The sequence below is a fragment of the Eleginops maclovinus genome, chromosome 12 (assembly GCF_036324505.1).
Source record: "Eleginops maclovinus isolate JMC-PN-2008 ecotype Puerto Natales chromosome 12, JC_Emac_rtc_rv5, whole genome shotgun sequence".
Lineage (NCBI taxonomy): Eukaryota > Metazoa > Chordata > Actinopteri > Perciformes > Eleginopidae > Eleginops > Eleginops maclovinus.
Window position 1 is genome coordinate 4,908,298 of NC_086360.1, and position 72,089 is coordinate 4,980,386.

The 72,089-nt window shown below is 39.7% G+C and overlaps 2 protein-coding genes across 4 annotated transcripts; one reads left to right on the forward strand and one right to left on the reverse strand.

The window, feature by feature from the left end:
• Positions 1 to 5,034: 5,034 nt before the first annotated feature.
• rnf214 (ring finger protein 214) lies at positions 5,035 to 18,982 on the reverse strand. Of its 3 annotated transcripts, none has more exons than XM_063896293.1 (6): positions 18,619 to 18,982; positions 14,262 to 14,491; positions 14,038 to 14,171; positions 8,874 to 9,102; positions 7,036 to 7,245; positions 5,035 to 6,102 (listed from the first exon to the last, which is right to left on the reverse strand). In XM_063896293.1, exons 1-6 carry the CDS (start codon positions 18,743 to 18,745, stop codon positions 5,308 to 5,310), a joined length of 1,725 nt encoding a protein of 574 aa, XP_063752363.1. In that variant the 5' UTR covers positions 18,746 to 18,982; the 3' UTR covers positions 5,035 to 5,307. The 3 variants fall into 3 exon arrangements, with proteins under 3 accessions (XP_063752363.1, XP_063752365.1, XP_063752364.1); XM_063896295.1 differs by having other exon boundaries at positions 18,502 to 18,635; XM_063896294.1 differs by lacking the exon at positions 18,619 to 18,982 and adding an exon at positions 18,498 to 18,604.
• A 746-nt stretch (positions 18,983 to 19,728) lies between these two features.
• snx2 (sorting nexin 2) lies at positions 19,729 to 55,494 on the forward strand. The gene is made up of 15 exons (XM_063896296.1): positions 19,729 to 19,982; positions 26,149 to 26,248; positions 27,912 to 28,072; positions 28,558 to 28,624; positions 31,111 to 31,154; positions 31,918 to 32,059; positions 33,491 to 33,569; positions 35,125 to 35,200; positions 39,572 to 39,685; positions 41,785 to 41,878; positions 42,503 to 42,708; positions 45,063 to 45,206; positions 52,040 to 52,120; positions 52,223 to 52,294; positions 52,712 to 55,494. The coding sequence occupies exons 1-15, from the start codon at positions 19,884 to 19,886 to the stop codon at positions 52,760 to 52,762; spliced, it is 1,530 nt and encodes a 509-aa protein (XP_063752366.1). The 5' UTR covers positions 19,729 to 19,883; the 3' UTR covers positions 52,763 to 55,494.
• Positions 55,495 to 72,089: the final 16,595 nt, after the last annotated feature.

Here is a 72,089-nt window from a genome sequence, read left to right on the forward strand (position 1 = left end):
GGAAAGAAAGGGCAAGGGAGGATTGCTGTATTATCTAATAGATAGTCTAGATTAGATTGTGAAAAACACTATTTTCTTTAAGAAAAAATCCTGGGAAAAAAGAATAGTGCATAAAATAAAGTTAAACTTAATAAATAACCCTTTGAAAATATTAGTAATAAGTACGCTTTATTGAAAATAGTTTAACAGAATAATATTCCTTCACTCAGAAACTTATTTTTTGCCAAGGAAAATGGAGCCAATACACCAAATGACCTGCAGCTGTTTTTAACAACTTTTAAAGTGTTTTAGATGCACTTTTTCTTAAAAGACCATTAAGATCCCAGCATGGGCCCTCGTGTCATAAGAGTTCGGCTGCAGAGTAATTGTTTCGAGCGAAGACGACAGCAGAGGTCTCTGATCGCTCATTCTCACTGCGTCTGTTATTTCCTTCTGAATGAAATAATATTGAAATAAAAGTCTCTAATTTTACTTAGGGGGGCCCCGGGAGCCTCTTGAGGGCCACTGAGGGTCCCCAGACCCCACTTTGGGAGCGGTCGGTTTGGCCCATGTTTACAGGCTGCGGTAATGATGCTTGTTTGTCCAGCGGTCTGTAAATCACACCGATATTAGAGCTGTCACAGGATCCACTGGAGACACAGCAGACCATCACTAATACCCCCCACCCTGGAGAGACACCCACCCTCACTTCACCCCGTGATCCATAACAGCAGCCAAACAGAAGAAAAAACACCAGAGTGAGGCTGCTTAGGACATAAAAGTAGTTTTAAACCAATACTGACCATCTTTAACACCAACCTTAGAGCTGTAGATCATGTAGAATGAAATGTCAGAGAATCTCTAAACAAAAGGCAATTTGATTCATTAATATATATTAATATAATGTGGGATCATTTATCCCATGGAAAGTTTGGTTTTGTGACAGTTATTCCATTTTAAAATACATTTTTTTTTAAAACAAACAAAACATATAAACATGAGCATTTTAACTATAATGTCCTATACAATAACATATAAACACAATAAAAAGATACAATAAAATAAAGGTATTTATATAAAAATAAGAACTTAGTCAGGATGTACACATTGTGCTACACTAGATGATGTATATTACAAAATATACAGCAGTGTATAAGTTTTATTAGGATTAGGGATGCACCGATTGCAAAAATGTCGGCCGATGCAGACACCGATGTTAAGAATAACATTTTTGCCGATGTTTTACTATGTAACCTGTAATGGTAGCACAATGCAGACTAAGGCAGCCTATCCCTTTAAGAGAGAGAGTGGGGGATACGTGTGTGCATGTGTAAGCGCGCGAGAGAGGTTGAGCGAGCCATAGTAAGTTTCTGGAAGTTAACGGGAGTAGCAGCAAGTATAACAAAGTCATAAATATATACGACGGCCTCCCAAGAACACTGAAGAATGGATTTAATTTACCGATCCTCCAGCCCCCCGGTACACGGGGCAGAAGTCCTGCAGCATGCGCAGCGTGCAGCAGCAGCTCCTCACAGAGGAGAGGGGAGAGGAGAGGAGACTGCTTTCATTTGCATCTTATACTTGTGTTTACTTCACCCAACTTGAGACTAAAGGCTTTGTTTTTGCTTTATTTATACATCATAAAATAATGGTACGGTTTAAGTTATGTAGCACTTTTCTTTAAATGGTTGGAAAGTGCTTTTATTAAATAAATAAAAAACAATATAGAATACAAAGAACATAGGGCTCATACAAGGACTGATTGTACTTTTCTTCAGAACGATAATAACCCTTAAAGGGGCCCTATTATGTTCCTTTTTTTCAACTTTTATTTAGTGTCTCTACTGGGACATGTCTCCATGCTTTAATGTTCAAAAAGCTCTTTATTGTTCTCATACTGCCTGTGCTGCAGCACCTCTTTTCACCCTCTGTCGGCTCTGTAGTGATTGGTCAACTGCTTAGAGATCTGCTGCCCAATCACGGACTGGTGCTAGCCAATACAAGTATGAGTGTTATTAAGGGATGTTACCATGATAAGTAAGTCAACAAAAGTGTCTGATGGAGGCGTTTCAGGCAGGTGGGGGGAGTGTGTGGGAGAGAAACTCCCTCAGGAGGGAACACAGGGATTTTAGCTTTTGCGAACCATTTACATGCACTAAAACCAATTACAGTACAGTAACGAGAGATTCCAAAAAGCATAATAGGGTCTCTTTAGCTTGATCTGGTTTGGTCATCATCAGGTGATTCATCCAACCAGCAGCACCTCTCCTCCCCTTCAGCGGGCTTTATTCTCTGCAGTGCTCTCCATTCATTACAGCTGCTTTACTGTGAGACGAGCGGCTTTTATTGGCACTGCTGCCTGTAAAATCGGTCGAGAGACTAACCTTTGCACGGAGGGAGGGGGAGGGTTTGTTAGAGGAAAGGTGGACGTCCACACAGCAAACAGGAAGCAGCCCACAAATACACACTGTCGTTATTTCCCACACAGGACTACAGATAGACACATTTTCAGGCAATGTTTGTGTGTGTGTTCTGATATTTATTAGGAAGCGATGGCTCCTTTAACCTCGCCCATCGACCGCCCAGCGCTCCCATTAAGGCAGACGGGGGTGTCCACAGGGAGAGGGAATGTGAGGGTGTGTTTGTCTTCAAAGTGGAATCTTTAAAAGGCTAGGGGTTGTTTCTTGGGAGTGTTCATGAGCTGAAACCTCCCTCTGAGTGTTGTGTTTAATGGTGTGTTCATTTATCCAATCTGACGCTCTACTCTAAAATGAGTGTTGCTCTGAGAAACAGAGTTCTATTTCTACATCATTTAAAGAGGCCCTATTATGCTTTTCACGGTTTACTCTTTCCTGTAGTGTGTTATATATAGGTTTTTGCACATGGCAATCCCAATGACACTTCATTGGACTTTTTAATTTGGTAGAATAGTGACATCATTACACTCGTTTCTTTTGGCTAGCCCTCCAACGCATTGTACGTGATATGGGCAGGACATCGGCTGAGCGGTTGACCGAGCACAACAGAGCTGGCAAGCTAACCAATCAGAGCAGACTGGGCTCTGGTTTCAGACAGAGGGTGAAAAGAGGTAAATAAAAGGAAATAAGAAATAAGAGGAAAAATAAAGAGCTTTTTGAACATTAAAGCATGGAGACATGTCCCAGTAGAGGAACATACAAATATAAACTGGAAATTAGCATCATTTGTCCTTTTAAACAGGGACGCTGGAAGTAGGGGTGCTGAGGGTGCTGCAGCACCCCCTGGTGAAGGACTATTGCAACACTGCAACACTGATGTAGTAAATTAATAATTTTTATTTTCAACTTTTTACTTTTCAAAATAAAAACATTAAGTTTCTACTTTTACATAATCGTGATATTTTTAGTTTTCCGTCTCATTTGTTATCAGGCTATTTTAAGAAATGTAGTTGGCTAATTGCTTATGTCTTGTTTTACTTTGTAGTTCTGTGAATGAGCGCAAGAGGAGGATGGCTGTTCATGCTGCAGCTGCAGCTGCTGTTGTGTGAGTGTGAGTGAGTGAGTGAGTGAGAGAGAGACGAGAGAGAATGTCGCGTATAACCACAGACCTGGATTTGCTTGTTGGTAAAACAGTAATCAGTTAAGTCGCTCAATAAATGCACTTATTAGGAATAAAGTCTGTGTTTGTCTCAGTAAATGTATACAGTAGGCTATAGGCTACTACACGCTGGCCATCTGATGTAAACAAAACTATTGTAATGTTATGATGACACGACGTGTCGTTATAAGATAGAGCTAATTTAAGTAGCCTATTGTAAGTTGTAGCATAATATTGAATCTAGCTCATTTTTTGCTCCGTTGCGCTGCGTTTGGTGTGACGTCATCGTCACCGGGTGACGTCACCCAGCACCCCCAACTCTGAATGACTTCCAGCATCACTGCTTTTAAAGAAACAGGTTTAGAACCATTGGTCTTTCAGGGACTTGAAACGTTGAACTTTCAGTTCCCAAGTCAAGACTGCGGAGCTAACGAAAGATCACCTCGTTAATTACAGCTAGCCTGCTAACGTTCCCTATTATGGTTATGATACGCTACCATATAAGGCTATAAAACGTTTTACGTGCTTTGTGCTTTTACTTTATAATAACGACGGTAATAGTGAATATAGACCTACCCAGCTTTACAGGAACAGTGTTGCTCGTTGACATCATTTGTGCCAGCCTCCGTCTGCATTTGCCGCTTTGTAAAAGCCGGACAGCAGTTCAGCTGAAAGAGCTGTCAAAAATGCCATGTTGAAAGTATGTTTGTCGGACTTAGCAACAATAACCAAGGGGGGCGGGGCTTAGCGATAGGTCAATTGGCACACACCCTCTGATCCCCCTTTTTAAAAAGGGGAACCACCACCCCGGTCTGCCACTCCTTCGGTACTGTTTCCGACTTCCACGCAATGTTGATGAGACGTGTCAACCATGACAGTCCCTCAACACCCAGAGCCTTCAGCATTTCTGGGCGGATCTCATCCACCCCTGGGACTTTGCCACTGGGAAGGTGTTTGACTACATCAGTGACTTCCCCCCCATGAGGTTGGAGTTGATCCTCCTTCATACTCCAGCTCTGCCTCTAACATAGAGGGCGGAGTTGTCGGGTTCAGGAGCTCCTCAGTGTTCCTTCCACCGCCCTAACACACTATCAGTTGAGGTCAACAGCATCCCATCATTGCTGTACACAGCTTGGATGGTTCCCTGCTTCCCCCTCCTGAGGTGTCGGACGGTTGTCCAGAACAACTTTGGTGCCGACCGAAAGTCCTTCTCCATGGCTTCTCCGAACTTCTCCCACACCCGCTGCTTTGCCTCGGCCACGGCTGAGGCTACTGCCCTTCGGGCCTGTTGATACCTTGCAACTTCGTCAGGAGTACCCAGGGATAACATATCCCGGAAGGCCTCCTTCTTCAGTCGGACGGCTTCCCTGACCACCGGTGTCCACCAGAAGGTTCGAGGGTTACCGCCCCTTGAGGCACCTAAGACCTTGAGATCGCAGCTCATTCTTTCTACATACATTAACCGGACAGAATTGCAACTTATTCATCATCAAACCATTTTATTTTGGCAAACTTCTTGTTTAGCTGCATGAGAAAATAACAACAAGGCAGTGAAGCATTGAGAAGATTGGTTCTGTTAATCATTAAAACTAAAATATTGAAAAGTATTTCAGGTAGCTTTCCAACAACATTGCTGTAGCATGATACATTAAATGTGTTCTTTATTGAACTTTTCTACAGCTGGTACCTTGCAAAAAGACACATCTGTGGACATTAAAGTGTTATTTTTGAATGTTTTTAGAAGTTCCTCGGTCACTTGGCGGGGCAGAAGGGGCAAGAGTTGTTCTTGCTGGACTGCAGCCACACCCGGATGCATTCTCTGTGGATGGCGTGGCTGCAGCTCAGCGGGTGTCGGCTCTCCGGATCCACGTGGTTCTGGCACATCAGGCAGAGCTTACGAGCCCCAGCAGCCTGACCTCCGCCTGCTGCTCTCTGCGGAGGAAGTGTCGGCCTCTGGATGGGGCCCGGGGGTGCGGGCCGACTGATGGGCCCTGGGGCCGACCTCTCGTTCTGTACCAGCTTGAAGCCCACCTGCTCGATGACCTCCTCCATGGACATGCCGGCCAGCGTGCCGCGGGAGCTCTTCACCTGCTGGAGCAGCGACGTCAGTTGAGCCCTGTTGCATTGTGGGAAGCGAGACCCGAGCTTCTCGAGGACCTTGTCGAGTCTACCGGCGGGGGCAGAGGTGGCGGTGGAAGCGGAGGGGGGAGGCGGGGAAGGAACTACGGGATGGACAGGCTGAACGGGAGGGGACGGGGAGAGACTGGGAGGGGGGGTCACCCTCATCTGAGCTCTGATGTGGGGCTGGAAGTAAGACGAGGGCAAGTGGACAGGCTGGTGCGGGAGGGGTGGTTGGAACTGCTGTGGTGGTGGTGGGTGGTGGTAGCGGTGGCGGAACTGGGGTTGGGGAGGTGGCTGGAACGGTTGCTGGTAATAGTGTGGGTGTCTCAGGGGAGGGAAGGGTCGGTTCACAGGGATTTGAGGAGGAGGGGGCATGAACTGGGGGCGGGCCAGTGACTGCATCACCTGGTTAAACCTCAGGTTAGCCTGCGGGAAGAAAGAGGAGTTACCCATCAGTAAAGTTGAGTCAGTAAACATTCAAACCCCCACCCGACGGACCAGAACTCCACTTTAAAGGTCTCCTATTATCCTATATTTGAACAATATAATGTAGGGCCATATCTATACTAAACATGTGTGTGAAGTGTTTTGCTCAAAATACCAAACAGATCACCCATTGTAGCATGCCTCATCCCCCTCTATTTCAGCCCTGTTCCTGAAGTGCTGATTCTGTCACTGTCTCTTTAAATTTGAGCTGAGCTGAAGCTGGCCACGTCCCTTTGCAGCGTCATGCAGCTCGCTCTCCTCTGTGAACGTTTTCTACCGGGAGAAACTCAGCTAAACGCTTCCGTGATTAAACGCCATATTATGTTCCAAACCACATCCAGCATTATTTCTGAAACGTTGAGGTGCTGCGGAGGGGATTCAGCTCGCGACTGTATATGGGGGACGTTAGGTTGGGACGTGTCACATGGGGGGACGTTGCCAGGAGTTCAATGTAAAGCCAGCCCACATATCGGTTATGACTAACTACTTTTTAGCTAGAGATAATTAATATGAATGTTCGAGAGAAAAAGAGCGGTACTCTTTATAGAGTACTCTTAGCTCGTAAGTGCTAAATGAGTTGGCTTAAGTTTCGTCGCTACAGCTTCCTGATGTTAATTATAAAACGGTGGACAAAAGTATAACGTCTCGTGCTATATAATTTAGGCTAACACTATGTACGTACAATATATGATTAAGAAATATAACTTAAATAATATAATGATAGGGTATTTTTTTTTTACAATTTAGGTTCGACATGTTAATGATAAACCCACCAAATTACCGGAAGTAGTATAGAGCCAAGGTTAATAAATCATTCAACTTCTAGCATTAAAAAAGTTATTTCCCCTTACAGATATCTGTTTAGAGTCTTACCATAGGGACCTGGGGCAGTGACGGCACGTTGATCCTGGGTAGGGTCTCTAACTCCCGGCCCTGCTGGAGCTGCTGCAGAACCTCCTCGAAGCGTCCCTGGAGCTCGGCCTGGTTCCTCCGCACCAGCCCTTCCTTCTTCTCCCATTTCTGCCTCTCGTGAGGGTACTGCTGCGGGCACTCTGCCCTGAGCGTGTTCAGGTACTCGCCCACCTGGGACAGGTCAGCACAGGGTCAACATTGGAACGCTGGTGTCTGGTAATGGTCTACTTTCCAGCATACTGAACCTGGACGGATGTTCCCCAAATGCATAGAGTAGATAGAAATAGAAATGATGGGTGTAATGGTTCACAACATTTCGGTTCGGTACGTACCTCGGTTTTTAGGTCACAGTTCTGTACGTTTTCGGTACAGCAGAAAAAATGATCACAACACATAACTTTACATTTTTTAATTATTAATCTGTGAATATTCTCTAATAAATACAACATATAATAAAATAAACATTAAGGTGCAGCATTTTGAAAATGAACTGTACAGTACTATTCACATAAGCAGCTTGACATTAGGACTTGCTTGTCAGCTTGTACATTATACATTATACTGGCATTTAGTCCATATCGTTCAGATGTAGCTAGTTATAGCTAATGGTATGACTGCCTGCTTATCAAAGGACACCTAAACAATAAGCGTTGCTTGGCAACTGGTAGTAGCAGCAAATTACAGCGTGCGAGTTGACAGGTGTTTGTCATCTTCCCTTTACAAGCTTCAAACATGTATTTATCGTGTGAGTTTGGCAATAAAGGTTTCATATTCTGAAAGCCAATACTTTGCTTATTTAAAATCAGACAAAACACCTGAACCCAAGTTTTTTTCACAAATCCACGTCTATCTGGAAATGAGCCGTTGCGACTTCCGACTGATTTCGATAGAGCGGGTCACATATCATATTCACATATTACACACGTGTACAGAAACGAAGGGCCCATACCAAATATTTTCGGTACGAATACATATACCGTTACACCCCTAATAGAAATGTATAGCAGGGGTCCCCAGCTCAGAGAAACTTACGGATGCTTACTTGCAAATGTTGGGCAATTTGCACAATTAGCATATATTGCATTAATTGAACCTGAAATTAGCATGAATGGCATTATAGCATTTGTAGCCAATAGTTAAATAATGTGTTGACCGATACAATTCTGGTGTGGTTTTGAGGGTTATTGAGGATGCTGAAACCATTTCTGACAATTTCAGGATCAAAAATGGCAGTTTAAACCAGAAAGTAGTCATAATTGTACTCTCCGTGGGCTGATTTTGACTTATAGTGTTGCAACTTCTGGATATAGAGAGCAGAAGATGAAAATGAGTGCCTATTTATTTGAAGAACAGACATTGTCTTCAAATAAATAGGCAATCTGTCCAACCTCAATGATCCGGAGTCCCCCGAATTAAAAAAATGTCCCCAAAATTTATAAAAACCAGCCCACCAAGAGTACAAACATTGACATGTTCTGGTTAAAACTGACACTTTAATTAAAAAATGTCAGAAATGGACCCTAAAACGACTCCATAATTGTCCAAATCGGAAAAAGACATTCTTACTATAGAATTACTATTATTCTAACTATTGTCCACAGTGGATATAATGGTAATTCATGCTAATTAACACAGTTTATGCTAATCGTGCAAACTGCCCAACATATGCAAGTTAGCATTCAGCAGTTTCTATGTGCACTTCCATCATAAAACGTTTGTGTACTCAACATTTCCGGGTTCAGAATATGAGTTGGCGAATAATTGTGAGTATCAGATGGTCGCTGTCGCTGAATCCGTACCTCTCTCAGCCAGCCCTCGATGCGAGCCATGGCGACCTCTTTCTGCTTCTCCACGGCGGAGATCTCGTCCTGCAGGGCCAGCAGCTCGGACTCCTGCGCCTCCTTCTTCACCCGCTCCATCTCCTGCCGCAGCTCATCCAGCTCCTCCTGCCACCTCCGCTGCTCCTCGCTCTGCTCCTCTATGAGAGCCGCCAGCTTGATCTCATTTTCATCCAGCTCCTTCACCAGCCTGGAGAGGAGAAGGAGAGAAAAAAGTGAGTGTGAGTGGGAGAAAACTTCATCACTATTATCCATTCAGGGGTTGATTTAGATGTGACTGACACAGGACTGTTTTCTTATCTCCCTCACACCCTCAACAGTCTGACCATGCATATAAACTCAGCCAGCAAAACAGAGTTCATCACTCAGATATCTCGGTTATGACTCTTACATCTGGGTTAGACCTTTTATTGTCACACCTGGAGCAATAGCTACCTATTTCGATAATGGTTAAGCTATCTATATTGAGCTATAATGTCCGGGGACTGAATGCAAAACTTAAAAGAGTGAAATGCTTAGACCTACTCCGTCGCAAGAATGTGGATGCAGCATTTATTCAAGAAACACACTTGAAGGCGGAGGATGTATCACGCTTTCAAAATAGGCAATATAAAGTCGTGGCTTTGGATTGTGGGAGTTCTAACTCTAGGGGGACAGTCATTTTGACCAAAAGGAGTCTGGCCTTAGAGGTGGAAAAGATTAATAAAGGGACATCAGGTCGCATAGCATATTTATGTACATCCATATATGGAAAGAAAGTAGCCTTTGTATCCGTATACGCACCAGCAGTTTTTGACCCTCTCTTTTTTCCAGAACTTACCAAGGAGCTCCTCCTGCTCAATGACGATTCACATTTGGGGCTGAGTGAGAAACAACGCAAGGTTTGGTTGGCTGGCTTGACGGCTGCCAAAAAAATGATAGTACAACCCTGGTTACCCCCTCAAAAAACTGTATGCTAGAAAATGGCTGGAATACTTTCAGGATGTGGCCATGCTAGAACTGTCTACAGCACGGGTGAACAAAGCCAAAAGTTCTACACTGGACTCATGGAAGAGAGCTGCTTCGGCTATAACGAGCCTGCTCAGCTCAGAATAAAGGCACCCAGAAGAAGTGTAAGACACTAGACCGAGAGGGGAGGGAGGGGGGATGCCGCCAGGGGAAGGGAGGGAGGGGTATGTTAAAAATGTTTGTATTATTTAATCTTGTCATGTGAGATTATAATTTCAATAAAACAGTTGTTCACAAAATCCACTAAAGTATAATACATTGTGCTTAGGTTCTATGAGAAGTTGAAGAGAGACAGCCGAAGGTGCTGTTGCCAAATCTTTCCGTCCGTTTCCCATTTTTGAGAATCATAGGGTGACCGGTGAGAGAGTAGAATACCTGTGTGGTGTCTCAATTTGGATTCTTCCCTTAGTTAACTACATGACAAAAACTGAAAACATGAGCAGTGTGTGAATTATGATCGAGTAATTTTGTCTCAGGTTGCTAATTGTGGTTGTGCCCTCACTGGAAGCGACGATAGCTGCTGCAACATTATTGTTCATGGTAGCAAATCTATAATAACCACTTAATCAAGCTAATAAATTAACAGTGGCTTCTTTTTGACACTAGTATAGTGGTACAGTATTGAGAACAGAAAATCGAAGCTGGTCCCAAAACATTTGTTACGTAGCCAAGATGACTTTCATTGAATGTAAGAAGTGTCCGGCGTTACACACACCACACCCACTAGGGCTGTTGGAACGAATTTCGGTATTCGAATGTAATTCGAATTTGTAAAAAATGAATACTAATCGAATGTAAAAATTAGAATTCGAATGGGTTTTTTAAATTAAAAAATATATATTTATTTTTTTTAATTGTTGACTATCTTTAGCGAAGGTGTGATAGGCCTAACAAATTGCTTGTCACTCTTAATGCACAATCTAAAAATGGCGGCCAGCGGTGCGGAGACGGAGATCACCACTCCTGCCAATTTTAGAAGTAATGTGTGGAACTTTTTTGGTTTCCCATCACGAAATGGACAAATAATTAGTAAAAAGACAGTTTTCTGCAAGATTTGTAAAGTTGAAATGACCTACCACTCCACCACGAGCAACCTGAGGACACACCTGTTAACAATACACCCTGGTAAGCTAAGCAAACAGTCTGAGGGCAATCAACCACCGCTGAAGCAGGCAAGGATTAGCGCTTTTTTGCCTCCCTCCTCATCACAGGGTTTACCCGCTGCCCGCCAAGCATCGATTACGGACAAGTTGACACGATTTATCTGCAAAGACATGAGACCAATTAACATCTCTCAGGGGTCTGGTTTTAAAGACTTTGTCTACGAGCTTGAGCCAAGGTACACGATTCCTAGCCGCGCAACCATCACAGACAGAGTTGTGAAACTATATGATACCACTAAAGACAACATCATACAAACGATTAGTGGACAAAAAAATCGCCCTGACCACAGATGGCTGGACGTCACTAGCCACTGAGGCATATGTGACTGTCACCGCACACTTTATAAACGAAGAATGGGAACTGAAAGATGTCCTTCTCAAAACAATTGAAGCCCAGAAAAGCCACACTGCCGAGAACGTAGCCAAATACATCGGAAACATACTTGACGAGTATAAAGTGGATCGGGAGTCTGTGCTTTCTATTACCACGGACAACGCAGCTAACTATGTTAATGCCGTAGAGAGGCATCTGCAGGCCGTTAATGTCCCTTGTATGGCTCACACTATCAACCTGGCTGTGAGGAAGGGTTTGGCGGTGCGAGCCATTGAAAGTCCTGTCAACAGACTAAAGGCCACAGCACTACATTTCAATAAGTCAACCACAGATAGCTACCAACTGGAATCTAAGCAGAAGCTGCTTGGAGTAAAACCTGCCAAGCTAATAAACGACTGTGCTACCAGATGGAACAGCACGTACGACATGGTGTGTCGAGCAGCTGAGCAACAAGCTCCTGTAGCAGCGGTCATCATGGAGAAAAAACTAGGTCATCTCGAACTGAGTACGAGCGAGTGGACCCCTTTGGAGCAAGTGAGTAATATAAATATGAATGTGGTATTGGCCTAATAATGGGATGTATTGTTTAATTAGTAATACTCAAGAGATGTTATGCAAAGCTAGAACGTTAACAGTATTACAGTTTATCCAACGGTACACTTAGCTTGGTATCCCCGAAGCTAGCTAGCCATAACATTCTAATGTAGCCTATTTGTTTTCCAGGTGAGAGCTGTGCTTAAGCCTTTCAAAACAGCCACTGAGGCGTTATCGACCGACCGATTCCCAACAGCATCAGCTGTTCTCCCTCTTAAGTATGTGCTTTTGTCACATCTCAAACCATCCATCGGCGATTCGGCAGCACTCAATGACATGAAAACTAAGATCTCAACGGATCTCGAGAAGCGATACAATCCTAACAAAGACGCATTCATGCTGCTAAATACCTCCAGCTACCTCGACCCGCGTTTCCATCGGCTCATACACCTGGACCGAGACCAACAGCAGGAGGTACGTGAGAGAGTAAAATCGGAGCTGATGGTGATTGCGGAGGATTGCGGAGGCTATGAGGAAGACGGTGAGGTAGCAGCCATGGCGAAGGGGACACAGGAGAAAACAGCTCTCGGTGCTATGGGCGATCTTTTTGGGAATGTTTACCAAGGCGCAGAGTCCACAGACGCATCGGGTAGGCCTACCGTGGACATTGGCAATGTGTTGCAACAAGAGATGCTTATCTATGAGAGTGAGACGGCGCTACCCACCGACAGCGATCCATTGTCGTGGTGGAAAGCATCAGGGTCTAAGTACTCCCACATTGCCCAGCTGGCACGACGGTACTTGAGCATCCCAGGCAGCTCGGTTAGAGCAGAAAGGGTTTTCTCCACGGCGGGGATTATAGTTAATAAAAAATGCTCTGCACTCGATCCAGAGAACGTTGATCGGCTTGTTTTTTTGGCGAACAACCTTTAGACCAAATCTTGTTTATGTTTAGTTCTAGTTGGTTACTATATTGCCTGGCCTTGCCTATAGCCTAATTCTACCGTTAGCGCACTTAAACAGCGCAATTACTGTTATTCTGTTTCATACGAGAAGAGAACTGTTGACAATGTTCATTAAAGTTGACAACTTTATTCATTTTGTGTCTAAGCTTTATCCTTATTTACTTAGCAAGACAGCTATCACCTGGTAATTACATGTTTATTAGTAATACTGAAATGCCCTCTAGTGGACATAATGTAAAACAAGTCAACTACGATGTCATAGTGGCAGTGGCAATTCATAAGCCCGTTTTTACAGTGTGTGTAGATAGATAAATAGTACATATTAATAAGTCAAAATTGACCATTAAATATTCGAATATAATTCGAATTTAAAAAAATAATAATGAATGAAATTCGAATGGGATAATAGAGGAAATTGACAGCCCTAACACCCACACACACACACACACACACACACACACACACACACACACACACACACACACACACACACACACACACACACACACACACACACACACACACACACACACACACACACACACACACACACACACACACACACACACACACACACACACACACACACACACACACACACACACACACACACACACACACACACACACACACACACACACACACTTGTCTGTTATGGATGCACCGTAAGTACAGAAGTACACACATTGAGACACAGCACTGGTTAACATGTAAATATTATATTAAAATATGCCCTTTGGTGGATGAAGCGTTTGCCATATCACAGGAGATGCATGAACAGATTCAAAAAGAGATGGTGAAATGAATTGAATTGGTACATTGGGCTGCTTTGTTGTTACTCTCTTTGTTTGTTAGAATAGAGTTTGGCTAAACAGCAAATGGTTCATGACCTGCTTTAATCTTCTTTTTACATTTCTGCGTGGACTGGACTCCGTTCGTCTGGTTAGATATGGATAAATCCCTGACATGCTGCGCGTTCATTTGTTGTTGATTCAAAGAAGGTGAGGAACATGTGCTGTATCTGCCCAGCGATAGCCAACTGCTTCATGATTTAATGGATTCTTCCTTAAGCCATTCTTCTCCCTTTTTGAATCATTTGACTCTGTCTTCTTGGTATTTACCTGTTTCTCTCCTCCTCTGCTCTGTTCTTCTCTGAGGTCATTTCCTGTTTCTTGGCGAGGAAGTTCTTCCTGGTGGCCTTGGAGTTGTTGAGCTGCAGTTTAACCCGCAGAGACTCCAGTTTGTCCAGAAGAGCCTGGAGACAAAGTCACAGTATGAGGCTGGAATACACTTGTGTTTGAACTCTTAAACAGCGTGTGTGTGTGTGTGTGTGTGTGGATCTCACCTGGTGCTGCTGGGTGGCCTCCTCCTTCCTCTTCTGCACGTGTTGCTTCTGTTTCTCCTGTGCCACCCCCTCCTCGCACTGCTGCTTCTTCATGTTGTTGTACTGCTCCGTCAGGCTGGAGCTCTTAACCAAAATGGCCACCACCTGGCTCTCCCAGTCCGCGTCCGTGTTGACGCCGACCGCTTCGGTCATATTCTCCGTCTGCACTGACTGCACCTTCTGCAGCAGGTCTGGGGAAGGAAACAAAACAAGTAAATAAGAGGGTCAACAACAACAACAGGCTGCATGGCATTAACATCATTGGTGTTGGCATTTCTGAATGTGTTGTAGTTGGAAAATCAGTTGTTACAGAGTGAGTGTTACATAGTGATGTCACTATGTTACAGAGGTAAACAAAGGAGTCTAATGGCACTCCTTTGTGTAACTCCTGCTTGGAACACCAGGGAACTTTTACATTTTGACTGAATTCCTGTTTGATTCTGACATAAATGAAAGATAACTTCTCAGGCAAGCTTGTGTCTCTTACATGTTTATTAGGGGTGTAACGGTATATGTATTCGTACCGAAAATATTCGGTGTGGGCCCTTCGGTTCGGTACACGTGTGTAATATGTGAATATTAATATGTGACCCGCTCTATCGAAATCAGTCGGAAGTCGCAACGTTTCATTTCTCAGCTACTACTCAGCGCCGCTATAATTTGCCAATTGGTCAAGCTGCTTAAGTGACTAGAACAGTACAGTTTGTTTTCAAAATGCTGCAACTTAATGTTTATTTGATTATATTTTGTATTTATTAGACAATATTCATTGTATTGCTGCCACACACACAAAAAAAAGGCTCAGTATCAGTTATTGCGTGAAAAGTTTCAAGTTTTTACAAGATCATTTTCACGTTATTTCATGATGACGAAACTAAACTAAACTAAACGAGAGGCATAAGCTAAAGGCACTATGGCTCGTTTGCACGGTTCGATTAAACTGTAGTTTAAGCTTGGTTTGAGAAATGGTGAGATCCTAAACTTATTGAGCACAGTGGATGATATTAATATTAGTATGCGTACTTTGAGGAGGATTTTGAAATGCACGGGGTCATAGGCGGTGCGTGAGGCTCAGGTTTGGGAAGGCTAACCAACTTTATTACCTGACGCTGCCCGGAGGACGTTATTATGAAGGCTACGCATACACACACACACACACACACTCACATATAAAGTGGGGCAAAAAAGTATTTAGTCAGCCACCAATTGTGCAAGTTCTCCCATTTAAAAAGATGAGAGATGCCTGTAATTTTCATCATAGGTACACTTCAACTATGAGAGACAGAATGGGGGAAACAATCCAGGAAATCACATTGTAGGATTTTTAATGAATTAATTGGTAAATTCCTCGGTAAAATAAGTATTTGGTCACCTACAAACAAGCAAGATTTCTGGCTCTCACAGACCTGTAACTTCTTCTTTAAGAGGCTCCTCTGTCCTCCACTCGTTACCTGTATTAATGGCACCTTTTTGAACTCGTTATCAGTATAAAAGACACCTGTCCACAACCTCAAACAGTCATACTCCAAACTCCACTATGGCCAAGACCAAAGAGCTGTCAAAGGAGACCAGAGACAAAATTGTAGACCTGCACCAGGCTGGGAAAACTGAATCTGCAATAGGTAAGCAGCTTGGTGTGAAGAAATCAACTGTGGGAGCAATTATTAGAAAATGGAAGACATACAAGACCACTGCTAATCTCCCTCGATCTGGGGCTCCACGCAAGATCTCACCCCGTGGGGTCAAAATGATCACAAGAACGGTGAGCAAAAATCCCAGAACCACACGGGGGGACCTAGTGAATTACCTGCAGAGAGATGGGACCAAAGTAACAGAGGCTACCATCAGTAACACACTACGCCGCCAGGGACTTAAATCCTGCAGTTCCAGACGTGTCCCCCTGCTTAAGCCAGTACATGTCCAGGCCCGTCTGAAGTTTGCTAGAGGGCATTTGGATGATCCAGAAGAGGATTGGGAGAATGTCATATGGTCAGATGAAACCAAAATAGAACTTTTTGGTAAAAACTCAACTCGTCGTGTTTGGAGGAGAAAGAATGCAGAGTTGCATCCAAAGAACACCATACCTACTGTGAAGCATGGGGGTGGAAACATCATGCTTTGGGGCTGTTTTTCTGCAAAGGGACCAGGACGACTGATCCGTGTAAAGGAAAGAATGAATGGGGCCATGTATCGTGAGATTTTGAGTGAAAACCTCCTTCCATCAGCAAGGGCACTGAAGATGAAGCGTGGCTGGGTCTTTCAGCATGACAATGATCCCAAACACACCGCCAGGGCAACGAAGGAGTGGCTTCGTAAGAAGCATTTCAAGGTCCTGGAGTGGCCTAGCCAGTCTCCAGATCTCAACCCCATAGAAAATCTTTGGAGGGAGTTGAAAGTCCGTGTTGCCCAGCGACAGCCCCAAAACATCACTGCTTTAGAGGAGATCTGCATGGAGGAATGGGCCAAAATACCAGCAACAGTGTGTGGAAACCTTGTGAAGACTTACAGAAAAGGTTTGACCTCTGTCATTGCCAACAAAGGGTATATAACAAAGTATTGAGATGAACTTTTGTTATTGACCAAATACTTATTTTCCACAATCATTTGAAAATAAATTCTTTAAAAATCCTACAATGTGATTTCCTGGATTTTTTTTTTCTCATTCTGTCTCTCATAGTTGAGGTATACCTATGATAAAAATTACAGGCCTCTCTCATCTTTTTAAATGGGAGAACTTGCACAATTGGTGGCTGACTAAATACTTTTTTGCCCCACTGTATATGCGCTTTATAACTGAAATGCACGCTCGATGTCTAGCGACAATAACCAACGACAATCTATCTGTGGTTTTGTAATGAATAAATTAAATGCATACAAAAAGTGTTAAAGTCTACAAGCAAAAAAATCACAATCCAACAATATTGTAGCTGTGAAGTCACCAGAGAAATAGTGGATTTACAAAATACTGTGGAGCAGAAACACGTATACAGATGTCAGCAGTTGAACAGCAGTATTATGTTCTTGTATCAGGCTGTAGTGCTGAACGAAGCTATTGTTTATTGTTGCCATTGGCAACACGTGCATAATAAGACGTTTGGTGAACATCGGTAAATTGTAGGGTCAATCGGATGTCCTAATCAATCGGTATTTATTTTTCAGAGGGGATTGACACAAACATGCCTGCGCAGGCGCTTGCACGCCGTCAGGTCAATAGTATGATGCATGGGGTTGTACCGAAGGAAAAACTAATCTGACCCTATTGAGGTAGCATCGTTCCCCATTGATCAACTGGAGGGGCAGGGAAGGCTGGTGAAGTAGCAGCAGGAGCTCACTGGGAGACATGCCAGTTCAGTTGGAGACGCATACCCTGTGAAAGACAGTCTAGGCTGAACATCTTATCATATGATAACGTGAAAATGATCTTGTAAAAACATGAAACTTTTCACGTAATTACGTGATACTGAGCCTTTTTGTGAGTGTGTGGCAGTAATACGCTTCCATAAATAATAGTGAAAAACCCCAGAAAATATTTTATGTTTTGTGATCATTTTTTCTGATGTACCGAAAACGTACCGAAACGTGACCTAAAAACCGAGGAACGTTCCGAACCGAACTGTTTGTGAACCGTTACACCCCTAATGTTTATAGCAAGAAAGCAACTCAAACAAATGAATGCAAATAAAAGTTAGACATCATATCAGTACAATGGTCCTTAGAACATATACACAACTACTGTACTGGAGTAAAATGTGAGGTTTTTGTGCTCAAATATTGTCTTTCATGCCACTTTATAATTCCACTTTACAACATGAACATATATGTCCAATACGTTTCATAGTCAATCAAAAAGGAGAAACTATCAAAAACAATTTTCCATTTCAAAATATTGATAAGGACTAGGACTTTATTGGTCTCTTGGTAAATTTCACAAGTTAATATAGTAAAAGAAAGAAAATATATTATAAATAAATAGAAATGATCTTTACATTTAACAGCAGCACTATTAAAGTGAAGAACACATTAATGCATACTATGAAATAATGTAGATTATTCTAAAATGGGCCATTCTGCATAGTGAGTACTTGTGTATACATACACATATCTGTAATCAAGATTTCTAATGCAGGACTTCTAACAGTAACATTACATACTTAATGGCAATTACTTTGGTATAAAAACGACTACTTACTTACTTACTTACTGTAGTAAAGCAAAACAGGAGTAGTTCTTCCACAACTGACACAGTATATAAAGTGTGGTGCAGTATTTTACGTCTTCCACCACTGTCCCTCCCTTAAAAAACCCTTCATGCTGTTACCTTCCACCGTCATGTCTGCTAACGCTAGCTCCAGGTCTTCATCCTCCTCCTCTTCCCCCTCGGTTAGATGTCGAACTCCGGGCTCTGCGTCTTGCGGCATGCTAGCAATTTCCCCGCTAGCAGCCATACTGTATGAAATGAAACTTAAAGTTAAACCTTGCTCGGTAAGATTCTAAACTGCTCTGCCAGCTAAGCTGCTAGCTAGCACCGACAGTGGTAACTCAGCACATAAAGACTTTCTTTAAAATATATTTTTTAGCGATATTAGCTGTTTACAAACTCCAGTTTACACTTGCGGCCATTGATATCCGAAACACGGAAATAACAGCGTTTCGTTAAATTTGGTCCGGCTGTAACGTCACAAAGATCGTCGATGTTAAAAAAAACATTTTTTTTCTTCAGAAAACTTTATTGAACATGACAGAACAGGGAAATGTCAGTAGAAAAAAAAGTCAGAATAAGTAAGTGCTTAAATGTCACAGTACTTTTCTAAGTGAAAGGCCTGTTTTGAAAACTTTACTTCAATAACGTTTCCTAATTAATGGGAAATGTAGGCTAAGGCTTTGGGTCATTGTATTCAATACAGAAATAAATGTCCCCTGTGACTGCACAATAAAGAAGAACAGAGAAGCACGAAGAATCAAACAGAGGGGAAATTTACATTCTGCATTTGACCCATCGTAGTGTCAGGCTGCCAGTGTACTACACACTTCTATTTTAAGTGCAATTATATAACTTCATAATTTTTAATATCCTAAAACAGTCTCCATGCCCTCTACACAATGCCGTGCATTCTGTATATTTACGTGGGAATGTTTTTATTTTGAATTAGTATTTGTATCGTTTTATGTGGTGTTTAATCTATATTAATCTATCCTTGTATAAGACAGTGACAGTGAAAAGCTTTTAAATCTAATCCAAAAATAGCAAAGTCATTTCGAGCTTTGAGATGCTTTTAATTAAAAGTATTGTGTGAATTTGTAAAATGTAAAGTTCCCCTAAGGTCAGCGTCAAACAGCGCAGTGACAGGAAAAAGCTGCAGTGAGACCTCTTCTCTTCTTCTCGTCTCTGGCTACCGTCCATGCCCCCATCAGGACTCCTGTTAGTCACATGACAGAGCTGGGAAAACCTCCTGACTCCCCGCTCCTCCTCTCCTCCCCTCGCTCTGTCAGTCTACTGTTTTCTCGCTCTCTGTCTGTGTGTATATGTGTGTGTCTGTTAGCTAGCTGTTAGCTATCGCCAAAATCAACCGCAGGAACGACACCATGGCGGATACAGCCAGGGATCCTCCACCGGACCACACCGACTTCCATGAGCTGGAGGACGGGGAGGACCTGTTCCCGGAACCGACTTCCACTCTGGAGGTAAGGAGGATGTGATGAAGGGAGGCCGAGGGGAGCTTTGGCAGGCAGGGCGTGATGCTTCCAGCTGACAACAGATGAAAACTTAAGAGGGGGGGGTGAGCAGGCAGGGAAGAGAGCTTTTGAAAACGGGTCATTTGTTAATGGGGTTTGGTGTGTGAGTGATTTTTCCATCCCCGCACTGTCATCATTCAGCAAACAGAGGTTTAAACAGCACTGATGTTTCTAACAACACTAACGGTGGCCTTCAAAGCCACCGTTACAGGAGCCCAGTAGGGTCATATTTGCGCGGAGAAAAGCGCAGAATAGGTGTGTTTGCCCGTCGTCATGTGACAGTCACGCAGGTGTGGGTGATGCATTCAGGGCAACCTGCAAAAACGGAAAATAACAAAGAGTGCAGTTCAGCCAAACTTAAAGGTCGTTTTCTTGTGTGTCTGAACTTGTGAAGTACATCATGATTTCATGCTGGAGGCAGTGTTTGGACGACTGTAAATGTGATAATTTGAAAGTTAAAAAAGACACTAAACAAAATAATTTGTCAAAATATAAATGGACACAATTCAATAGTGTTCACTTACAAAACAAAACAAGAAATGGAATAAAAGTGAATACAACTAAACACTACAGACATGGTAGCTTTTCTCCATTGGATAATATTTTGTCTATTATGAGTCATTGGCTTTGGAAATGTATATTTTTGAATTAGGAAAACAATAGGGCCACAACACTGTCTATTTAAGGAAAATGTTTACCGCCTAATTTTATTAACTTAATTTAATAAGGATTTATTCATGCCTGGTTCTCTACACTTTTAAATGCATTTTAAAATGTTAGGATATGGACATAAAAACCTCTGATTCAACTTCCCAGAAACGATGATGAAACTTGAACAAGGAATTTGATTCATGTTACCAGTAATAGTGAAAATATTTCCACATAGTGCAGAGCGCAGCTTTATAATATAATACAAACAAACAGCATAACAGGAGCTGGACAACATAAGGTCAGATTGTTAACCCAATTTTATTTTATTCAGCTAATTCAATTTAAATGTTTGCAGGCAAGGTACAAGAAACAAAGTTAATGGGAAAAAAACAACCCTCATACATGTTCCAATTACATCAAATCTTAGAACCAAATAGCTCCAATCTTTATGATGAATTAGTCTTAACGTTTAAATAAATAAAAACATACATTTCAAGTCTTATGAAAATGATAGTCATACAGGGCCTGAAATAATGATGCAATACTAAAATATGAGAAGCTAAACCAGAACTATGTACACATCTAGATACTGATAAGCTTCAATAATTCCTGTTGATCAGTCATTTTTGTATGTTGGCTCAAGTCAATTCAGAAAATATTGTATTCCTTTTTAAACAAGTTCATTTATTATTTTTAAAGGAACTTAATAGTATTGGTTTTAAATAACCTAATGCAATTAAAAAGTCACTGTTTCAATATTTTGAGTGTACCAGTAGTGACCAATAATTATAAATATAATTCTTAGTGACTTTGGTGAACTGACTATTTAAGATTTGAGCAGTCATACAGAGTTTTAACCGAGTGAGACCTCTGTTTTACATAATCTCAGATTATCAGAAAAAACGCTTATTTAAAAAAAGTTTCTTCATCTGCTGTGTCGTAATTTCACACACACACACACACACACACACACACACACACACACACACACACACACACACACACGGCTGTTTTTCTGTTTTCGTCACGTCAGCACTCAGGATCACCTTCTAGTGATGATTGTCTTCCTTGAATGTCACAACAGCATTCTTCGATGTGTGTGTGTGTGTGTGTGTGTGTGTGTGTGTGTGTGTGTGTGTGTGTGTGTGTGTGTGTGTGTGTGTGTGTGTGTGTGTGTGTGTGATATCCACTTTCCTTGTGTGTTTTCATGGACATCATGCTGCTTCACAAGGACCCATAAACAATATGACGGATGTTAAACACTCACAGAGCGAGTCGGCCACTTTAAGGTGGACTGGGGTTAAGTGGATTATATAATAACCGTTTGACTTGCATGTTTCCACCTTTAGTGTCTCAGTCAGCAAGATTATGAAGCAGATTTATTTATGTATACACAGTTATTTTCACATTGGGTTATACTTTACAAGTGACTCACACACTCTTTATTACTGTAGACTTACTGAAGCAATTTGGGTTTGAGTTTCTTGCCCAATGACACTTCAACATGTGGACCACTAGGGCTGGGGATGGACCCTCTGACCCTATTTATTATATAATACAAATAGTGTTCAAACGGTTTCAGTGACATTTATCCCAATCCAGCTGTTGAATTGGTTTTCATTATGCTGTATCAACGACATGGTGATTATGTGGTCAAATAAGGCCCCCAATGAGACCCCCCCCCCCCATTACAATGAATGTGTTTCGCTGGTGTCAGCATCATTCCTCTCTGACATGAGCTTCCTGTGTAGTGTCCTCAGGTTCCCTTTTCACAAAGCTATTTCCTGCACAGCTTTTAGCCGCGGTAGTAGCTAGCAGTGCTTTTTAAACTTAAAGGCTTAATGGTTAATTTTGAATAACTCTGCCAATGACTGGGAACAACTCTCTATTACCTAAATAGTTATTTATATATTTTAATACATTTTTTAATATTATATTTTTATATGAGTGTCTCATTTAAGATCTTGAGTTGGCTTCTTTTCGTATTTCTTCCGATATTTAAAAAAAGTAAAATAGCAGTGTCTTGTAATTCGATATGGGATGGATATTGTGTTACGAGTATATTTAGGTCTGTGATAGGGCTGCATAGTTTATCAAATGTTTATTATAATCCTAATATATATACTTTGTGCAATATTCAAATCGCAGGACCAGACAACTGTTAAAGGCTCAATATGTATTAAAATACCATGTTAAATGAAGCTTGTGGTGCTGCAGAGATATCCTGACAAACAATTTTTTTGGTAAAGATTCATTCAAAATTCCATCGTAATCATTCAATATATTTTACTACGATATTGAGAATTATGAATCAAAATGACCATATTCTGAAATCAGCCAAAATGATTTGTTATTTTTCCAAATTGTGCAGCCCTAGCCAAAAAGAGATATATAATGTCTGTAATTTAATATAAAGGTAAAAAGGTGTCCTCAATGCTAGGTAATACAGCCGTGCTTCTTTCAGCAGGTTTATTTATTTACTATTTGTTGAATCCAGATCAGACTTAGAGTTTCTGCCTTCATGTCTTGACTTTGTTTTATTTATTTGTGTGTGTGTGTGTGTGTGTGTGTGTGTGTGTGTGTGTGTGTGTGTGTGTGTGTGTGTGTGTGTGTGTGTGTGTGTGTGTGTGTGTGTGTGTGTGTGTGTGTGTGTGTGTGTTTCCTCTGAACCCTGTGTGTGTTTGCTGAGTAAGGAGGGAGGAAGCTCCTCTCATCATCCCTCATTTCCTCTTTATCTTTCCTCCATCCTCTGCTCTTTCTATTTGCTCAGCTAAAATGTATCTCCATCCTCCCCTACAAACTCTGAAAGTCTATGCGTTTTTCTGGAGTTTTTCCTGGAGTGTTTGTGGAGCAACAGATGAAGTTTCTTTATGTTTTACAATAAAACCCTTCAAAAGTTTAGTTTCACATACACAGTGGACCAATCACAACAGATGCGACCAGCAATCAATCAGAGCAGACTGGGCTCTGGTTTCAGACAGAGGGTGAAAAGAGGTGCTGCAGCACAGGCAGTATGAGAAAAATAAAGAGCTTTTTGAACATTAAAGCATGGAGACATGTCCCAGTAGAGACACTAAATATAAATATGAATCTGAAAATGAGAAGAAAAATGCCCCTTCAAATCCAAAAACAGATGTTATAACTTTCACTGAATTCAACAACTGGACTTCAATTACAAAAACACTTTTGTAGTTTTGCTTCAGGAAGAACCTGCGAAAACAAACAGAACTTTTACAATAATCATAACCTGAATTATGAGCTAATAATATTGTGTTTAAATATGAGATGCAGATGCTTAATTTGTAATTGTGTAATGTGCCGTCCTAAAGACCTTTGTCTACAAGACACAGGATATCTATAAGTACAGGATATTTTACCAACAGCTTTTGTTCAGAAATATTACAATTAGTTTTTCTGCTTTCTTCCAAACCCCTCAAATACATTTCCTGGAGTTAAAATACATTCATCTGATGTTACAAGCTCGGCTCCTTTAGTCAATCATCACATTTACTCAGTCATTCGAGGTCGTAACAAATGTTCATAAAACTCTAGTGTGTGTGTGTGTGTGTGTGTGTGTGTGTGTGTGTGTGTGTGTGTGTGTGTGTGTGTGTGTGTGTGTGTGTGTGTGTGTGTGTGTGTGTGTGTGTGTGTGTGTGTGTGTGTGTGTGTGTGTGTGTGTGTGTGTGTGTGTGTGTGTTGCGACACACTGCACATGTGATCAGTAACTGGCGGCTGCTGTGAGCTTGCGGTGTTTACGAGCGGGAGATGTTGCAGGAGATTAAATCTGAAGAACTTATTCCTAACCCTTCTTTTATTCCACTTTTCCATAATAATAATAATAATAATTTCCAGAATATCACGCATTAAACACATAAGGAGCTGAAACAATGATCCAAAAAATCCACTAAATACAACTTCATTTATTATAAGACAATTTTTTGCCACAGATATGCAAGACCTCATTCAAAATATGGACACATTTATTCATGCTCATTTTTGCACGGTAAAGTTAAATGTGTTTAGGTCATGTCCGTATATTCTCTCAGATGAGTCGATCATGTAAAATGTATTTAGGTTGTACAATAATCAATAACGTAAGAATACTGAGGTAGTTTGTCGATATATAATACTATGAGTTAATAATTGAACATCATTCACTTCATGTCACTATATCAAAGTGAAAGCAGTTATCCTTTCTATAATATTGTGCTATATTAGCAGTAATGTAGAATGATTTCCAGTCACATGAGTAGAGTAGAAAGCTTTTATGAATTTCTATTAATGTCTTCTAAGCTTGTATGAAAGGGCTGGGCAATATATTGCTATTATATCCGTGTTGATGTATGTGGCATGATATTGACTTAGACTCTGAATATTGTAGTGTCACATAATTGTCTTTTTCTGGTTTGAAAAGACTACATTACAGTAAAGTGATATCCTGAACCTCAGACAGTGTTAGATATCTATTATCATTTCCCTTTTCAACTTAAAAAAATATGAACTTAATTGATGAATATTAATTAAAGAAATTAATCAATTATTAGCCAATCATTTTTAAATATTAAGTATCATTTTTAAATCATTATATTGGGGTATTTTATCGAAATGTTATTAGATTTTTTCCATATCGCTCTTGTATGAAAATGACTGTAACATACTGTCAACACTTCAATAATGATTTGCTAAATTTGACAAAACTTTAATGTATTTACTTTTTGCACAAGCTGCTAATGTATTTCTATTAAGAGTCCCTAATTGCTCTTTATTTGGCTCATATTTGTATTTGTGTCTCTACTGTGATATCTTTACATGCCTTAATGCTCAAAAAGCTCTTTATTTTTTAGAAACTCTCTCTGGAGGAACCTTTGGTATTATTTCTGGATTTATTTTTTTGTGCTAACTCAGTGTACCTAATTACACTGAACTCCCTCTGATGTCATCAGTAATGATCCGCTGCTGATCCTCCAGTTTCACGTTCAGTGTGTGAGGAGCAGCTGCAGGAACCTCTGGGGTTCAGCAGGATGCATGACACACGCTTCTTCTTCTTCTTCTCCTCCTCTGGAATATGCTGCGTCTTTACAATTGCTGTACAGATGTGGCCATGCACTGCTTTCACTTACTGTTGAACATTGGGAAACTTTGCTGTGACAGAAAAATAATGCATTTGAGTAACTGTGGCCCTCTTGAGGAAGTGCTGGATATTTAAGATGGGGGGGGGGGGGGGTCTGTCTTTAACCACGTTGATGCAGAATGAAGCACCTTTGATATGGCTAAGTTATTAATGTTGTACCTGTCAAAGTAACCTAATAATAAAGTTATAGGTCAACCATGATCAGTTATTCTACCAGTTACTATCAATTTCATTTATATCATTTCTTCTAAAACCTCTTGCCTGTTTCATGCTGCACAATGAATAATGTGTGTGTGTGTGTGTGTGTGCGCGTGCGTGTGTGTTTGTACACAGTCAGGACCAGCCAGTCTACCTGCTGAAGACATCAGCACCAACTCAAACGGACCCAAACAGGACTCGCTGTTTGATGACGATACAGAGGACCTGTTCGCAGGTACAAACACACACACCGTCCACTTTTCTCTGTTCCCCACCTGCACAAACAGACCATTTCTTCCAGGCCAAAATTCCAATACAATAATTAATATATATTAATAATTCCTTTTCCTTCCGCATCAATTTTTTATAACTTTTTACTGTCCATCGCAAGTCTGACATAATGAGTGTACGGCTTCATTTAGGGAAGTACTAAAATATACTTCGGCCAAACTCGGTCATTAATGGCAAGTCGGCCATCTTAGAAATATACCAAAAGTGCATCCCGTTGATAAATTAGTCGGCCACATTTTTTTTGCTGTAATTGCTAATCCCAAAACCTACAAACAAAACAAAATAAATGATCATGGGATTACATTTTACAACATGGAAACTTAACTAGGGAGACGTAGCCAATGTTAGCAAGAGATGCCAAATAGCGAGGGTGGCTGCATCTGCTGGCTGTATATTGTCAAAAAGAAACTGCGGAACGACACTTACACAAACCTCTACTCAGGGATTGAGACTTGAAGTATGAAATGTAGCAGTATACATTATAAATATACACTTACATACATTTTGTATGATAAACCATGGTTTTGTTAGCATACAACCAGCATAACGTTAGCCTGTTACCCAAGCACAGGACACTGTGGAAAATGTTTGTAGTGGCCAAACAGCAGTGTTGTATGATAGTTTTTTTAAAAACTAAATAAACTATCCAGTATGAACCCTTTTGTAGCCCCTATTAAACACATTAGGTCCTTAAAGTTGTAAAAGGCACTAAAAAGTAAATCCAGATTTATTTTCTCTCCGTTCATTCTAAGGGGGAAACTCAACTGCGCATGCTCTATGCTCTTGACAGCCAGGCATGATGGGTCATTTGTGACGTTTTGCTCTCGAGAAGCTCAGGTCATTTCGTCTTCATGCGCCAATGGGCAACTCTCATAGGAATGAACGAGGCCCCGCCTCCAGCGCTGTATCCAGTTCTTATTTACATCCATGCTATTACCCCTGTCCAAGTGATTGTGTAGTTGTAATGGGGCTTCTAGATTTGAAGATCCTATATCCAGCCCATCCGTTTGTAAACATTACATTGGCTTCCAAATATTTAAGATATTTAAATTGCTGACAGGTGTTGGCACTAACTACACACACCAGATGTGTGCCGACATCAGTAACAGGGATATCCGGCAAGTTGTCAAGATCCTTTGACCCATTTCAGAGTTTCTTTCTGTTAGGGCATCTAAAGCTCCGGAAAAAATGAAGAAACCATTCCAATTGTTTCTTAAATCTTTATCTCTACATTACAGCCATTCCAGTGTCGGTTTAATTCCAACACAGAAAATGTTGTCAATAGTTTATAGAATACAATAAAAAATCATTTAACTCAAAGACATACCTCTAAATAATAAAACCAGAGAAACTGATAATGCTGAAGTGGTCTCTTAATTTTTTCCAGAGCTGTATATTCTTGGCTTCTATCTTTATTTCAGATGAAAGAGCTCAAAGATGATAATTATTGGTGGCTGCTGCTGCTTCTTTAGACACTATCCTACAAAGATGGCCGCGCTGCACAAAAAAGTGTCTCTCAAGTCATTCTTTAATTAATAACAACATGTTAGAAAGTAACTTGAGAAAAAACATTGCCACATTTTCACACTCGGTCTGTCCTGCTGTAGAGGCCACAGAGGAGGTTTCGTTGGACAGTCCGGAGAGGGACGTCCTGCTGTCCGACGGTCCGTCGCCTGCCATCACCCCCATCACTCCTCCCATCTCTGTCCTCACCCCCCGCATCGGCCTTGCCCATGATGACATGTTCACACACTCCTCTTTCGATGAGGTGAGTGCACTTACTTAATAACTGTTTACTGTCATCCCGCTGCCTTCAATAAGCTTTAAATGTTTGTTGTTTGGCATTTTCCTCTGTTTCTCCACATACAGGCAGTTAAATCTTAATATGTTCAAGTTAAAAAAATAACTTGGAACAAAACTCTCAATGATAATAGAAAATGGGAGGCAGAAAAGTAAAATAATTACTTGTGGTGGCCCCGGAGTGAAACAGGAAAAATGTAAAAACGTATATAAAAAAACCTTTATTGATCTGGGAAATTCCCACTCAAATAAATACTTTTCAAACATCAAATAGAGAAGGATAAAGTATGTTATCTCCTCGAAGCTCTTACTAAGATATTTCCCCTTTGTTGCTGCCCTCTTCGTAAACTGATCAAACTTTACTGTAAGAATAAATGTCAAGGAAATGGAAACCTGTAAAACTGGAAAATTGCAGCGACTGTTTTCACACCCGTTTTGTTTCTGATTTGTTAGATTGAAGAGGAGGAGGGCGGCGATTCATTCGACATGCACATATCGGTCTCTGACCCAGAGAAAGTGGGTGAGTGGAACAATGACAGAGTATTTTGAACAGGAAAGATGAGAGAAATCCAGCTGATGTCAGTGCACTTTTACAGTAAGAAAGGGGGGTTTCCAGTTAGTTTGTGGAATTTGATGATTCCTCTATATTCCTGGGAAAACAGTGTGGTGCGTTTGCAGCCTGACCTGGAAGTTAGATCGCAAGAGCTTCCATTTTATTTTCGAAAATACCATGTTTGGCAAACACACGTTTCGTTCAGCAGGATAATCTCCACATATTAACAATTAACTTTGTGATTTCTGAAGCGTTAATGCAATCAACAGAAGTAAAAAGCTAGCGTAAGGCTATAAACTTGGGGGAAGCTTTGATCTTCAAGTCAGGGGAGCACTGGTTCAATCCCCACTGCAGTCCTATTTCCCCAAAAATGACTCCTGTGGTAATTGCTGTGTGTATGTCAGTCGCTTTGGGTGGAAGCGTCTAACAATTCACATGTAATGTAATGTAAACTTCACACACAACGGTCACATGACTTCACGTCACCACTGCTAAGCTAAAAGTAGCTAATGTTTAGAGGTTTCATTAATCACTTTATAGCAACCGCTTTTTTTTATGTCACGCTAAAGCTAAAGATTTAGCATTATAGCATAGCATTACTTTATTCAGTTTTTCTACAAACAAACCCTACATTTCCCATCAGCCTTCCCACCTTTTCTTTCTGTTCTTTCCTCTCATTGAGCATACTGAACATGTTTGTGGATGATAATTCTCATCAGCTGTTCTCCCTTCATGTGCTGTCAGCAGAAAATAAAATGCTGCATCGACACTGACTCGGTCACACTGTCATCAGACTTCCAAATTATTCTGCTAATACTTTATTGATGCAACAGCAATGAAGCTATGCATGCAGTTTGCACCCCCTGCAGGCTCAGCTGTGTCACTACACTACTGTTTTGTGAAAAATTGTAAAAAAAAAACTGGCTTTCAGATATTTCAATATCAACAGGATCAGGTGCATACATAAGACAGAAGTACACATAATCAACTGACAGGCAAGAACATCAAATATAAAATAAAAAATGAATACATCAAATGCGCTGGGATTTTAATGTTCAATCAAATTATATTAATCCATTTATTTACATTTCTTTTGTCATTGACTTATATCATTTAGAAAGAATTAGAAGACAAAGACGAGTAAATAATTTCCTAAAGAGGTTTTGCTATCCATGAATCTTTGAGTAAAACCTATGGGGTCAGATCAGTCTCAAAATAAATAAATGCAAACAGAAGGATTTACTAATGTAATTTGGGAATTATATATAAATGTCTGCATCCACACAAATATTTTCAATGCACACACAAAGTCTTATCATTTTTTATAAATGTGAAAAGGTATCACATATATTTCTGACACATACAAATATTACAAATAGAAAACGCTTTTTGTGTGAATCTCTAAAATGAAGTAGACATCTGATTGGCTACCGAGACTGGTACCACTTTACAATATGACTATCCTTATAAAGGATTCATAATAAGGTTATCAATTAGGTTGTAAACACTTTATTAATCATTAAGCACCATTTATAACCAGTTCTAACATAGTTTTCATACATCAACACAGGCTCACTATTTGGCAAGATGACTAAGCCTTATATTGGCTACGTAGCTTACTTCGTCTCATCATCAGCATCCTCGGTATCTGTTGTTCACTGAGTTGATTCTCCCCCATCCATCTTGATGTTTTGTTGATTGTTTATTAAGTTATTAATGATTTATAAAGTGTTCACAACCTAATTCAGAAATGATTTACAAACTATTCCTAAACTCTTTATAAGGGTAGTCTTATTGTAAAGTGGTACCCAGACACATCCCTCTTTAAAAAAATGCATTTGTGAATCTAGCGGCAAAATGCAGAGATTCACACACAAAAAAAGGGTTTTTATTTGCACCATTTGTATGTGGCTCAGAAATATATTTGTGAAATGTTTTAAGATTTATATAATGCTTTAAGCATTTGTGTGGATGCAGACATTTATATATAAATTACTCTTGTGAATCCTTCTGTGTGCATTTATTTATTTTGAGACTGATCCGACCCCATAAAACCAGTCATGAACATCGAGCCTTACAGCTCCAGAATACACACATTGGAGAAAAGGTCATCGAAATGATCACAAAGTGCACAATCATTGGTTTCTACTCCAAAATGTACCATAAAACAGAAGTGTGTTACAGGAAGGCATCAGAACACATGATCACCATTACTGAGCAGGACTTTGCTATCAGCTCTGACTCACTGAACTCACTTGTCCGTCCCTTTGTGTAAACACGCTCAAAGAAGACGGTAAATAAAACAGCTGAAACACTCAAGGAACCAGTTGAACCAGAGCTGAGTGTATTCTAGTGTGTCTATTCATCCTTTGGTACTGTTTGCGTAGTGTGTGTGTATTCTACTGCTTATGCTGATGAAGTAAAGGTGTGTTTTGTGTGTGCGTGTGTTCCAGGAGACGGGATGAATGCGTACATGGCTTACAAAGTGTCAGTCAAGGTGAGAATATGAAAATGTCCGACACATCTGCTGCTCTGTACCACAAGAGTGAAGTTTGAGGATGGCACTGTCGTGGATCCGAAACCTTATACACTCACAACATTAACACAATAGAAATACATTAAGACACGGACACAGAAATGGTTGAGGTTAAATATTATATTTACCTTAGGAACAGATCTGTTTAGCTGAATCGGAAGCATATGTTCTCTCTACAGTGTTTCTCTCAGCCGCTATTCATCGGACATTAACCGGGAAAAACCAGCAAATATGAATCTCTCCGGTCCTAGTTGTCCATCGAAAATAAGTCCCCTTAAACACATCTGCAGTTCTTAGATCTTTACCTTTACATGTGTCATTTTTTTATTTTTTCATGGGGTGAAATTTACCGGACTTTGACAATTTAAATCTATCCGGTCAATGTTGTCCTGTGAAATGAATTCCCCTTAAACACTTTTATATTGTATTGAAGATCACCTATAACGCTAAATGGACTTTATCATAATAGGTGTCTGGACAAAGGCCTGCATTTTATGCCATAGTAGGAGAATGTCAAGAACCAGTGGTGGTTACGTTTAATGTGAATGTTCCAAATACTAAAACAAATGTAAAATCGAGAAGAAAAGCACAGTCTACATTAGCATGCTAACTATGATAAGCATGCACATAAACCACTGTTTGAAATTAACAAGCAGCCACAGGGAGAATATCTGAAAACAGAACTGCTGCAGGATCACATGTCTTCTCTCTGTCTCTCGTCCAGACGTCCATGTCTCTGTTTCAGAGCCACGAGTTCTCAGTAAAAAGGCGTTTCAGTGACTTTCTGGGTCTGCACAGTAAACTGGCCTCCAAGTACCTGCACGTAGGCTACATCGTCCCCCCCGCACCGGAGAAAAGCATTGTGGGTAAGTGAAGCCCTCACCACACACTCTCTCACACTAGCTATTCTCAAACTGAGGAAGTGTCATTCAGGTACATTGTTAAAGGCGGCAAACAACTTCAAACTTTATAAATATAACAATATAAACCCGAGTTGAAAGGTATGGAATCTGCTGTAATGTTGGTGTTTTCATTTTACTTCATTAAAAGCTAATTTAACAGTATTAAAACAGTACAAATAAGGCATCATATGTAATATACCAACTGTATCAATAGTGTTGGGGGCGGGAAGCGAAAAAGTGTTTTCCATTTTGTGCAATTTTATACTTCTACTCCATTACAAATTGGAAGAAATCTTTACTCACTACATTTGTATTACTAGATTAATTACTAGTTGATTTGCAGTTTCATGTAACTGATAAAAAAAATGAATTAAAATCTGAAGGGTAAGATACATGGAAGTGTAAAAGTCATTAAAGATAGCTCCACCTTTAGCAGCAGAAAATAAGGATAATGTTCACATGAATGGATTATTAATTATAAATATTATGTGGACTGCATTATGAGTCATTTCAGTGTTACTACTATATTAATTGATGTTAATGCTAAATCTAATCTAATCTAAGTCTGGTTGAACCATGGTACAGCGTTTAGTTCTCCATGTTCAAAACTAACCCTTCATACACAAGCATCCCTCCTGTTTCTCTGGTTCTCTACTGTTAAATGTTCCTGTGTCAGGAGTGGACTCTTTAAATATTTAAAGTATGATTTAAAACCCTGTCCCAAACTGTGGAACACCCTACCAGAAAACATTGGAGCCAAACTTGTTTGACATTTATTAACAGCAGCTGAATACACTCATTTATTTATTTTAGCTCTCTATGAGCAGAGGTAAAAAAATAATTAATTATAAGACAATGTTTTTGTTACAATAAAAATATATTTTGTTGTATTATTTTCTTTTATTTATTCTTTTTGTTTTATGTCTTTGGGGTTGGGTATCTTTTGGATATTTTTACTTTCTTTATTATTTTCTTTTCTTAAGTATTTATTCTATACTTTCTTTCCTTCCTGTTTTCTATGGACTATGTATCGTGTGCACATGCTGTTAAAGGTTTTCACGTTTGACTTGAATTGAATGTCTTATTTTATGTCCTTATGTTGTGTGTTTTCATATTGTGTATGAAAACTGCTATACAAATAAATCTTTATTAGTATTTTAGTAGGACTTTCTAATACTTTCTACAAATGAAGATGAAAGACTATTGCATATATAGACTGGATTTATCAGACACCTGACTTGACCCTATAAAGCATTTGTTGCAGATTTTATGTAAATGTGAACTTGATAGAAGATGAGCTGTGTACGCTGTCAGCGCTGACGGGTCAGACCTATGCATGGTGTTGTCGTCCCGGATGCTAATCGGTTAAAGTAATGTGCGTGTATTCTCCTGCAGGGATGACCAAGGTGAAGGTGGGGAAGGAGGACCAGTCGTCCAATGAGTTTGTGGAGAAGAGGAGGTCGGCACTGGAGAGGTACGATAAGAGGAAGATATTAAAAACACAACATTACAGAGACACTTTAATCATATGTGTTTTAGTTGGTAGATGAACCAAAACATAAAACATGCAAAATGTGTATTTAAAAATCCTTTTTTTTCATTATGCAGCACAATCTATATTGATACACAAAGTTATGCAGCTGTGAGTAGGATCAGTTTTTAAATTCATCCTCTGCGGTGCATTCAAGGTCACAAGAAAAAATGTATAGATGTTAAAGGGAGCTTTTTAAAATGATGTTTTGTTTGGGATTGAAACGGTAACTGCAATCTACATAAAAAAGGTTGGAAATATATAAAAATATAATATGATTTGATTTTCTTAAAAGACACTTATTGTGTAGATTGTTTTAATAATGTGATACATTTGAGATGAAAATATCCAGGGCTTTAAAGAAACCCAAATATCTTAATTGGACTCGATTTAAAGAACTTTCAATTATTTTATGAACTAAGTTTAATTTGAAGTTATTTTTTGGTTTTCCCCTTTTTTATTTAAATAAAGGAAGGTTCAGAGTGGATTACAAACTGAAGGAGGTAAACGGAAATACTTTTGAAAGATAAACAGATTAAAAACTGTATGTAGGTTGTTTTTGACTTGTGGAACCAGAGCAGGGAGGGGGGCGGGACTGACCTTCTGCTGCCCTTTACTTATGGTGTTTGATTGACAGGAAGGTCAGCCAGTGACAGCTGATAGAGCTCAGAGCTGCAGAACTCCTCACTGATGGACACACACTCAACCACACAGACATTAAAATGTTTCTTTCTTATTTTCATTTCTTTTTAGGGGTGTTTCTTTTTGTATAAAAGTCATAATCATTCCTTTAAGAAAGTTTTTTTTTTATCTTTGTGGTTGAATCTTAAGTAACTCTAAGGCTGTATTAATAACATTTATATTTGGACTTATTCTGTGTGTTTTGAATTGAAATTATAACAGGAAGAGCTTTTTTTACATTGGTGCAACCCTTCAATGTTTTTTCTATTCTCCAAAATTCAGTCATTTGACAGACTCTGGCCATATGTGAAATAGGTCTAATAACAATGTAATTACGGTGTAATATGGTTGTACTATTTATGCTACATAGGTGTAATATTGGTGTATCATGGGTATAATATGGGTGTAATGATACTTGCATCTGATAGCTGTTTTCAGTCTGTCAATGTATATTGTATCTGTCCCTACCAAATAAACGATAAATAAAATAATAAGAGTATAACAATGGTGTAACATGGGTGTTATAACAGTGTAATGATGTGGCAAAAGTGATATGGTTGTAATATAGGTGTTACATGGGTCTAATAACAGCGTAATATGGGTAAAATAAGGGTGTAATAACGGTATAACATGGGTGTGATTTGGGTGCAGTGTTAAATTTATTTTCTAAAATATTTATATATTGCCCATTTAAGGGTCAAGGAAGTTTACATCTTTAAATAAGAATCCTTTTTTCTACAACAACCAATGGGAAGATTTATGAATTGTAGATACAAAAGTGGTCATAATGATAAATGGTATCTGTTTTGTGTTTCAGGTATCTGATGAGAACAGTGAAGCATCCCATCCTGCTGAAAGATCCCGACGTGCTGCAGTTTCTGGAAAGCTCAGAGGTAAAGGATGAACCATTCCTCTTTGTTTTCCTACTGAAGGGATTTCGAAAGTCCAGTTACCCTCGAAGAGTCTGCTCTGATAGTTACAAACGTCTGCTTCATCAGTGCTTCACTGCCGAAATCAACAAAACTTGGAAACTGAGATTTGGATGCGTGAATAAATATATAGAATAGAACTTCACCACATGACCTGCAAACGTTGCCAGAAGGTTAACAATAACCAGCATACACTAAAAAATGGCCCAGAAAAAAGAGCAAACAGTGTGTGAAAGTGGGCAATGTCTCATGATAAAATCATGTTATTATTTTGGTGGGTGTTAAATCCCAAAGTTTCTCCAGAGGTAATTTATCTCCCACACACTCCTTCTTGATAACTTATATCATTTGACTAAAGGAATATATAGGCACTATATATATTTTGAAACTCATCAAAGCCCTTGTTCTTCTGAGAGGATTACTAAAAGTGGAGCTACAGTACAGTCGACCCCAGTGGAATGGTCAGTGGGTTATGAATGGTCAATCCCCTGGTAACTAATATATTCACAATACTGCCGATTGCTAATCTGACCAGAAGTTTGAAAAAAAAAAAAAAACGTTCCTTGTTTTATTTTATTGTCTGTATGACAGGATATCTTGACAATGTATGCCTGCTTTTAAAAGACTGACTAGCAACACTTCCTTGCCTTTCACCTATCTATTTAGACTACTACATTTTATTATATATATTTTTTTCACTATGAGCACCAAACTGAAGATGCCCGCTCTCACAATTTGTGTGAATGAGCTTCACCGCTCAGGCTGACAACCACAGAGCTAGCAGGACGATCATTGTACCATTTTAAAGCAGTCACTGGAAGAAACATTCAGTGTTCGCCCCGCTGATCTGCTTCAACAAATGGACTTTTCTGTCATTATGATGAAGTCAAACAAAAAGGGCCTAAAAAATGAAGACACAGGTCCTCACTCTTGACAAAATAACTGATGGACTGTCTGAAATGGGGGAAAGCCAAATAACCAACCCCCCCCCCAAAATAACCGCAAGAACTCTGTCTGAGTTTTCTTCACGGCTTTTTCCCAACAAGCAGCGGAACGTCCAGACAAGGTCAACCCAACGCGCCTGTAAAAACTGCCTCGGGTTTAAGAGTCCGCCGTTTCCTGTTTCCTGGCTTTATTGTCCACTCAGACTAAATCCTCTGTAACACTTCGTCTTGTTGGCTCAAACTGTCCCACTCCTCACCCCCCTCCCCTCTGCCTAACAGTTTGTGGGATTGCGTTGGGAAGGAGCCACAACAATAAATGGCCCCGTGTCACAGATTTAACAGATGAATCACTCGGACGCTTGACCGAGCGTAGCTACTGTCTGGCCCACTTAATGAAACACAACCAGGGGAGGGAGGGAGGGGGGGAACTGGTTGCAATTCAAAGCTAAATCCCCCCCCCCAACCCACCTGCCTTTACTCATTTACCCTCCGAAGGGCCTTTGGGACCAAGCCGTCCCCCTGGCTGCTGCCGCTCCACTTAAATGAGATTGGAATGGGAGGGGGGTAAATGTGCTCCAGCGATAGAGGAAAACGCTGCATGTCCTGGAGAAAAGTAAACTTTGCCAAAATGAAGAAAAATGAGCCTATTTTCAGACGGACATCGGGGCGTTTTCAGAGTGGGTTCTTAGCTGGTTTTTGGGGCTGTTAAAGTTGCTCGGCACGCATTAAATCTGACTGAAGGTTGAACGTGGGACACATTACAATCGGGAAGGGGAGGGGGGGCCAGCTGTAATAGAGTTACAGAGACGAGAGAATACAAAACAAAAGCAAATGAATACATGTTGTGAAGATATACAGTGGGGCAAAAAAGTATTTAGTCAGCCACCAATTGTGCAAGTTCTCCCATTTAAAAAGATGAGAGAGGCCTGTAATTTTCATCATAGGTATACCTCAACTATGAGAGACAGAATGACCAAGACCAAAGAGCTGTCAAAGGAGACCAGAGACAAAATTGTAGACCTGCACCAGGCTGGGAAAACTGAATCTGCAATAGGTAAGCAGCTTGGTGTGAAGAAATCAACTGTGGGAGCAATTATTAGAAAATGGAAGACATACGAGACCACTGCTAATCTCCCTCGATCTGGGGCTCCACGCAAGATCTCACCCCGTGGGGTCAAAATGATCACAAGAACGGCGAGCAAAAATCCCAGAACCACACGGGGGGACCTAGTGAATGACCTGCAGAGAGCTGGGACCAAAGTAACAGAGGCTACCATCAGTAACACACTACGCCGCCAGGGACTTAAATCCTGCAGTTCCAGACGTGTCCCCCTGCTTAAGCCAGTACATGTCCAGGCCCGTCTGAAGTTTGCTAGAGGGCATTTGGATGATCCAGAAGAGGATTGGGAGAATGTCATATGGTCAGATGAAACCAAAATAGAAGTTTTTGGTAAAAACTCAACTTGTCGTGTTTGGAGGAGAAAGAATGCAGAGTTGCATCCAAAGAACACCATACCTACTGTGAAGCACGGGGGTGGAAACATCATGCTTTGGGGCTGTTTTTCTGCAAAGGGACCAGGACGACTGATCCGTGTAAAGGAAAGAATGAATGGGGCCATGTATCGTGAGATTTTGAGTGAAAACCTCCTTCCATCAGCAAGGGCACTGAAGATGAAGCGTGGCTGGGTCTTTCAGCATGACAATGATCCCAAACACACCGCCAGGGCAACGAAGGAGTGGCTTCGTAAGAAGCATTTCAAGGTCCTGGAGTGGCCTAGCCAGTCTCCAGATCTCAACCCCATAGAAAATCTTTGGAGGGAGTTGAAAGTCTGTGTTGCCCAGCGACAGCCCCAAAACATCACTGCTTTAGAGGAGATCTGCATGGAGGAATGGGCCAAAATACCAGCAACAGTGTGTGGAAACCTTGTGAAGACTTACAGAAAACGTTTGACCTCTGTCATTGCCAACAAAGGGTATATAACAAAGTATTGAGATGAACTTTTGTTATTGACCAAATACTTATTTTCCACAATCATTTGAAATAAATTCATTAAAAATCCTACAATGTGATTTTCTGGATTTCTTTTCTCATTCTGTCTCTCATAGTTGAGGTATACCTATGATAAAAATTACAGGCCTCTCTCATCTTTTAAAATGGGAGAACTTGCACAATTGGTGGCTGACTAAATACTTTTTTGCCCCACTGTAGATCAAGACAGAGGATGAAACAAATGTAAAAGATGGCAAGATTTTGACAATAAAAGCACGGTTGTCAGAGCTGGCGGCCCATATGAAGTGTCCGTGCGCAGTGTGATCTCCTCTATCCCCCTTTCACCACTGTATCTCTAATAAAGGCTCTCTCTGACCCTAAAACTATCTCAATTAATTCATTTGGCCTGAAAGAGCAGGGAATTGAATCACCATGTGAGAAAAGACGTTTAAGGCACTGAGAAAATGAGCGAGTGACTGACAAAGAAAGGATGGAAGAAATAGAAACGGTAACACTGGAAAAACAAACAATAACATAAAAAAACGTGACATACAGTAAAGGAAAGAAGCGTCAGATAATGGATTTCTACAAATTCAGAAAGTCAAGTTACAATATCTGTATTCCTGTTGACAAAAAGCTGTCAGCAACAGGAGGGACCTCGTCCAGCTATTGGAATACTTTTATTGAGAAACACCAGTGCTGGAAGTGTTACGTTTCATTGAGGTGTTGTTTTAATTTTTGGGGGATCTGTCCCTTTTTAAAATGATTTGGATAATATATTAGGATAGGATGGATGCTGATGAAATTGACTTTAAGCTGAATTGATCAAGTTTCTTTGTAAAATATCATCAGAAATCCTAACACTGATATTTGCAGGTTTATAACAGCAAAAGAACAGTGTAGATACAATCCAAAAGGAAAACGAGTAGAATTACATATCAAATAAAGAGGCAAGCACACAAAGAACTAAATGAGAAAACACTCAATAAGTGAAACGACTCTACATGTTCCAGATACTGTCGTGGATTTAATTGGAAGAATTGTGTTCGCAATATATTTAGCATCGTTAGAGAATGCTTGTTGGAGAAGAAGATCACCTCCACATTTTTGGGAAATGTCCAAAAATAAACCTATTTTGGTGCTGATGTTTATTGTGCTGTTTGCTGTTTATAGTCTGAAAAATTCAATAAGGTCTTAAAAAAATAGCACACGTTAATGAAACAAAATAATGATACACTATGGTAAAGAAGAAACAATTAAATGATCATGGTATGGGAGGAGATTGTAACATTAACAAATTGTAAATCTATTCTAAAACACTGCCAAGGGGGTTAGTGCAGTTGTAAACCCTGATATCCTGTTTGTTTGTTTGTTTGTTTGTTTGTTGTTTTTTTGGTCCAGTTGCCGCGGGCGGTCAGCACTCAGGCTCTGAGCAGCGCCGGGCTCCTGCGAATGGTCAACAAGGCCGCAGATGCCGTCAACAAGATGACCATCAAGATGAACGAGTCAGATGCTGTGAGTACAAAAGGGAGGAGAGAGGATAGAAGGGAGGAGAGAGGAGAGAGGATAGAGGATAGACAAGGAAGAGGAGGGTTGCGGTCGAATTGTTAATATTGCCCTGCCAAAAAAAAGGTCACCACCTGGATTTAACTCAACAAATAGGTAACAGCCTCCCATTGGATAATTACTGCATGGGTGATTATGTTTCAGCTGGCAGCATGTTATGTAACCCTAACTGATGCAGTGAGTAGTTTCTCATTTGTTAAACAGTCATGTCAAAAGACATTTCCTGTGGTCGTGGAAAATACGTTAATCTGCTTCAGAAGGGTCAAATTATGGGCATGCATCAAGCAGAGAAAACATCCAAGGAGATTGCTGAAACCACTGAAATAGGGATAAGAACTGTCCCACGCATTATTAAAAACTGGAAGGACAGCGGGGAAACGTTATCTTCCAGGAAGGAATGTGGTCGGAAAAACATCTTGAATGATCGTGATCGGCGATCACTTCAACGTTTGGTGAAATCAAATGGTAGAAAAACACCAATAGAAGTCACGGCTATGTTTAATAGTGAAAGTAAGAGCATTTCCACACACACAATGCAAAGGGAACTCAGGGGACTGGGACTAAACAGCTGTGTAGCCGTAAGAAAAGCAGCTGTCAGTGAGGCTTATCGGAAAAAACTACTTCAATTTGTTAGGGAGCAAAAAGATTAGACTCTGGAGCAAGGGAAGAAAGTCATGTGGTCTGATGAGTCCAGGTTTACCCTGTTCCACAGTGATGGACGCATCAGGGGAAGAAGAGAGGCGGCTGAAGTGATGCACCCATCATGCCTAGTGCCTACTGTACAAGCCTGTGGGGGCAGTGTTATGATCTGGGGTTGCTGCAGTTGGTCTGGTCTAGGTTCAGCAACGTGCCCAAAGAATGAGGTCAGCTGACTACCTGAACATACTGAAGGATCAGGTTATTCCATCAATGGATTTTTTCTTCCCTGATGGCACGGGCATGTTCCAAATGACAATGCCAGGATCAATCGGGCTCAGATTGTGAAAGAGTGGTTCAGGGAGCATGAGACAGACTGGAGAAGACTTTGCGCAGTGGTCCGAATCTCCCGTCATCAATACAAGATCTTGGCGAAAAATGAATCAAGACAGAAATAAATGTGAAATTGCAGAAGCTTGTGGAAATGATGCCACAGCGATTGCGTGATCAAAGCTAAAGGCGGTCCAACAAATATTAGAGTGTGTTACCTTTTTTTTATGGCCAGGCAGTGTAGCTTAGGAAAGTTCCCAACGGAGTGAAATGACCCGAAGTACCCAAGTGGCAGCCATGATAAGGGCTGTTCAGATTCTCTAGATACATTTTTGATTGGCCCTCAGCTAGTTCACACAGTATAATGGAATACTTGTTTTATATTGAACCTCTTAAATATATATGTCAAAATATATTACACAGTGTTAATGTAATAATTCAATGTATCCAATAAATTCAGTCAATAACATTTTGAAAACATTATCTAACAAATCTTAGTTGATGAAAAGGCCCAATAACTTATTTGCATTTGAAATATTTCACTCTTCCTCCAAAATCATTAAAGCCTGTTAATGGAAAGCTGTGCTGTAGGCTTTTCTTTTTCTTTAAGTGTGTTCAAGTATCAAGAATAATCCAACCCCCCAACCAAGGTCTTGGTAGGTATGGAGGAAAGGACGGAAGCCGGGGAGAAAGGAAGTAAGGAAAGCTGAAATAACAAGTAAGGAAGTGTGGCTCTAGCAAACTTGAAAAAGGCAAATAGGGAGGAGGAAATAAGTATGGAAAGAGAAAGCAGAAATTAAATAGGAAATGGGAAGAAAGGAAGGATGAAGGGGAGAAGAAGGAGATAAGGTTAGAAGGAAGGAGGAGGTACAGGAAGAAGAGAGGAAAGGGAATAAGAACTAAGGAAGCAGGTACAGGTAGAGTTGGGAGGAAGAGGAAAGAAAGGAAGAGAGTAAACCTGGAAATAAAGTAAATAGGAGGGTGTGAAGAAATGATGAAGATAACAAAGTAAGGAAGTGGAGAAAGGGAATCTGAACTAAGGAGGTTGGGAGAAATTGATTGTATATGTGTGTGTCTTTCAGTGGTTTGAGGAGAAGCAGCAGCATTTCGAGAACCTGGATGTTCAGCTGAGGAAACTTCATGCCAGTGTGGAGTCTCTGGTCTGTCACAGGAAAGGTGTGTGTGTGTGTGTGTGTGTGTGTGTGTGTGTGTGTGTGTGTGTGTGTGTGTGTGTGTGTGTGTGTGTGTGTGTGTGTGTGTGTGTGTGTGTGTGTGTGTGTGTGTGTGTGTGTGTGTGTGTGTGTGTGTGTGTGTGTGTGTGTGTGTGTGTGTGTGTGTGTGTGTGTGTGTGTGTGTGTGTGTGTGTGTGTGTGTGTGTGTGTGTGTGTGTGAATAAACTGCTTCTCTGGATTTTCAAAATAAAAGTTAAACTTGGTGTTTCTACAGGGCATGTAACAACAGCGTTTGTTCCCTTCCGGGCTTTTGCAGACCTTTTAAATAAATAGCTAACATATAATGTTATTAATATTATTATCTTTTATACATTTTTTTATAAATAAGCTGAGCATTAAATCCACAGGTGAAAAATATGGAATTACTGTAAATTTGTACTACTTTAATATTTTCTTGAAAAGTCGTCGCTTAATGTGAGTTAATGTATTGTTCCTTTTTTAATTTTAGAGCAGAAATTACATTATTTGTAACCGATATTTGTATAAATGAAATCAGATATTTACTTCTCAAGAATACCGCATCATGTTCTGGTACCAGACTGAGTTGCTCCGCTCCTCTGCTCTCTAGAGCTGTCAGTGAACACGGCGCAGTTCGCCAAGTCGGCGGCCATGTTGGGGAACAGCGAGGACCACACGGCTCTGTCCCGGGCTCTGTCTCAGCTGGCCGAGGTGGAGGAGAAGATCGACCAGCTGCACCAGGACCAGGCCAACGCAGACTTCTACCTCTTCTCCGAGCTACTAGGCGACTACGTCCGCCTCATCATTGCTGTCAAGGTACGAGTCTGATGGAACATTAGTCTACTTGCCAGCGCTGTGAATCCGGAAGTGTTGAGTACCCCACAGTTTTATGTTAGAAATGTAAAGTACAGGTCTCCAGCACATAGACGCTGCAGGATGCTAACTTGCATATGTTTGGCAATTTGCATAATTACCATTAGTTGCATTAATTAGCCTAAGCGGACAATAGCTAGAAAATGGCTTTGCCCATTTGGAGCAATTTGTTCTGATTTTTGAGGTTACTGAGGATGTTAAGTCTATTTCTGACATTATTAGGATAACAAATAGCAGTTTTTAGTCCCCTAAAACTCTTTTAAAATCGACTAAAAATTCATCAAAATCAGTTCTCCGGGAATACAAATATAGTTTCTGGTTATAAATGCCATATTTGATCCTGAAAATGTCAGAAATGGATACAACATCCTCAATAACCTCTAAAACCACTCCAAAATGTTCCGAAGCGGCAAAGCACTTTTTAAAATGATTGTCTGCATAAGCTCTGTAATGCTCATTAATGCAATTTATGCTAATTGAGCCAATTGCCCAACATATGCAATTTAGCATCCGGCAGTTTCTATGTGTTGGGGACCCCTGCTATACATTTCTTACATTAAACTGTGGGGTACTCAACATTTCCAGGTTCACAATAGGGTTTATGAGCTGGCAAACCCTACAAACTAATACTGGGTCTTGATTTGCATACTTCACTTAGCACACTGCCATGTCATGCAATCCCCCAGGAAGGGAGGTGGGCATTTGTGCGAATTTTCGTAATGGCCAAACGGTGGAACTATGTCTTCCTTTTCAGACTTTTTCCCATTGTCTTGCATAGCGATTTAGACGTCAGTAAATACGTTTTAGCTAAATAAGCTGTTAGTTAATTATCAAATCCGAAAAATGTTATTTGCGCTAAAAGCCAATTAAAGACATATTTTCCCTCTCCATTCATTTCACTGAGCCAAGAAAAGAAATGATGCTGCTGTGATGGAGGCGTTTGGAGGCGGGGCTTAGGGAAATGTCATTGTGCATGATCCATTGGTATTTTTGTTTCCGACATTCAGACCATTTGGCTTCACGCGCCACTGAGAAAGTTTCATAGGAATGAACCAGGTCCTGCATTCAACGCTGTATGCCGTTCTCTTTATACATCCATGGGCAGTGTTTTCTCAAATCTCGCCTTTTTTTTCTCTCTTTTTCAAAAGACAGGAATAAATATATAAAAAAACTGAAATGACAAAAACGTATAAAATACAGCAAAGGATTTTGTAAAATGGTATGCTTCAATTGTGCCAAACAATTCCATTGCATTTTGACGTTTGTTACTGTTAGCTAGCTAGCTCAATCATCATCTGTAAAATAATAAGGTAATAAAAACAGACTGCTTGATTAACCCAGTACAATTAGCATTGGCTTCATTTCAACACCAGTATTGTGGTACAATTGTTAAATAGTGAAAAAAACGTTTACCTGTATAATGCTGTGTTGACAAAGCTGCTCATGAAACTTCCAAGCCAAGATTGCGGTCATTGAGTGTGAGAAGTGTCCAGCGCTCACCACTGAACTTTTTGACCATTACATCAGGGTAATCATAGTTCATTTTGCCATTTATGCACTCAAAATAGCACATGTAAGAACATATGTAAGTGCATTGAGACACAGCAAAAGCCTTTTTAAGTTCTCTACTGAACAAATACCGTTTTATATAGGACATTGAAGTTAAAATCAGTCATAACTAAAAGTCTGTTCTGCTAAACTACTGACCTGCTGTCTAAGCTGCTGGACACCGAACACCTGAGTGCAGGTAGGACCGAGGAGTGGAATAGCATAGAGTAGAACTACAATAGAGTAGTGTAGAACTAGAGTGAAGTAGAGAAAAACTGCAGTAGATTGGTTAGATTGATGTATATTGACCTGTGAGTGTTGTGATTGGCCCCTATTTGAACCCAGATTAAAAACTGTGACTAAAACTGACCCGTGGTTTAGAAAGAAGAAGAAACCCTTAATCGTCATGAAAAGTCAGAGGAAGAGGAGGAATGCTTTAGATAAGTGGCGGGAAATTGTCAGACCTCATGCTAATAATTCAGAAGCCATATTATAATAAGGTAAAAAACCTTTGTTTCCTGTTACTAGTTTCTCAAGCCTTTCTTTATCACAACACCGCATGTGTATTTGTTTTATCTCCCTCCAAAACACTAGTTAATACTAGTATTTAACTAGTGACTAGTCATGATTAATCCCATATTATTATTGTTGTGATTAAAGCAATTATATTTGTCAAGGTCAACTGACACCACAATGAATTTATTGATCTTGTATTTCTGGGATATTAAACTCTGTGTTTGTGTGTGCAGGGTGTGTTTGACCATCGTATCAAGACGTGGCAGAAGTGGCAGGACAGTCAGATGCTCCTGCAGAAGAAACGGGAAGCCGAAGCCAAACTGCAGTTCAACAACAAACCAGACAAACTGCAGCAGGCCAAAGACGAGATCAGAGAGGTGAGACGCACAGGACATAAAGACTGGAACTGTGGTCCAATGAAGTGAAGAACAACTTTTTGTGGATGTAAATGCTCTGCAAAGGCTAAAATCCCAAAGTTCCCTCCAGAGGGAGTTTCTCTTTCTTTGCTTTTTGAACATTTAAGCAGGGAAACATGTCACAGTAGAGGCACAAAATACAAATATGAATGTGAACATTAGCATAATGGGGCCCCTTTACTGCATATTTAAAATTTCACTTCAAAAAGGAATATATTAACTAATATTTGTATCGATCCCAAATTTAGGGAATTGTTGTGCCGCATGCTTACAGGGCGTTGCACGAGGTAAAAATAGGATAAATATAATATAATATATATATATAATCGTAGACACCATATAAGGTAGAATAAACCGTACAATTAATATTTAAACAAATGCTACCATAAACATACGTTAAAAAAAGTGTGAGAGTTTCAGTTAAAAAAATAATTTGAAAAGCACATGAGACATGAAAGATAATTAAATGTGACATCAGCTTCCAAAAGGAATAATAAACAAATGAAAATGACAATCAAAAAGAAGCATATAAAAAAAACCCATGCTTTACTGTCATAAACTAACTAAGAAAAGATATAAATAAACAGCAGTCACATCTTAATAACAAAGTAAATACCAGGCTGATCTCAAGGAATGATGGCGGAGTGATTGTTTAGTCCTTTAATCTGTAATCATGACACACATTTAATTGACCTGAGTAATATCTTCATCCTTAAGCCTATGTTTACGATCTTTACTGGTTAATTATGTGCTATATTTATAGTTGTAATATTAAATGATAAACATGGCAAAAGTGAGTGCTTCTCAATCTGGTGTAAAACATTGCTCTCCTCCCTCTGTGGCTCACCAGTGAGATAAAACAAGCGCACCTTTACAGTTCAGTCATGTGAAAAGTTTTTATCTCGTTTTTTTTTTATATATATAAAAATCTTGTTTTCCTCCAATCTGTAGACTCAACTCAGTACGACAAACAAGAGCAGTAGAAAAGTACTTTATTAGAGAGTCTGTTGAAGCTGTCACCACACAAATTCATCCTCCCTGTCAGGAAACCGCTCACACACACCCTCGTACAGACGGCTGGCATGGTTGGGGGTCTGGTATTAGAGTGGAGGAGCTGTCAGATGTGGGGTTTTGGGAGGAGGACGGGGTGGGGGGTGGAGTTTTGGGGGAGGCTGTCAGAAGCTGCAGACGAGGACAGATCGCAGTAGAGTTACAACCCAACATTTATTTGGAGCCGACAACAGTTTTGCTGCCCGTCAGGAGTCGGGTTTTGGTTCACGGCTTGACAACAGCCAACAGAAAACACACACAGGCTTTTTTCTGGAGAAAAAAAAAAGACTTTTACTTCACGCTGCTGCTGTTAGTGCTGGAAACCCTGAACAGCTGCTACACAAACACAGTTACGCTACAGAGAAGGACTGTAAATACATTAAGAGTAAACAATCTAAATAAAAAGAGTGATTTTGTGGGCATGAGCCCTACTTTGCTCATTTCCATATTCCATATTTGTATTTCCTGCCTCTACTGGGACATGTCTCCATGCTTTAATGTTCATAAAGCTCTTTATTTTTCTCATACTGCCTGTGCTGCAGCACCTCTTTTCACCCTCTGTCTGAAACCAGAGCCCAGTCTGCTCTGTTTGTTTAGCTGGCCGGCTCTGTTGTGATTGGTCAACTTCTTACAGATGTCCCGCCTATCACGTACATGGTGTTGGAGCGCTAGCCAATAGGTGCACAAATATTACAAAGTGATGTTCAGGAGTCCAATGGAGGCTTTTCAGGCAGGGGGAGAGTGTGTGGGAGAAAAACTCCCTCTTGTGGGAACTTTGGGATTCTAGCCTTTGCAAACCATTTACATGCACAAAAACCTATATAAGAAACTCCAGGGAATCTAAAAAAAAAGCAGACCAGGGCCTCTTTAAAAGTCCAGAAGATGTTTTAGGTTTTGTGAAAAGGATAATAAACATTTCCGAGATGGAGGATTGGAATTAAATGCTTTCATAATTACAAATATATATTCCTCACCGCACACAGAGAAATGTGGTCAATGCATTTAACTCATAACAGTTTAAGGAGCAGTCGGCAGCTTTAATACAGTCTCCATACTTTGTCTGATGCGGGACTTGAACCCATGACCTTCCGCTTCCCAAGCCAAGTCCCTATAGACTGAGCTACAGCTGGCCAAAAAGCAAAAACGCGGTAAACATCCCTCGTTGTTATTTGACATTTGGCCACAACTCAAAAAAATGTAACTCATTTTCACTCCATTATGTAGTTTGACCTGTGGTTTGTATCAATCTACGGCAATTTCTTCATTAAAGCCCAATATGTCTTCACACATAACAATCAATTTATATTATTTTAACAACAATGTTCAAATCATGCATCAAAGCCTGATTCATCCAGACTTAAATTAGATTTAAAGGATGATGAGTTCTGTAGATTATTAAAACCTTTTTTTATAACTGCATTAAGTGTCACCATATCTTTTTTCATTTCAAAGTATGTACATAATAAGACACTCTTTTTGGTTGTGTTCTTACATAACTGCATTTATGAATACATTTTCATTGACTTTCACTGCAATGGTTAAATTACAGCGTATACAAAATGATTTTATTATTTTTAGCCTTTGCAGACCATTTACATGCACCAAAAATTGGTCTTCATTTCACCGGATCAATATTCCAGTTTTATTTAATTCCCCATTCATACAGACAATCGAAACAGACAAGGTACCAAAAATAGGATCCACCGTCAGGACGGAACAGGTTGGTATAAAATGTAAAAAGGAAATCATGCTTTATCTACATTTATATTTAATGTTCATTAACATTTAAATGAACCCTAAATAATATCCAGCTTTTAAAACTCAGAGATGCAGCAGGGTTTGGATTCTGCTGTCAGATTGTGAGCCCACACTGTCCCCTATGGGCTCCACACAGGAACTACAGCCAGAGTTAGAAACCCTGCCGCTGAGCACACAAAGACACTGATCCTGCAAAATATTTTATCGGATTTTTTTTTCCTGAGAATTTGAGGCACCTGAATTTCAGTTCAATTGAATGCATTTTATTAAAGGAATATACCAATATTTCTTATACACAGAAGACTTTAATTTAGCAATTTGTAGATCAGGAAAAACTAAGAAATGTACAAGTAAATTGAACAATAAAGAAAAAGTCTTTCCCTGGTGATAGAGAGAAAAACCGTCATCACAGTTAAACATTTTTAAATGTTCAATTATTTATAAATACATAATATAAAATAAAAATGAAAGCCACCGCATATTGATTCATTGTAACGCCTTGAGGGGATGAACTCTTGCGTGCTCTTTTCTCAGATACAATTTATTCAGTTAAAATGAATGAATCCTCTTTTTCAAAGCAGCTTCTTAAATTTAAGAATGTGCTTTTTCTTCCTCTGCTTTATTTCGCTAGAATTAAAGTCCTTGTTTGTTTCTTGTTCAGAAACATTGAGCAGTTAAAAGACATGGGTTTGGAACTAATATTCGCAACATTAATTCCCATATTTGAAATGAGTTGTTTAGTATTTTGGATATTTACAGGTCCACCATGTTATTCCCCCTAAAACCACGTTACCATACTGAACCCGGCTAGCTGTTTCCCCCGGCTTCCATTCTCTATGCTAAGCTAGGCTAACTGCATCCATACTTCGGCACCACACTAAGAAATGTGCTTGTTGTTTAATATTAGGGCTGCACAACTAAATACAAATTTGAATGTATGGGCTAGTAAAAAAACTAATCAGTGTTACGCAATATTTGGTAAAACCAGAATAAGTGAAAATATAATTCTGAATGAAGTATTGTGTAGCTGTCTGTACTACAAACACTATTCTACAGACTCAATCAAAAATACTTGTTTGGTACAGATCCTGTTTAAAAATTGCAGTATGATCATTTTATTTTGTTATGTTTATAACATTAAATCATTTTCCATTCCCTCTTCTATATGTTTAAAATAAATTGAAATGAGTTATGTGTTGCTACATCCAGCACTACTGTTTAATCCATCTTCTCAAAGAAGGAAAACTGATGTGTTTTCCAGGATATTACACTATTGCTTTAAATAAGGAACTATGCTCAAAATAAACACAATAATAAGACCTTGTTGGTATGATACTGAACGCCAAATTACTTCTGTAGGTGAGTCTATGTCATTAAAGTGTGGGAGGTCACTTAAAAGTGTCAGCTAAATAACGTGAAATGAAACATTCACAGATCAAAATTCTTCATATCTCTTCCGGTTTAAAATGTCTAACATTATCTGGTGTTTTAGAGTCTCAGGGAGGGCTTTGGTTTGGTTTGGGACTTGATTTTTCCTCAGTGTTTGCTCTCATGTCTCCGGATCTTCCTTTATGATTTTGGAAGCTCCGTACATTTTTCCTGCCTCTTTTAAATTTTGTTGCATTTTCCCTGCCATGCCTTCCTGCAACCAGGAGATTGAGGAGGTAGGACCTGTCTGTCTGTCTGTCTGTCTGTCTGTCTGTCTGTCTGTCTGTCTGTCTGTCTGTCTGTCTGTCTGTCTGTCTGTCTGTCTGTCTGTCTGTCTGTCTGTCTGACAGCCTGCTTCACACCTTTTTAGTTGCGTCATTGCACCGTTTTGATTTTCACATTCACCTCTGCTGGGTTAATTATTTTAATGTCACCGTTCATTTTTTGTTTGTTTCCGTAGTTTTGTTGCATTCCTGCTGTCAGTCCTAAGTCACGTGAAGAAGTTTTTCAGTGAAGATCAATTTTCCTTTCTTTGTTTCCGTTTTGGAATGATCATTTTCTGAACGTCAGTGTTAAAATTGTTCATTTAGGTTCAACATGTTAACTTCAAAATGAAATCATGGACAAACCCTTTCATGTGACCACTTAGATCACGTAGATGTGCATCCACTTGTCTCACAGGGCATAGAGGATTAATCTTATTAATTCCCATTATTATTTCAGCCTTTTAATGACTAATTTAACAGTGTGGTTGGTGTGTTAGCTAAATACCAATAACAGTTATTAAACTTCATCTGGACTACACGTTTCACCTCTTATTAAGCGAGATGTTCCATTGAATGAAGTACATATGCAAAATGAATTATTTCATGAAATTTAAAGTTCACGTTTACAAATGTTGGAAATTTAAAGCAGAAAATGATCTTCATGTTTTCAGCTAAAGTATTTAAAAGTGTCAAGTTGTCTTTCTTAGCAACAAACCATCATCGAACTGTAAATTAAAAAAAGAATTTTACACATTTCTGGTAAATTTGTGAAATTGTTATGTATGTTTTGTAAAATAAGGAAGACTTAACGAGATCTACGATTTATGAGTCATCAAAATGAGTGTTTCTTAACGCTCACATTCTCACAGTTAAAGCGGTTCATTTACAAATTAGTATTCTCGATCTTATTCACTGCTGTTTTAAGTGGAGTATGTATTTTGTTAAATATAGTAATTCTGGATTTATAATCGATCAGGATGGTATAGAGTGGTTCAGGATGAGTCCTAAACCCAGAAATAAGTCAATATTTTAGCACTTTGTGTTCCCTCAATCATGTTTTTGGTTAGTTGCCTGGACTAAGGTCTGGGTTTATGAGATTTTAACATTTAGTTCTAGGACATAACATCTCTAAACACCCCACTCATAAACAGTGGTGTTCTGTAACTAAGTACTTTTACTCAAGTACTCTACTTCAGTACAAAGTTGAGGTACTTGTTCTTTACTTGAATATTTCCATTTTATGCTACTCTGTGCTTTTTCTCTACTACATTTATTTATTACCTTTACTTTACAGATGTGGATTAATGATGGTAAATATGATCAACCCTTAAATCAGACTTTAGTTCACCTGGAGTAAATCCAGCAGCTACCCTGCAGTATACAAAGCCATTCAAACTAGCTGCACCTTTACCAGCTCTGAGAACACTTTAATGATCAATAATTATAAAACATATCAGAGATATTATTCTGAAATGGACCAATCAAACAATGACTACTTTTACTGTCGCTACTTTAAGTACATTTAGATGAGAGTACTTTCTACTTTCACTGGAGGAACATTTTGAATGCAGGACTTTTACTGTGACAGAGTATTCCTACACTCTGGTACTTCTACTTTTACTCAAGTACAAGATCTGAGTACTTCTACTTTACTCAAGTACAAGATCTGAGTACTTCTACCACCTGTGCTCGTAAATATCTGTAGCTTTTACAGTGACTAAATGGGACTTCTAACAGTCATCACTCCGAACGTTAGCCGCCTTTAGCTTAGCGGTGGAGATGTGCAACTGTGCTGTAGATCCTTTATAGCCTAATGTTAGCTTTTTACTTCTGGCTATTACATCTACGATTAAAAATATCATAAAGTGGTTTTAATATGTGGAAATTATCCTGCCGAACCAAACGTGTAAGTATCATAAACGTGTGTTGGCCACAGATCTTTTTTTTGGGCAATATACCGAAATCCAAGGGCGAAATCCCATTGCTTTTTGTTGAGGGAGTTCTTGTGATGCTCACTTCTGTTTCAGCCCCGGAAATTATGTCATCCCTGCACCACTCTATAGCCTCTGTGCAGAAACATTGTTCAGGTGTAAATGTATTATTATTAAATGTCAGCCAACGAGTAAAAATACATGAAAGTCTTAATTACCAAACTACTTTTGGGGTCATTTTAACAAAATTTGTTTAATTGATGCAAACAAATGCTGGTTTAAAAAAAAAAAAGCGTTCTTGTCTTAAATGCTGATTTTAAATGCAAATTCTAAATGTTGCCCCCCTCTGTTTGTGTTCCAGCTGGAGGGGAAGGTGGAGCAAGGAGAAAGAGAGTTTGAACAAATCTCCAAAACAATACGCAAAGAAGTCAGCAGGTTTGAGGTGAGAGCATTTGTTGATGAGTGAATAAGTGTGAAATAAATGATTCCTGAAGTTCTCTGGAAAAAAACAACTTGTCAATATGTTTGACTTTCATTCATACAGAAAGAGAGAGTGAAGGACTTTAAAGCGATTATAATCAAATACCTGGAGTCACTGGCTCAGACACAACAGCAGGTAAAGACATTATTATTATTGTTATTTTTTTGTAAAATGCACAATATTTATAAGATTTAGCATAATAATTATTCATTAAATAAGTTGAATATATACTCTTGTATTTAGATTAGTAAAATCTAATAACATAAGATATCACAATCTATGGAAGTTTATTGATGCCAATAGTTGTGTGAAAGTTCCCATTTTGAAACTCAATGGAAATAAAAAAAGTGTATGGCCTGGACATCATTCTTATATTATTCTAAATAATTGAAGGGACGTGTAATTTATTTTTAGAAGGCAGACACAAACTTGCTCAAACATATACACATTTCAAAAAGAAAAGAAATGTTGAACAATACTCATTTGAAACGCATATAAAACCAAAACAGATTGAAGGCACAATAACAAAACGTTTGTCTTTTCCTCTTACAGCTGATTAAATACTGGGATGCTTTCTTACCCGAGGCTAAGGCCATCTCATAGAGCCGCACCAACACAACAGACAGTCCTGACTGGCTCCGGTCAAACTACACTACCCACAATGCACCGGTTCTCCCACTTTTGCCACCCTCCTCCTCATGTTTCTGCCCAGAGTGAGGAAGAGAAGTGAAGACAGTGAATCTCCAAGGATCTTTTCTGCGGTTTAAAAAATCAACAACAGAACTCCCTTGAATTTATAATTGTTTTATGCTTTTACTTTCCGAACTCAGTGTTGCGTTCACGTCTGTCCTGAAATATTGTTTTTCTCCTACTTGATTATTTTACAATAATACTGTAAGATCATTTAAGTTTTGCCCTTCACGTACAATCTCCTTCTAAGGCAAAATTCTTAATTGTCAATTTGAGTTCCCGTGGGGAATTTCATCTAATGCTGCATTGAGTGTTATTTTCCAGCCTGAAGCTTAAAATCCCGTACGACATGAACGCAGCATGAGTTATGACCTTGGTGATGGCTTTCCTCTCCTCACAGATTCAAACATGGTGTCAGTTTTTACAACGTAGAGCACTTTGTTCATTTATCTTTTACCACCAGACACAAAGGGAATGGGTGAATGTTGAGGAATTTCACTGTCAAATTTTACTTGAGATTATTTTTAAGGATTTCTTCTTAAGATTCCTCAACAAAGACCGATATCCACAACCCACGGTAAAGATGTTATCGTTTTCTCCATTAGTTTGGTCGTTAGATGTATGGAAGCACATTTTTTCGAGGGCCGATGGGTGCAAAAGCGCTACAATTACATTTATATTAGAAGAAACAGACTGCACCTTCAAAAACAATGCAAATATAAAAACACAAATGTTCCAAAACAACATTGACCATATGTAAAGCATTTAGAAAACAATAACCAGCTTGATGAAATGTGTGTTTGTGTTTTTATATTTTCCTTTTTTCAGAAAATCGAGCATGTTTCTTTTACTGGATGTGTTTTGGGCCGTTGTAGTGTGTTTGCGCCTGTCGGCTTCCGTACATTTCCGTCATAAAAATGTAAAAGGATAAAAAGTAAAAAAGGATAAAAAGTAAAAAATCATAAAATTGTCAGGGTGTCATACTTAAGTTTGAAATGTGGTACAATAAAAACTGGGAATTCAAGAGTTGTAGCATAAACATACAAATATTTACGTTTTCTTGTTTCTTTAGTCTGCTATTTCCCACCCGGCAACAACAATCTGAAGGTCTCTGATTGGACTTGTCTTGCTGCAGTGTTATCTGGGAGTTGTAGTTGACCTCTCACCTAAATCTTGAATCTTTTATTTTGTATTTTAAAGAAACAAATTTCCTTCAGCTGTGTTTGAAACTTGAATGTGAACATGTTACTGCAGTTATCCTGCAGTATGAGCTATTGACTTTCATCTGTAAACATTTCAACATGATAGGATTTTTTACAACAAAATCTCCCCAAATCAAACCTGAGAGTTCAAATTATCTGCGGTTTTATTTTGGAATAAGCTGTGAAATTGATCCGGAGTCAGTGATGAAGGACGACTGACTCCATCCTGTTGGTTATTTTGTGGTCTTGTACTTCACCTTCACCTGTTCAATCCCAATACTTCCGCTTCACTGAAATGACAAAACAAGAGCCTTTTTTTGTTGCTGTATGATCGTAAGTGAAGGCAACACTTGTTTCTGTCTAATGAACATTTCCAAACCTAGAAAAGTTATCATTATTGTTTTTTACTACCGTAAAAAACACCTAACAGCCTTGATTTGGTCATTTGCAAATAATTTCTTGACCTTTACTTTTAAAGTGTTAGGACATTTTCATTCCATATAGCTAGTGTAACATTTAGGTTTAGCAGGTCAATCACTTTGCCAGGTGGAAAACCAGTAAAAATGGAAGTAAATATTTTTTACAAAGCATTTTTAGGCCACATTACTTGTTAAATGATCATAACCTAATCTGTTAAAGTGAGAGCCACTCAGTTTTTAAGGATGGGCAATATGTAAATATCACAAAACAGTCTGAATGTAGAAAAAGAAGACAAAATATCTATAAGCAAAACTTGATTATGTTTTCCCCTCATTGCCTTTTTTCTGGAATCATCAGAGTTAAACTAGTGCGATAGAAGTTCATCTCGGTCAAATCAAAGTAAACAGGAAATAAAAATTCATCGCGCTTGTTTATCATTTTTACAAACAAGCTACCACTGCAGATGAAGGACTTCCTGTTGTGTGTAGAGGAAGTGAGGGATTGTCAGGTGTGTGTGTGTGTGTGTGTGTGTGTGTGTGTGTGTGTGTGTGTGTGTGTGTGTGTGTGTGTGTGTGTGTGTGTGTGTGTGTGTGTGTGTGTGTGTCCAAAGCAGCTTCATATCTCTTCCTGTGTTCAGTGTGAGGGCTATAGTTGGGTATTAACTGTTCTTGATTGAATTTGTTTGAATTTTCACCCATGTCATAATTAAAATTAAATCAGAAGCTCCAAATCTGACATTACATAAATGTTCAAATAAAAACTGGAAATATAGATATATTTTTTAGCCCTCACTTTTCCTCTATCTTAAATCATATAAAACTGTATTGATTTCTATCTATTTGTCGCCTAAATGATGTGCAATGGTTGAGAATTTTCAGTTGATTTTATTATTATAATTTTTTTTCACAGATTATTCAATTCTTTATCTGAGCAGATTAAATACAATCTTTTTTCTTTGACATTCCTGCTGCGCGTCAGAACAGACGTTTAAGAACTTTAATTACAATAAAGGAATGTATCTCATCCATGGGAGCACTGGGTTTTAATTGTTATTATTATTATTATTAATAATATTACTATTTGTATTATTTATCATGCAGATTGTGATAATGCATTTTATTTATAGAGTGCTTTTCAATAAACACAAGACACTGAGTAAAAATTCATAACAACATAATTAAAACAACACACTCAGATTATATATAATCATCGCTACTCTTCAAAACTGTAGTGGAGCCATACTTTTAATAATGTTACATTTTTTATTTACAGACTGACATTTTGAAATGTATTAGTTTGTTTAATTTTACTGTCATTAATATTCCTCATTCGCTTTTATTTATATATGTGAGATTTGAATTACACATAAAAAAATGTTGATTAAAAATCCTTATAGGAATATCAAGTTTAGTAAGATTTGTATTTGCTATTTTTTAAAAATATATTTATATTTGAAATTGCTACAATAAGTGCTCACAATATGTTAAAAGATCATTTGCACACATGTATCTTTATCCTGTGCACAAGTCTGAAATGTTTTCTGATTTTGGGACAAGATTATATATTTTTTCAGTATTCTTCTGACCAAATCTTTGCACAGTAATGTCTCTCAATCCTTTCTTAAGAGGTCCTGTTATGTTTTAAGAGTCTTTCCCTCCCTTTAGTGTGTTTATATAGGTTTTTGTGCATATAAATGGTCTGCAAAGGTTAAAATCCCTGTATTCCCCCTCTCATGAAACACCCCCATTGCACCCCTTAATTTACATCCATTACATAGGGACAAAACTATGTAACACTCTAGCCTCTTGGCTAAACTAGAGGGCGGGTCATCGCTAAACGGTTGTCCAATCCACATAGAGCTGGCCAGCTAACCAATCAGAGTAAACTGGGCTCTGGTTTCAGACAGAGGGTGGAAAGAGGTGCTGCTGCACAGGCAGTATGAGAGAAATAAAGAGCTTTTTGAACATTAAAGCATGGAGACATGTCCCAGTAGAGACACTACATACAAATATAACCTGAAAACTAGCAGATCCAAAGAGTTCAACTGTCAGGGCGTGAAAGGGATGACCAAAGACTGGAAAAAATTCAAAGAAACTGTCAGGAGGTTCCACTCACATCAGCTCTGCATATACACACACACACACACACACACACACACACACTGAGCATATAGGCAGAGCGCTGTCAGGCAGTGCATTACTTTGTATTGTGGCTGTCACACGATCGACTAGCTGTCATATTCACGCTGCAGGTTTCTGTGGAAGACGAACATATTCACATCAGATTTATAGAGGTGTGTGTGTGTGTGTGTGTGTGTGTGTGTGTGTGTGTGTGTGTGTGTGTGTGTGTGTGTGTGTGTGTGTGTGTGTGTGTGTGTGTGTGTGTGTGTGTGTGTGTGTGTGTGTGTGTGTGTGTGTGTGTGTGTGTGTGTGTGTGTGTGTGTGTGTGTGTGTGTGTGTGTGTGTGTGTGTGTGTGTGTGTGTGTGTGTGTGTGTGTGTGAATGTGTGTGTGGACTCATGAGCAGTTAAATCGGCTCCTGACGACAGCTTCACATCCATATGTTTTTTTTTCATTATCCTTTATTGAATCTAGAAAATGTTACGTCTTTAATGTGTCTTTCGTCACTGTTGAGCTTTACTCTTTTACTTTGCAGCATAACCAGTTTAGTTGCTTGAGGTAAGTGTTGTATTTACGTAAATTGTCTTAATCTAAGGGTGGTGTCGTGTCATCCATAGTTATAATGGAATTAAAACTAGCGAAAATCCAATGTTGAATGACAAATCAAATATATAAATATATGCAAGATTTTAAAGCATGACACATGTTTAGTTTTTATTAAGATACCTTTGGTATTTGCAATTCCATAAACACAGCATAGGCCCTTTTTATTTTGGGTGTCGGAGACGGTTGCCAGGGCCCCTGTAACAGTGAGCCTTGACCACCTTGTGGCACCCCTGCAACGGAAGATTTTATAATTTATAAAACAAATGTATTTAGCATTGTGCTGTAACTCGTCGAAATGAACTGGAATGCATTGTGTTTTTCATAATGTAATTTAATGCAATTTTCACTATTGAAATTCATCCTGTTACCAAAACAACACACCAATGATGGTATTTACAAAACTAAACATTTTAAAATGTTCAATGCTGTCTCTCTTTTTTTTCTCCATAATGTATTTATTTGAAAAAACCCATTATATAACAATAAAAAAATATATAATAAAATAATAATGACGTGCTTCATCTGCACAACACAAGGCAATCATTAGAAAACATTACGCAGAAAAGAAAAGACACACATTAATCACACAATCTCGGGAACTGCACCAGAAATACATCTATTCATCCTCTTGAACATGAAATACATTTTTAACCTTTACATAATCAATAAAGGGCCTCCATACAATCTGAAATACATGCGTTCTAGCTCTTAATATATAGGAAACCTCCTCCAATGGGAGGCCTGACAGAATTTGTCGCAGCCAATGACTGAAGCTTGGACTGAGCCTTTTTCTAAAAGATTGCATCACGGGTTTTGGAGTAGAGAAAGCTGAGGTCTGTAAATGTTCGCTCATGTTTACTATAATTCTGCTCTTCTGGATATAAACCCAAAAGAAAAAACTTTGGATCCAGTCAAATTTGAAAAGATCTTCACTATTGTACCCCTCCTCCCAGAACACCTTCATCTTTCTGCCCTGCCAAATACAGTGAAACAATGTTCCCTTTGATTCTGTGCATTTTGTGCATATATCTGGTATATTTTTGTTGTATCGATTTGAACCGACCAGGGACACATAAGTTCGCATCAACCATTTATACTGTATTTGTTTCAGTCGGGTATTAATGGACCTGGTATGGGCAGCAACGCAAGTTTTTTTCCAATCTCCATCTGAAGTTTTGACCCTTTCACTTAGATAAACAGACTGCCATTGGTTTTATTTACTGGGGCAACAGGGCAAGCAATATATTGTGAGGTTGCATTTCACAAATCCCCTGTAAATCCTCCTCTTAAAATGATTTCCCTCACAGAACATACAGGTTCATTGATACTGTGGTCCTCCTGTCCCTTCCAGGCTGAGAATAATGTAGGTAACGCTGCATCCTTAACCTCCCACTATCACTTAAACCAAAGAGTAATGGTGCATCCACTTTTCCAGCCTCACCTCCACCTCTAGAATTTTCACTCTGACTCCAGAATAATGCATCTGCATCTGTTTTCCGCGCTCACTCTAACCTCTCGCTCTCGCATGACTCCAGAATAATGGAGATCTATTTATTTTTACACTCTCCATCTTGACCCCGCGTCGCTATCAATCTGGCTTTAGAATAATGTAGGCACATCTGTTCTGCCCGCCCTCCTAACCCCTCAATTTCCCCGCCACTTCAGGATAATGTAGGTGCATCTATTATCTCACCCGCGCTGCTGTCTCCCGACCCGTTTTTAGAATAATGTAGCTGCATTTACCCCCCCCCCCCCCCCCACCTCAATAACCTCTTACTATCATTGCTGTGTCTGGAAATAGATAAAACGGCATAAAGTGCAGCTTTAAACTTCAAGATGGTGCGGAAGTATTTATTATTTCAGGTCATCATTTACACCGAATCATTCTCACGTTTCCATATTCTTTCCTCTTTCTCCTCTTTCCCTCAGGGACACAAACAAAGTAGAGGTGCATGAGGGAAGAGAATGAAATAAAAGGCGCTGGGTAGCAGATAAGAGTGTTGTTGCAGCATAACCCTCGGCTTTTATTTATCATATCTCCAAATGGCGGTGTAGCTGTTGTGCTGTGGTCAGGATACAGTGACCTTAGTTGATCAACTACCCCCCTAGCAGCCTGATAAGAGGGCTAATATAACAGCCAGCGAGGGGGAATGGTTGTACTGTAATTATTTCTGCGCTGTCAGAGAGGGGAACAGACCGCGGCCCCCCCAGTCGATTCAAATCTGAGGGGAAACTAAAAAGAGGAGGAGTGGGAAGGGCCGCAACAACAACTACGCCAGTGAGACAAATATCAGCCAGCCGCCGCGACACGCCTGAAATTGGACCAGTTTGTCATGCACAGGGCTGCCACACTACATCTAAGATGCCACATAAGACTTAATTCAAACTTTACTAGTTCAACAGGAACAGCAAAAATACTCACCAGTAGATATTTGAAAGAAAATGTTGCAGCATGAACCATATCATGTAACATATACACTGACATACAAACCATACCAGAAATTATTACTACAATTCAAATATAAACACAATTGAAAAAGCCCCAGAAATTAAGACACCACTCTAAATGTTCCTTAAATCTTTATCTCTACATGTATGGCAACCATTCCAGTGTCTGTTGAAGTCCAACACAGAGAAATGTTGTTAGTAGTTTGTTGCCTTATCTTCCATTAGCTGATTACTGAAGAGACTGAACAGACTGATAAGGAAGGCCAGCTCTGTGCTGGGGAGTCCTCTGGACACTGTGGAGGTGGTGGGAGACAGGAGAATGGCAGCCAAGCTGTCCTCCCTGCTGGACAATGTGTCCCACCCCCTCCAGGACACCCTGTCTGCACTGTGCAGCTCCTTCAACGACAGGCTGCTGCACCCGCTGTGTCTCACGGAGAGATACCGCAGGTCCTTCCTTCCTGCAGCGGTCAGACTGTACAACCATCATGGCCCCCGGTAGACCCCCACAACAACACAGACTATAACACCACACATCATGTGCAATATAACGTGTAAAATATATATATATATATATATATATACAGTTATTAACTGTATATATATATATATATACAGTGGGGCAAAAAAGTATTTAGTCAGCCACCAATTGTGCAAGTTCTCCCATTTAAAAAGATGAGAGAGGCCTGTAATTTTTATCATAGGTATACCTCAACTATGAGAGACAGAATGAGAAAAGAAAATCCAGAAAATCACATTGTAGGATTTTTAAAGAACTTATTTTCAAATTCTTGTGGAAAATAAGTATTTGGTCAATAACAAAAGTTCATCTCAATACTTTGTTATATACCCTTTGTTGGCAATGACAGAGGTCAAACGTTTTCTGTAAGTCTTCACAAGGTTTTCACACACTGTTGCTGGTATTTTGGCCCATTCCTCCATGCAGATCTCCACTAAAGCAGTGATGTTTTGGGGCTGTCGCTGGGCAACACGGACTTTCAACTCCCTCCAAAGATTTTCTATGGGGTTGAGATCTGGAGACTGGCTAGGCCACTCCAGGACCTTGAAATGCTTCTTACGAAGCCACTCCTTTGTTGCCCTGGCGGTGTGTTTGGGATCATGGTCATGCTGAAAGACCCAGCCACGCTTCATCTTCAGTGCCCTTGCTGATGGAAGGAGGTTTTCACTCAAAATCTCACGATACATGGCCCCATTCATTCTTTCCTTTCCACGGATCAGTCGTCCTGGTCCCTTTGCAGAAAAACAGCCCCAAAGCATGATGTTTCCACCCCCATGCTTCACAGTAGGTATGGTGTTCTTTGGATGCAACTCTGCATTCTTTCTCCTCCAAACACGACGAGTTGAGTTTTTACCAAAAAGTTCTATTTTGGTTTCATCTGACCATATGACATTCTCCCAATCCTCTTCTGGATCATCCAAATGCCCTCTAGCAAACTTCAGACGGGCCTGGACATGTACTGGCTTAAGCAGGGGGACACGTCTGGAACTGCAGGATTTAAGTCCCTGGCGGCGTAGTGTGTTGCTGATGGTAGCCTCTGTTACTTTGGTCCCAGCTCTCTGCAGGTCATTCACTAGGTCCCCCCATGTGGTTCTGGGATTTTTGCTCACCGTTCTTGTGATCATTTTGACCCCACGGGGTGAGATCTTGCGTGGAGCCCCAGATGGAGGGAGATTAGCAGTGGTCTTGTATGTCTTCCATTTTCTAATAATTGCTCCCACAGTTGATTTCTTCACACCAAGCTGCTTACCTATTGCAGATTCAGTTTTCCCAGCCTGGTGCAGGTCTACAATTGTGTCTCTGGTCTCCTTTGACAGTTCTTTGGTCTTGGCCATAGTGGAGTTTGGAGTATGACTGTTTGAGGTTGTGGACAGGTATCTTTTATACTGATAACGAGTTAAAAAAGGTGCCATTAATACAGGTAACGAGTGGAGGACAGAGGAGCCTCTTAAAGAAGAAGTTACAGGTCTGTGAGAGCCAGAAATCTTGCTTGTTTGTAGGTGACCCAATACTTATTTTACCGAGGAATTTACCAATTAATTCATTAAAAATCCTACAATGTGATTTCCTGGATTGTTTTTTCTCATTCTGTCTCTCATAGTTGAGGTATACCTATGATAAAAATTACAGGCCTCTCTCATCTTTTTAAATGGGAGAACTTGCACAATTGGTGGCTGACTAAATACTTTTTTGCCCCACTGTATATATATAAATATATATATATATATATATATATATATATATATATACAGTTAATAACTGTGCAATATTTACCTGGCTGCTATACCTCAGAACGGTTTCTGAGGTATATTTTTGTGTCTTCTGTAAAATTGTGTAATGGTTGTATATATTTTGGTATCTTTTTGTAACATTAAGCTGTCTTTGGCTCTTTTTGCTGTAACAAATGAAAATGTCCCCTCTGTGGGACAAATAAAGGTATTCTGATTCTGATTCTGATTTGATAAACACACCTGATCTAACTTAAAGGCTCTGTGTAGCGCAAAAAAAAAAAGAGACAAATATCCAGTTCCAGGGCTTTCCATGACCAGGTATATATAAGAAATGTTCATGTCTCAAAGATTGAGTTGTTTTTGTTGGGGTTTAACAGTATTTGTCCCAAAATGTTTGGTACAAGACATTCAGCTTTGGAATGTGACTTCCTAGGTTCAGCCCTGTGACCCAAACCGATACTGTTAAAATAGTCTATTTATTTGTACGTATTCTCACATGCAGAACAAGCATTGTGCAGATTTTACAGTTCTGGCATGGCACCAGTTGTCAATCAGCTAGGGCATGCTTATCGCTTTAGCCACAGCCCCCTGAAATAGTGCAACGTCTTGAAGGCAATTTAACATTGTGGCCAAACCATGTCATTACAACTTAATTTTGGTCTCTGTCGGTGTCAGTCTCGTGGAGGCATTGGGCCCTAAAATTCTATTTTTCAATAGACGTCTGAATCATTTTTGAGGTAAATCAACTACCCAGTACAAACACTGGAATAACCCTTCTTAAATGTGGTAAAGAATGTTTAAAACTGGGTTATTTCCTTCCTTCTTCATTCGTGCAAATACATGTAGACCCAAGGGACCCATGGATGTAGAATACCTGGGTAATGTTATACTGCGATGAAGCATCTCTCATAGGAATAAAGGGGCTCCTTTCCAAACAGTGCATTTAGTATCCTCTTTATACATCGATGAATTAGCAGGTTAGCCAAAATCATTAGTGTGGCTGCCGTTGGAATGACAATGAGGAGCATAACGATTCCCCAGTTTATAACGTGGAAAACAAACAAACCTTTTTGAATCAGACAGGAACTGTACTGATGTGTCAATTATCAGAACACTAGGAAACAAGACTTCCTCCCCTCAGTGTTAAAGCAACCTCTCACTGCAGATTTGGACGGTGCCACAACATAACTAATGCCAAATCTGGTATGGGTACCCTGTGTAAATGACCACAGGCTGCAGTTGTTCTGGAATTATCAACCGCACTGGCAGTTGAGCTCTTCACTGATGGATGGACCTCCAGGGCTTACTGAGACCTACTTAACGGTGACGGCCCACTGCATCACTCCCAATGGGGAAATGAAAAGTCACCGTTTATGAAGAGTGTACAAGCACACATCTGGCAGAGAAATTTCAGAGTGGAAATTGGTGAAGCCAGAGACAAGTATTGTAGTCACAACTGACAAACAGCAATGTCAACGCCCTCTGAAACTGGATCTATTAATATAGCGCCATAGAAAGACCTTTCAGGCAGGTGTCCCGACTTCTTGCAAGAATCAAAAATCAGTCAATCAAAATACTTTATTCATCCCAGGGGGAATTACTGTAGGTTTTGTGACACCATATTCAAATAAATTAATATTAATATAAATTGAAGTAAAAATGTGATTAAAAGTCCTTGTAGCCAAAGGGAAACAGCATGTTAGGTACAGGAACGAGGTAGGATTTCCTCCGCAGCACAGAGACCATCTGAAGACTCAGGCTCATGAAGCTCTTAATATAATCCTGCCGGCCAAAACAGTCCGGAAGCCATCGATGGAAATGCTGTTGTCCGATATATATCCTGGTGCAGCCATGTTTCAGTAAAGCAAATACATCTACCTTCCAGATATTCTGTCTGAATGTAATAAATGTATCCTCATTTATGAGGCTACAAGCCACTTTTCTCCAGCTGTTGTACTCTGCATTGACAGGGAATGTGCTCAAGAACAAATATTGTTATTTATTTTTACCTTGTGATATGTTTGGTTATATTTATTTTTCTTCTATTACTCTGACCCATCAATCGTGCCATAAAGAACTGTGTTTCTTCCGTGTAGTAAATCTGTAAATCAGCTACAGCATTATTCCTTCAGTCTAATTACTACCTTGCCAAAGGTTCTCTGTGTTGTTCCTGCAATGTGCTTCTGTATGGTTTCTTCTCCACAGCTAAGATGTCCTGTCATATTTGATGCCTTAAAATCTTACAGTCTAACATGTGTTATGAAAGTTGGCTGCCGGCCGACTTTGGTATTTCTTAAAGCCGTTTGTTCGATTTCAAACAAAGTTAGTTTGACCTTGAAGACAACAAACAAGAAACCCAAAGCTGCTTTGTAGCTGCTGCAGCATATAATTGTTAGGAACCCCCCTTAAAAAAGTGTCAATTGTAGCTTTTATTGTGAATCCAGGAGGATGTATGGGCCAGTGTCCCCCGGTGATAGATGACACGATACCCAGCTTTCCTGATTTCGCAAATTTCTATGAAATGTGTCCTGAGTTCAGAAAGGCGAGGAGATAAGAGGCTGGAAGAGGCTCGTCGGCCAATAGGATTCATCCATTTCTGCCTCTTATCTGCTGATAGAGGAGGACCCTCTCTCTCTTCTTTTTTCTTTTCCTTCCCTCCTCTTTTTCATGTCCCTTCCCTAACTACTTCATCGCCATCCTTTACCTCTTGTCTCCTTCTCCCTCCTTTCCTCCTTCACTCTTCTTTCATTTTCCTCCTTTTTTGTCTCCCTTCTTCATCTTCTTTCTTTTGTCACTGATTTTTCGTGTTTCTCCTACTATTCTTTTGTTTCCTCACTCCAACTTGTCTCACCTTTGTATTTTTTTTATTTCTGCATTCTCCTCCACTTCTTATTAAATTCCTCTACTTTTCTTTTGTCTCTTCTTTCTTTCATCTTCATCCTTATCTTAATTGTGTAGTTTCCTATAACTTCTTTGCTTCTCATCTCGTTTACTCTTATTTTTTGAAACAGTGTTAGGCAAGGACTTAACGATGAAGGGTCACAGTGTTTATGGAAACGCATGTGGCTAGCATAGATTGCATACAAAGTCCATGCTAAGAAGCATTTAGATGCTAATTTGGGTCGCAAGAACTGACACAAAGGTATATTTTATAATTTAATTAATCGTTTTTGTACAGCTGGAAATGTTTCATGGGCTTTTTGCTCTTTGCTTAGTGCAAGGCCTTGTGGTGAAAAGAGACATGGCTTTGCTTCCCCTCTGCTAGATTGCGCGCTACATAGAGCTGCTATCTGATTGTTTGCACCTTGAATGGTCACCGGTACACAAGGTGTCAGCACAGAGCTGTTTTAAGGTGTATCAACTGAATGCAGCTTCATCAGGGTAGAAAAATTGCTTCACTTTCTGTTCCAACACTCTTACAGAGCAGCATTTTGGTAGGCTAACAGTTAGCTTAAAATACCAATGTTAGCTTGAAGGAAACCTGGACTTTTAGGGATGTTACCCAGAGGACTAAGGTTTAGTTGAACATGTGTATTAGTTAACAGCAAGCACAGTATTGTATGAGTAGGAATGACAGAGTAAATTTCAAAAGGTGGATTAGACTTAATAGAATTTTGTATTTAATTTAAAGTTATTTGCCCCGGTGACTTGCAGCATGGTAATTAAAGTTGACTAAACGCTCCCATATGCCTAGCCACAGCAATGGCAGATAGCTGCAGTGTTCCTCAGTATGCTGGCACAGCTCAGCCCTGATTCACTCTGTCTGTTTTACTGAAAACAGGTTGGAAGTGTTTGTCTCTAAAAACCTCAGAGGCGCTCCGCAGCTTCCGGTAAAACTGCCAGCGCTGCCGTTCGTCCAGCCGAGACACTTGATCTTCTTTAAGACACTTCAACCCTTTTTTCCTGTCTTTTTGTTTTTTTAAGATCTCTTAAAACAACATTGATTGTTTCCCAGAATGACTTCCTGTCGCCGTGGTAATGATTATGCAGATGTGGCACAACCTTTCCGTTTGACGGGCGGTTCCCACGGGGCAGGCGGTGACACGGCGGATGCTGCCACGCAGACAGGCGGCCGACAAACCCCCTCTCTCTGTCCCCACCCCACCCGAGCCTTCTCCTTGTGCTTAGTCTGGCCTTTTCCTTGAGGGGGGAGGAGGTGATGGAGGAGCAGGTCTGTTTAAATCAACACTGGAGCTGTTATCTTAAAATGGAAGATTCTACGATAACACATAACCTGCATCTTGCTCACATCAGAGGTTCATTCAGAAAACCACCAGTTATTATGGTATTTGTTAAGTGTACATTACTTTTTGCTTCCCATCGTAATCGTAACTACTAATTTTATTTAATAATAAATAGTAATAGAATGTTTAATTTAAGAAGGGAATATTAAAAAAGGTTTCAATTTTAATCCCCAACAAAGTTAACAAACTATATATATATATATATATATATATATATATATATATATATATATATATATATATATATATATATATATATATATTTCAAACATTCATTCAGAAAAGTATTGCTTACTCTTCAATATTGCGTTATCTCATATTCTTACATATTTGCACTCACAATACTTAAATAGCAACAATATATATATATATATATATATATATATATATATATATACAATTTCATTGGAAACAAAAGGATTATTAACACCATTCATATGATTGACAACAAATGGATTTATTTTCAATAATTCACGTTATTCAATTATATATTTTAAATTATATAAAAATGTCATTTATATATTTGAATGGTTTGGAAATGTTTCAACCTGATTAACCTCAATGACTACTACTGATGAATTTTCTATCATCTCCGAATTTCTTAAACACAAAAAATGTTGCACCTTCAGTAGGGACAGTGCATATCTTGTGTCAAGTCAAATTTGGAAGAATTTGCACCAAAAACAGGAGCGTTTTCTTCCAATAATAACACAAATTAATGAATGATTTATGGTCTAGAACTTTTGAAGTGATTGTGAAAGTGTTTTGACACCTGATCCCACACCTGCAATCATAAAAAGAGATAATAAAAGTATTCTGACACGTGATGTAAACGTCTTTGTTCTGTGCGACAGTGAACCCTTTTCATGCTCTCCCCTCCTCCAATGACAGCCCTGCACTGATTTATTCTCCCGGATGATTGGCCGTCTGCTGTCTCATTGACAGCAAACCTTCTTCATCATATCTCCACTTTTCCTCTCCTTCTACTCTTCTCCTCCAAATCATTTTTCCTTTCATATTAAGTTTTTTTTTCTCTTCGCCCTCCCTCCGCTCTGCCACTGGATTTCATTTGACAGGAAATATTCCAGGCGATGTGGCGTGGTTGTAGATCTCCGCCCGTGGCAGACGGTATTGATCGGGCTGATTTGCATACATAAATCTATTGGCTATCTGACACTTGCCAATATTCTGGGCAGCAGGGAGTGGCGGTGCTGAGTCGGCCAGGTCACATTATCATTGGTGATGGAGCTTTGATGAAGTGTGACAGCGCTGCACAGCTGCTGACTGACTGGCTGAGAGACTGCACTGTAAAAAATCATGGGCCAGGTTTAACAGCAACATGTGGCTTTGTAGGGATACATTGGCCTGGATGTCTTTAGATTTCGTAATAATACATGTGATTGACCATACATTTTGTTTAGTACTGTCTGTAATTAAAGTTCAAAATCTTCTAATTTCAGTGGGAGATGAAAAGAAATCTGAGTTTTTAAAAACTTTATTACAACATGATATCTATATGATCTGCATTTTGTCAGACACTTTTCCGACACTTGGCATCGTAAAGCTGCTGTAACGGAGAGCGGCTGTGATTGCCCTCCGTGTAATGTGCACACAGGGCATTTGTCTGTTGGTACATTGGGGGGTAAACGCAGCATTGTTTACCTTTTTTCTGACAGGCGATTCATGCATGGATGTATAAGGGAACTGGATACAGCGTTGGAGGTGGGACGTCTCAATGACGCATGAAGCCAAAATGGCCCGAATCGAGCGCAAAATTACCAGTATCTGGTTCCATAAGGATTGCGCACTTGGGTTTTGCTTAAAGCCCGGGATCCAATCCACAACTTCATGGCCGATATAGGCTCAGTAAAATTAATGGAGAGTGGAAATAACTGGTTTCGGCTTTCAGCGCATTTTTAAGGGCCTAATGATGATAAAGGCTATGAGAGTGTTCTGGATAGGTTTACTGACGTCTCTCTAAGTCAAAGGGAAAAAGTATTTCTGGGCCAAATGACTTCACAGACTGACACAAAGGTTGTAGTAACACCTCTCTGGATTCGACGACGGGAGCAATTTTGGATAACATTTGGGATTGGGATTAATTTGCATTCATGTATATTTAACAGGTTGAGATTTCAAGATTCATCGCAAGCATTAACGTTGACAGCCCTCGTTTATTTTTTACATTTTGATTGACTATGCTTTTTTCACCTTTTTAAACCACCAGGTTTTTAAGCCATGCAGCAACATTGTGACAGTGTGGATTGCACTCTCAGATATATTTGACTGACTTGTTCGAATTACTGTTTTCTGGACTTAGTTGGACAGGAGAACATATTTGTTTTTATTCTGACTTTTAAGTGGCCTCTTTTGAAACAGATCAATAAAAGTGAGAATACTTTTTCATATTTAACAGGCAGAATCTGACGTGTTGCTGTACCTGGCGGTGAGCCTGGAAGGTAACACACTCCAACATGACTCTAAAACAAATTGGGTCGTTTTCATAAGCAAAAACACAAATCTGATCAGTTTGACCTATGCTGTGAAGTTGCACACAAATAAGACAAGTTGAAGTAAGTTTCAGACTTTTTTTCATCTCATGGGAGATTTTTCATATACATTTGACAATCTGCTTGAACGATTAGTCCCTGAGTTTGATGAAGAATAGATTGAAATGGTTATTCTGCGTTGGGACTTGTATTTAAAGATCTTATGATATGCTATGGGCAAGAAGTTGTATAATAAACTGCTTTAATGAGTTATTTAATCAGAATTTTTTATCGTCAAGTGAAAATGACAAGTGTTAAAGCTTTGTGTTTTATAATAATATTTTTATTTGAGGATTATGTTTCGAGAGTGTATTTGTGTGTGCTTTTTCTTCCTTTTTCTCCTCTTAAGTGAGTGTGTGGCTTAATCTTTGTGTGTGTGTGTGTGTGTGTGTGTGTGTGTGTGTGTGTGTGTGTGTGTGTGTGTGTGTGTGTGTGTGTGTGTGTGTGTGTGTGTGTGCGTGTGTGTGCGTGCGTGTGTGTGTGTGTGTGTGCAAAGCAGTGCAGCCTCTGGTTTCTTTGTTTCTGTCGGAGGAAAAGGTCAAAGCAGCAGTGAGAATTAATTGAAAAGTGAGAGAGCACAGCTGGCTCTGTCAGACCAACCAGGCCTCCTTCTGTGTGTGTGTGTGTGTGTGTGTGTGTGTGTGTGTGTGTGTGTGTGTGTGTGTGTTTCAGTTTCTGCAGGGTTTCATTAGCTGCCATTCTGCAACTTATTCAGTCAGATACGTTAAACCTCAAGTCCATTAAGAACTTATTTCTCTATCTGTTGTTTCTTTTAAATGTTTTAGCGAATCACCAAGCTTATCTGTGTGTGTGTGTGTGTGTGTGTATATATTTACATGTATGTGAACATTTATTTACCTCTCACAGAGTTAGTCTCTTTCATAATTGTGTTTTTTATCAGTATATTTAAAATGACTAGATTAGATAGGTCGGCTATCTGGCTCACAGTTGATCTGCAATAACATCGAAGAAATCATGCGATCACATTGTTGAAAGGAGCCAATAAAACTCCCTATTTAGGTAATTTTCCAGTGACGGTTGGCCAACTTTAGATTCCCAGAATGTGGCCAAGTGTAACTGTTTTGGGTCGTTGTCCTGCATTGGCACCGGACAGCCATCTGTGTTTGAAATGGCCTGCAAAACTAATTCTGTAAATATTGATGCTCATACTTTTGGACTTTGACTTGTAAGCACGTTTTTTTACTTGTTGAAATGCCACTTTTACTGAAGTCCAAACTATAACGGATGAGTATGAGGAAGAGTATTTGAAAAAAGAAATACACAAAAGGGACACCATTTGAGTCCAACTTTGAATGGATGACTGTTGTGGAGTACTTAAAGTGCAGAACTACTCATTTTATTGAAGGTATCTTGAAATTAAGAAATCACATACTTTTGCTTTTTACATTATTTTCTTTGTAGTTGTGTGTAGACTCTGTAGGTGTGTTGGTTTATTGTGCATGCGCTGTTGATTGAATGTATACATGTGTGTGTGTGCTCCCTCATTACCTGGCAGTGTTCCCGGTGTTGTGTCGTCGTGGGAACGCACCGTGACAACCTGCTGCTTTCGTATGCAGCAGAACAGCACTGATGGTGGAGCAGAGTTAATAGCTCTTCTGTGGCGAAGCTCTGATCTGTCAACAACCCCCTCACACCCCCTAAACCCCCTCCACACCCCCACCCCTTGATACAAACACCGAGTGGCACAATTTAATGAAGTTCTGTTCTTTAAAGCAAGTGGCGGTTTGCAGCGATGGAGGGATGGAGGAATGGAGGGGAGGTATGAGAACCTCTCTGCTCCTTCAGCTCATCTGTTTCTTTGAATAGTTTCCACGAGTGGATCGATGCGTCGGTTTTCTCCTGGCCTTTCAGCGCTGTCACCCGTCATTGAGGGATGCAAATTTCATGTCAGAAACTGGCCTGACACTTTTCCTGTAGGGGGGCCGGGCGCTCGAAAAGCGCCGCAGCTCAGCAATAAACGGGGTGAAGGCCTCGTTTCTCAGAAGGCCGACAGAGAGAAAGAGAGACCTTTTCCATCAAAGTTTTCTCTCTCCACTCTGACAAGATGAGGATGTTAAAGGACACTTGGTAAAGTTCATCTCTCTCCAGATGGAGAGGCAGCAAAGTCAGAAAAAAAGGAAAGGAAGTTCTCTGACCGTTGAGGTGAGCTGAGGCAGACATTAATTGTGATGCAAACAAACTACCACCAGAATCAAATTAAAGAGATAAATCAATCATGTTAAATTCATTCCGTGGACGCTCATTATCTCTGGGGTCGCACCAGCTAAGTCAAAGAAACCCTCTCTCTTTTGATATTTGTAGTACACCTCTGGTAACTACCAGTCATGTGGGTAAGGGATGTTTTTTTCTCAGCAACCTCCGGTACTCCTTTTCAATTCAAATGACCCCCTTTCTAGTTCCTTGCTAATTCAGTTCTCATTTGTTTCAAATTGCAAACCAGTTCTCATTACCACCAACTAGAGCCTGAGTGGAGCCACCTCATAACATCACATAAAGGTTAATCGCTGCTTTCCCAGCAACGACAACGAGACTTTCCTTCACTACGGTGGAGCTGTGCTGAAGCTGCTCTTATGAATCAAGAACGAGTTCAACCTTCCACTCAACTCCAATGTCTTTCAACTATTTTTTCGTTTCGACACAAACCATTTCCATCTACTGTTAGGGAATATTTTGCTTAGGTGTTTAACCTTTGACACTTTGCTGTAATCTCCCTTAAGGAGGGGCAGCTTGTGCACTTTGTTGTTGCCAGTTTCTGACCGAGCACAAGCTGACATGACATAGTGTATCGTTTGGGGACATCTAGAAGCCTTTTTTTATCTGGAACGTAGGAGAAACATGGACGACAGCTTTAATTAGATTTATGATCCATATTTGTTTAGTCTCACTGATGAGGAGTGTTGATTATACACTCTAAATGAGTTAAAATTTCATATTGCAGTAGAGTTCTTCAGAATTGGTCGGGCAACCGCTCTGTCAACTCGTGGCTGCAGCAAATGTCTTGTCAATTCTCCAGACGTTAACTTCATGATAAACCTTCAGTGTTTGCCATCAAAGTTCCAGCTCTCCCGTGTCTCTCTGAGTTTCCTCTCCATTGCTCAAGAAGTTTCCATCACATGTATAACGTATGAGAAAGAAGGTTATTATCCATCCTGTTGATCAAAATGATTTACTTCTATACCGATTTTATCTTTACAGTTTATGGGACATCATTGCTTCAGATTATAACCACCAGCAATTAATGCAGAATGTACCCGTGTCCAGGGAGTCTATCGAACAGTTCCATATGGGCGATGTTGTCTGGTGATAGGGTGGTGAAAGATTTTTTTTCATGCTTTAATCCTTAATTTTTTCAGCAGCTCTGCTTTTTCTTTAGGCACCTGCGAT

Coding starts and splice junctions, on each gene's coding strand:
- snx2 (XM_063896296.1), top strand. CDS start 19,884: ATGGCGGATACAGCCAGGGATCCTCCACCGGACCACACCGACTTCCAT. Junction 26,249..27,911: donor TACAGAGGACCTGTTCGCAG/GTACAAACACAC, acceptor GTCCTGCTGTAG/AGGCCACAGAGGAGGTTTCG. Junction 52,295..52,711: donor TGGCTCAGACACAACAGCAG/GTAAAGACATTA, acceptor TTCCTCTTACAG/CTGATTAAATACTGGGATGC.
- rnf214 (XM_063896293.1), bottom strand. CDS start 18,745: ATGGCTGCTAGCGGGGAAATTGCTAGCATGCCGCAAGACGCAGAGCCC. Junction 14,492..18,618: donor AGCAGACATGACGGTGGAAG/GTAACAGCATGA, acceptor TTCCTTCCCCAG/ACCTGCTGCAGAAGGTGCAG. Junction 9,103..14,037: donor GCAGAGGAGGAGAGAAACAG/GTAAATACCAAG, acceptor TCTCCTCTCCAG/GCTGGTGAAGGAGCTGGATG.